This window comes from Thermobia domestica, chromosome 14, assembly GCF_964235325.1.
Source record: "Thermobia domestica chromosome 14, izTheDome1.hap1.1, whole genome shotgun sequence".
Lineage (NCBI taxonomy): Eukaryota > Metazoa > Arthropoda > Insecta > Zygentoma > Lepismatidae > Thermobia > Thermobia domestica.
The window spans coordinates 137,279,680-137,351,768 of record NC_137467.1 but is presented as its reverse complement, the minus strand read 5'-3'; the positions used below and the strand labels follow the sequence as shown (position 1 = coordinate 137,351,768).

At 35.8% G+C, this 72,089-nt stretch overlaps 1 protein-coding gene across 3 annotated transcripts; it reads left to right on the top strand.

The window, feature by feature from the left end:
• The first annotated feature begins 18,909 nt into the window (after nucleotides 1–18,909).
• Vha16-1 (Vacuolar H[+] ATPase 16kD subunit 1) lies at nucleotides 18,910–65,095 on the top strand. Of its 3 annotated transcripts, none has more exons than XM_081738891.1 (3): nucleotides 18,910–19,114; nucleotides 50,680–50,869; nucleotides 63,450–65,095. In XM_081738891.1, the coding sequence occupies exons 1-3, from the start codon at nucleotides 19,033–19,035 to the stop codon at nucleotides 63,652–63,654; spliced, it is 477 nt and encodes a 158-aa protein (XP_081595017.1). In that variant the 5' UTR covers nucleotides 18,910–19,032; the 3' UTR covers nucleotides 63,655–65,095. The 3 variants fall into 3 exon arrangements, with proteins under 3 accessions (XP_081595017.1, XP_081595014.1, XP_081595015.1); XM_081738888.1 differs by lacking the exon at nucleotides 18,910–19,114 and adding an exon at nucleotides 35,421–35,602; XM_081738889.1 differs by lacking the exon at nucleotides 18,910–19,114 and adding an exon at nucleotides 45,189–45,465.
• Nucleotides 65,096–72,089: the final 6,994 nt, after the last annotated feature.

Sequence of the window (72,089 nt, the reverse complement as noted above, 5' to 3'; positions counted from 1 at the left end):
TGCCGTTCAATATATCCAGACCAAATTTTAAACTTCAAGATTCTTATAGATTCTCAATGAGTGTTTTCGAATTTTTCCTATTCCCCAAAAGTAAAAATAATTTACTGGAGGGTGAAAATTAAAAAAAAAAAAAAAATGCTATGAAAGGTAAATATTGGTTCCTTCTTTCGGTGTTCACACCCAAACGAACATAAAAGTCGTTCACAGCACAGATGTAACTTATTTTTCCCAAGACAAATTTTGGGAGTAATGAAATAAAAAGACACTAACTGTACTTCTAATCTCTTATAGGTGTAAACAGTGTAACAAAAATATAATAATAGATGCTGCAAACACTCTTAATGTTGCGTATCTTTGTTGAGGCTCTCACACAAACCCCAAAAATCCATGGAATTGAAGTCGGTCGAAAATAGTCAATTTATTTCCACCCACCCACACACACTCTATGATTTTTTTTTTTTAATATATGTTCCACGATAGTTTTCGTAATATAAAATCACTTGATTTTGATGGAATATGGAGTATTTTTTTTCTTCTGAAGATTCTCAATTATCTTTACTGTTTTTTTTTTATTTGAAATGGGTCAATAATATGGAAGAAAACCCTGCCCCCTCCGATTATAAATAAAATGCTTCCGTGAAAATTTATTTTAAAAATTCTAATTTTTATAAAATTTATACGTTTTATTCGAGATTAGAGATTTCTCAGAGGTTCGTACAGTTTGTGGTTGAAATTACTGAGAAGCAAGAGAGGTTCAGTTGCTTTTACAGTGCACTAACTAAAACTAACTAACTACATGGCCTATAAATCAGTGAAATTCAATGCCGCGTTCACAAAAGGCTCTCCATTTTTATCCCTTAGCCAACTGGATCCAGTTTCTACTTTGTATTCATATTTCTGCGAGATCCTTCGTAATATTGTCCTCCCATCTGCACCTAGGTCTCCCTAATGGTCGTATTCCGATTGGAATTCCAGTTAGAACTTTGAAAGCGTTCCTGTTTTCTTCCATCCTGGCTACATGACCTGCCTACCTGAGCCTCCTAGACTTGATAGCTCTAACAATGTTTGTTTGGTAAACCGTATAAATTATGTAGTTTCTCGTTATGAAGTTTCCGTCATTCCCAATTCCCGTTCCTCTTGAGTCCGAATATTCGTCTCAGGATCTTGTTCTCAAATACTTGCAGGCTACGTTCTGCCCTCAGAGTAAGATGTTTCGCAACCATACAGAACAGTGCAGGCTTCTACAATGCACAGCACTTAAAAAAAAAAAAAAAAAGTCAAGTTTGGCAAGTAAGGTTCCAGTAATCTTAATTTTTAACCCCACATAAAATTTCAGCAAATTAATTATATCTCTTTGAGCTCTTTTTCGTTAGTATACACACCAAGATTAACCATGTGCGGATGGGAATAGAGAGCATTAAAATAGCAAGTGGGTGATCAATTCTATTCTTGTTTATTACTTTTGTTTAGACGAATTGTTAACGCAAGCAATTCGATCCTCTGCCTGTTGAAAGGACTAAAATTTTCCGGTGTTGACCCAGCAAGAAAACTGAAAAGAATATAATTTCTTTATTATCTGCCTCTTCTGAAATTCATTTCACCTCTCTACTAAAATAAAGTACTGAACTACGTGTCGCAGAGCCCATGGAGGATTCTGGCTGGCCATATGGCGCACATTTCAGTCAGTTGTGATGTGACTAGAATTTTTTCTTGCTTTTATACTCGCATTATCAAAAATAAGGCATGACGGACCAATTTTTGTACGATTTCATGTTTACTTGCAAGTCAGGTGCGTACCCACCGGGTCCAGACCCTAACCCGAAACTTCCTAACTCAGCATACATTTGTACAGTTTCTCACTATACTTGTTTAACAGGGAAATAATTCATATAGCTTGAAAATTTGATTTTACACTTCATCTGTACTCTTTCTCTTATAAAAACAATCTAGTTATATCATTTTTTCTGAAAATGCTATAGGTAGAAGTATTTTGCAGTTACTTATCGTCTTTTCAGGTGCAGAATAATACTCCAATATTATATAAAAGTACTGGCTTATAGTATTTTATCTGCTCCCCCCAGCTTTGACCCCTCGCAATAAAAATTTTGGGTGCGCGCCTGTTGTCCTCTCAATCGAATTTCAGCCATAGAACAGCGTATGTAACTTTTAGTTTTGAAAAACTATTCTCATCGCTTGTAACATTTACCGGTAGTGACTGTAATAATGCAACAAAATGTAATATACAAATAGGCAGGTCATATTAGTAAATTTTATTAACACCATCATGAAATCTAGTTCCAACAAGAAATACACTTTCTATATATTTCAATGTTGTATAATTTATTCTAGTTTTTGCCACCCCGTGAAATTGCACGTATAGGCTACGTATGATAGAGTCGGCCCTGGCTTTCAACGTCATATTTTGTAACCTCATTCCTGTATATCGTCGCTGCGCCTCGAAGAACCGCTATGTGTTAAATCCACAACTTTGCAGGAGAAGCAAAAAAACTGCCAAATATACACGGAAACACTTGAAAAATATAATAAAATTCGTTCTGCGTGTATTATGCACTGGACATTGTTGTAGCTTGCTTCAACATTATTATTTTACTATTTTTGTGTTTACGTAGCACATGTCGGTTTACCTTTTGCGCCTTTATTAGCACATAGAAGATTTGAATACACTAATCGATATGCACGTAATGAGAACTTGAAGCCTTTAATTTCAATCTATTATTTTTTCATTGTTGTGGGGAAGCAATTGAATATTCACTTATCACATTATAAGGGATGCTGTCTGACAGCTTTCAGGTTTATTTGCATGGCATAACTCATTTTCGACAAAAATGTAACATAGTGGTTATTCGAGGCGCAGCGACGATATACAATGTTACATAATGCTTGATTTATGTATGATGTTTTTCTGACTAGGGCACTGAGTTCCTGTGACTGTAAATAGCACCCACCCAAAGGGTTCGTATTTCTTTATGACAGGTGAATGAAACGGAATTTTTCACGAATGAAACTTAGAAAATACGGGTAAACAAAGAACCTGAATTTAAATATAGGATTATTAATTATGTCGAGTTCCAAACAACATATTTAAACTTTAAGTTGGTTTAAACTTATTATTAGATATTATTATTTTTTTTTAATCATGAGTATTCCCCTCTTACCTGTATTTTTACTGGCGACCCAGGTAAGTAATCTTCTTCTTTATAGTATGTGTTTTCGTGTTTCTTTAAATGAAACGGAGGTTTCAGAGGCTCGCTCACCTCTAGTGCGAGGTGTTTCTGGTTCTTTCTTTCTTTGAGTTTTACGTCCCACGGTTATGCCGGTTAGGCTAAAGGAGACGGTGATGATGAGTAATGAATGAAATGGTGGAATGAAGAAAGTGGGAGGAAACGGGAGAACCCCGAGAAAACCCATGCACACGGTGTTTGTCCACCACAAAGTTCACTTGGCGGGGGCTGGGATCGAAATGTTTCTGGTTCGATCTCAAGCATGTGAGGTTGCGGTGGATAATATCGTGTCAACCGTGAATTTCTCGGGGTTCTCACGTTTGCTTCAACATTCTCATTCCACTATATTATTTTTAGTTTAGTGTTCTACAGTTATGCGCTTTAAATTAAAGGACACGGATAACTAATGAAAGTGAATGCTTGTGAAATTATTTTTTGGGCTCTCCCACCGGGAATCGAAACCGGAACGACGACCAATTCTTTTATAATTATCCATTTTCACAGTCTCCTGCTTCTAAAAGGACATAAAACTTTTTAAAAATAAAGAAAGTATTAAATATCCCGCAACTTTTTTCCTTGTTTAACCTTATCGATCTCCTGCATTCATCTCGCAATATTTCCTAAGTGGCGTAACCTCCACGTTAAGAAACTTTTCTGTGAATTGTTGTGCCCCCATTGCTACGATTTATAGTCTATCCGATTTACAGGTTGCGATATGAGAAAAGGCTTGGTAATACTAAGGGGGAGCAGTATGAGTTGTTGCAATCATTTGACTACGTTTAAACATGAGATTTATTTATTTAAAGTAGAAGTAATTTGAAATAATTTTTTAAACTTAAGAATTAGATGCTTTTACAAGAAAAATGCGTTTTTCCCACGGTTGTAGCCAAGATAGAGGAGTGTTGGTAGTCAGGATGAGTGGGTAAGTTTGAAAGAGTTATTGTTTTTTAGAGGATGATATGTCAGGAGACTTGTGCAACGTCTGATGAGGAAATGGGCACTCCCAAATTAGAAAATAATATATTTTTATACCGTTTTTAGTTTAATCCATCCACATAGAATGTGAAAAGTACAACTACTACTGTTAGGATTAAGGCAAGTTCTGAATTCTTTATTTTGAAATTGATCTGACGTTAAAAATCAGTATGATGGTGTGATTTACTATTTTGCGTTTTCTGCTCTTGAAATTTTCCAATGAATATTTAGTGTTTCTATTCCTACAGACTCCACTTGAAGATACAATTCTTTGATCACGAAAACCTTTTAAAGGTAACGAGTGAAATACGTATTATATCTTACTTTTTGTACCTAATTTGTAGAACATCAATGACTGTAAAGCAGTAATAATTCAGACACAATGTACGGAAATGTGTTTTAAAAAACGCTTAACAGTATTGTATATACATAATAACAGTGTACAGTTGCCTTCATGAAAATCATCACCATGTTCTTTGCACTTAAGAAATTCTGTGGCTTTGTTTTAGAATTCATTAGTATTGGTACTAAAAGGGGCCTTTGTTGTTCATTACCATGTCGACTTAACACTCCAATGCTTGTTTGCTAAACCGTGGAAGCTGTTGGTAGCTGTTTGTCGTTTTCCAACACAAGAAGTAGCACATCCTTTCGTTAGCAGAGCTTAATGAATTTCTCTCTTTCTCTTTTGTTAATTGAATTATTCATGATGTTGCCATTCACAAAATATTTGCACTAAACAAGTGACCAAAAGAAATGATCTTATTGTTTCAAAAATGACGTTTTCGTTAATAAAACAGTTGCTATTTTACTTTGAGGCAACAATTGTTTATTTTCGATAGTCTGTGATAAGTTAATTTTGAAGAAATGTGTGTTGGCTGTTTTAGATATTTTTAAATTTCTAATTGAGTGCTTTCACCAGTCATTAAAATTGTAAAACAATAATTTTATGAATGATCCCCCCCCCAAAAAAATGGATCAAAATATTGCGATCAAGAATTTTAAGAATGATCCAAAAATGCATCAAAAGATTGTGATCTTGGCCAAGAATTAGTTTTTGGATCAGGGGCCACAAAATTTTTAAACGGCTCCTAAATCGAGTTTTCGTATTTTTTACGGAATAAACATCATACTGAGTTAAGTGTAGTTTGGGTTTGGCTACACTATATGTAATTCTCCAGATATAAGGCGCACAAAAAATTTTTTGATTGAAATATATTGAATCTTTTGATCCAAAAAAAAGGGACATAGATTAATTTTCCAGATTTTTGCTCTAATGTGGTTAATTACTGGTACTGTTGCCAATAAGATGAGAAATTAGGTTTCCTAGTCTCAGATTGTAAATTTTTACAAACCTCTCGTTTTGTCTCATCTGTATTCTCGGAAAGTTTTTGTCGTCTCATTTTGCAAATTTATGAACAAAATTTATGCGTTGATTTTTTTTTCTTAATTTTATCTAGAGGTTATCAAAATCCCTCAGCGTCACGAGAGGTCTACAAAGACGGTATGATGTAAGAACATTTAAACCACATTTATTTTTGGAGTATATTGTACAGTGAAACCTGTCTTCAGTGGAATCGAGCGGGACTCGCAAAAATTTCCGTTAAAGACAGGTTTCCGCTTAATGGAGATAGACCTTTCCGTTAAAAAAAATATATATGCTTATAACGGACATAATGAGAAAATATATTGATGTACGCAACTTGTTCAATTACAGTACTTTTTCCTTCTAAGGATTAATACCCAAAAAAAAAAAAAACTTAAACACAAAATATGCTGTGCACACTTTATTTTTCCCAATAGTCAAGCAGGATTTTTGACATTGCTACTACTTGGCTGCGGTATACTTCAGGACACAGAAAAACTTTCTCTGGAATTTTGAAAGTCCTCTGACCTCTTTCCTCCTGGTTTTCACGACACGTGATGGAGATATATAACTTCTGCTTTAACTCAATTCCTTTTTTCCAGAACTTTGTTTTGTCAGTTTTCTTCTCATTTTTGTTGGCTGTCGCTAGTTGCTACACAAGCGGAACAGAAGTACGCCTACAAAGAAGACTGACAGCTGACATGCTACGTAGGACTAGCGAAAAATTGTGGGAGCTGAATATGAGTAGTGATTGACGAAGGTCAACACTGCCCATAAAGATTTAACAAAAGAACGAAGTATTTATCGCAGACAGTGTATGTTTACCCTCTCACAGGATGTTTAAAAATTTTCTAAACGATGTAGTCTGAAACTCAGAATTTTCCGTTAAAGGTTTATTTTACTTTCCGTTGTCCGCATAACACAGTTTCCGCTTAATGAAGGGACTTTTACATGTCTTTTACTCCAAAATCCATGGGACCATGAAATATTTCCCTTTAAGACAGTTTTCCGTTTAATAAAGGGTCCGTTAAAGGCAGGTTTTACTGTATAATGATTTGGTTTATACACGTTGATAAATGCTATTCAATGTGTTTATACATCCAATAGTTATTTATATTCTTATAACACTAAAAGAGTGTTTGAGTTCTAGGACGTGGTTGAACTAGTGTTACTTAACAAGAGTCGAAAATATTCTCGTCTTGTCTCGTTTCGAATTTGAAAATGTACTTCTCGGGAGTCATTCCGTACCAGTTTCCGCACAGCATCGCAATGTAAAAAAAAATGCAGAAAATAAATACAATTCCTATGACAATTACCACAAACTAATAAATCTCAAATTTTGCGTTGCGTTCACTCAAACCGTTATAGAATGTGCTCATTTGTCTCATGGGCAACACTAGTTATTGACTTATCACCACACTTGCTAAGCCCTACGTAGGCTAGTGGTCGGCAATAACTGAGCACCATAAGATTTGTTGTATATATTTATTTTTACTACTTCACTGTCTCAAATTTTCTACAGAGCTCCTTCGTGGCTAAGCGGTTAACGTACGCGGCTTTTGCGCGGGAGACCCGGGTTCGATTTCCGTAGGGAGCCCAAGTGGTTAGGAGTCCACGTCTCATATAGCCTCACTGCTAATCGGGACGTTAAACTCAAAATCAACTTCAAATTTTCTACAAGCAGTGTTTATTAATATTGAGGGCATTGAAACAAAGTCGTCGTGATTGGAAAATGACCCAGATTAAGTTGTCGCCAGTTTGAATTTCAATATGTCAATTTAGTAAACAAACTGAAATAATTTTTCATTGTACGATTCTACGTATATTTCTTTACTGCTTATTTTATACCGGACTTTCGAAGAGAAAACTAATTGAATTTATTGACCGCGCCTATAGCTACAACTCCCAGTCACCACTTCCCTTCAGCTTTATTTTAAGATAGGAAAAGAGTGAGAAAGAGATATATATGAAAGTCTAGAGGGAGGTAGAAGAGAGAGAATGAGAAGGATCATAGAAGCAAGAAAGAGAGTTAGAAAGGTCTACTGAAGAAATCTATACATCGGCGATAGGGAGAGAGACCAGAAGAAAACGTTACAAGAAAGGGATGTTGGATAGTCTATGGTTTAATACAGAAGAAGATAAAAGAGGAAGAGGAAGAAGAAAATAGAAGTGAAAAAATACGAGATAATTATTGAAAAATATAATAAGGAAGCTCAAATAATATTAGAAGGTGCTTCATAACCAAATTTTATTATTCGAGAATCAATTCTGAACTGTTCCTGATGAGACACGTGTTCTCTCATACGACTCTAACCTGGATCCAGGTAACTGTACAAGTTGGGGTTATCATGACCCAGCCCAGATGATGAGAAGTACTAATTTAATCATTTATTTGTTGTTTCTGAGCGTTAAATAACTTTCACCCAGTAACTGATTTTACATAGTGAAGGTCGAACACACATTTGAGTTAGCCAAGGAAAGAAAAAAAATCCAAATGATACACGTATTTTCCACAAATCGGAGTTCTTGAAATTTTGAAGAAACTGTCATTATCTCCAGCCTATTCCGCTACTTCGGCTTGCCTCTCAGGCGATTTGGATTAATTGGGGATTAGTTACCTTCATGACCTCGGTCACGACTCGGTTACACACATATTATAGTAATACATATACATAATAAATAAAACTAGAGTTATCATTCATTCATACAAACACACATATCGGACAATGTATTGGTACAGGTAAATAGGTTAAGATTTACTTGGAAGGAAACGATCAACTAGCTACAGTTTTGTAACATTTATTACACATATTAAAAGTAAAACACAAGGAAATATATTGGTTACATGCAAATACATATACATATAAGTATATCAGTGTACATTGAATATTAAACTATATCAACCTAAATTAAAAGTTGGAAAGAAAAAAAGAAAATATATATTAAACATTCTTAAAATTAAATCATATCGCGCATATTAAGAGTTAAAAAAAAAAAACAATTGTCAAACGAGTCCTTTTCTGGTCGTTTCACCTATTTGGCGTCCATGCACATAGTTTATCTTTATTTGAGTATATACATGATGTGATATTTATTTGCGACTAACATATATTTTAATAAACGAGGAAATAAGAAATCTTTTCGTTAAAAAAATCGAAGAAAAATGTTCAAACGAGGAAAGAATAGGTGCAGGTAGTAACGCACGGTGGGAACATATTAAACGTTGTTTACAGCAGGCTGCAGAAGAAGCAGTAGGTTACCGCGAACACAAAACTGCTAAGAAACCATGGGTTACAGAGCAGATGTTGCAGAAAATGAGGGAGAGGAAGATGTGGAAACAGGCTGATACAGAAGAGGGCAGAAAGATGTACAGAAAGTTAAATAATGAATTACGAAGAGAAACAGACAGAGCGAGGGAAGAATTTTACAAAAGAAAATGCGAGGACATAGAAGAATTAGAAAGAGTTGGGAAATATGAGGAAATGTACAAGGAGGTGAACTCAATGTAATTTCGGAGGAAACAAGGGAGTATTATGATGGCAGTAGAAAATAAGAATGAGAAGGTAGTCAGCGAGAGAAACGAGGTCATAGGAAGGTGGAAAGAATACGTTGAAGACATATGAGAGTAGGGATAAACCGTGTAGCCTAAATGTTGAAGTAGAAAATAAAGTAGGCGAGGGTGATAAAGGATTTAGTATTCTTAGGGATGAGTTTGAAAAGGTTATATCCGAGATTAGGAATGGAAAGGCAACCGGAATAGATAACATACCAATCGAATTCATTAAAAATGTAGGAGATAAGGTGAAGAAAGAATTGTTCCGCCTATGCAATGAAACATATGAAACAGGAGAATGGCCAAAAGACTTTCTGAAAACGATCATGATACCGATGGCTAAGAAATCGAACCCAAGGAGATGTGAGGATTATAGAACTATTAGTCTCATATCTCATTCAGCTAAAATTCTGCTCCGAATACTGAACAGAAGGTTATATGAAAGAACAAATAAAGAAGTTGAGGAGGAGCAGTTCGGGTTCAGAAGAGGCAATGGCACAAGAGATGCAATTGGATTATTAAGGGTGATCGGTGAAAGATTTATCGAAAAAGGGAAAGAGGTGTATGTTATATTTATTGATCTAGAAAAGGCTTTTGAGCGCGTGAATTGGAAATTGTTGTTGGGAGGTCCAACGAAGATAGGGTTGGAATGGAAAGATAGAAGACTTATAAGAAACTTATACATGAACCAACAAATAAGTGTTAGGATAGGGGAAGAACTGACGGTAGAGAGTGCAATTGGAAGGGGAGTTCGACAAGGATGCTGCCTCTCGCCAACACTATTTAATGTCTATCTAGAAGAGATAGTGAAAAAGAGTTTACATGATGATGATGGCATTTCGGTAGGAGGTAGAATGGTTAGATGCATAAGATTTGCAGACGATATGGCGCTTGTTGCAGAATCTGAAAAAAAAATCAATAAAATGTTAGAAAAAATGAGAAAGGGCTTTGAAGAATATGGGATGAAAATAAATGTAAGAAAGACAAAAGCCATGGTAATTGGAACGAAGGGGTCTGTGTCAAATATAAAAGTAGGAGGGGAGAGAATAGAACACGTGAATAGTTTTCGATATCTGGGTAGTATTCTTAGTAATAACATGAAGTGCGAACGTGAAATAAAAGCAAGGATAGGAATGGCGAAAGAAGAATTTAGGAGGAAGAAAAGTCTGTTTTGTCGGACCTTGAATAGAGAGTTGAGAAAAAGACTCATAAAATGCTTCGTGTGGAGTGTTATACTGTATGCGGCGGAAACGTGGACATTACGTAAAAGTGATGAAAATCGACTGGAAGCCTTCGAAATGTGGGTGTGGAGAAGGATGGAAAGAATTAGTTGGGTCGAGCGGAAAATGAATGAGAGAGTGTTAGAAATGGTGGGTGAGAAAAAAACACTTTTAGATATTATTAGGAAGAGGAAGAGAAACTGGTTGGGACATTGCCTAAGAAGAAATTGTATCATGAGGGACGTCCTAGAGGGTATGGTGGCGGGAAAGAGAGGGAGGGGACGAAGGAGACTACAATTAATGGATGATATAAAAGCTGAAAGATCATACGCGAAGACGAAGAAGTTATCGTAGGACCGTGGAGCATGGAAGCTTCTTAGCTGCGGCAAGTGGCCTGCCAATAAAGGCAGAATACCTATGATGATGATGATGAACACATATTTAGTATATATAATTATTCATATATATAATTATATATATAATTATCTAATAGTATATATATATAATTAGTATATATAATTATCTATATCCATTCGTAAAATAAGAAAAAAAAAACTTCTGTCATTAGATTCAATTCGAATAAATCACTCATCTCATTATTTGTTTTGTTATTTCGCCAAATCGATATCACTTAAGCCTGTACAATTTAGAGAAAAGAAAATTTCACGAATTCATAGGGGTTTGTTATAATGGTCTTCAAGAATATTTGGTATGGTATTACAGATATTACTAAATCACTTTTGCACCAAAATCACGATCTCTGAGATGGAACACTATTTGGGTTTTGAAGATTTGCACATGAGAAGGGAATTGAGATACGAGTATATGATAAGGTTCCAGGTTCACGGGATTAAGGATATACTTGATGGTAGTTTCGAGTTACGATAACCTGCCTTGTTTACATGCAGCATGCGATTAATGAGATAATATTGAGATATTAATATGCACGCATAAGTTAATCACATTACAAAACCAAGGATGATATTTAAATATATGGCGGTATATTTCAAATTTACGTTTTACATTCATTGAGTTTATGAAATTATGGCAGCAAACTCAACCGTTCGGGGTAGGTAACAAGACCCTTTATTTACATTAGTCAAAGTATTTCAACATTATACGATTCTCTTCAGTATCACACTTACATTCATTACAATTTAAATTTAATTACATTAAATTTAATATAAATTTCGAAAAAAGTAATTCTTTATTAAGTTTGTTCTGGTAATGCTCTTCGAACATTCTCAACTTGTTTATATTATGTTAGAGTAATCCTCACACAAATCTTTAGTTGTCTCAAGAATTACTTCTGGGAATGCCCATTAACACGTTCGCTGCGTTACGAGTCACCGGTGACTCGTATAGCACTGAGATCCGAACTCAGTTTTACACTGCTGCACCGAACGCGTTAAAGGTGTCCAGCACCGCGTTTCGAAGTTTTCGTTTCATATGAAGATTTTAAATGTGTAATAACCTGACATTTGAAAAACAGTAACTTTATATTATGTTGGCGACATTGTTCATCTAATATTTGGTCTAGGAATTAATTCGTGCGGTTGGTACGCACACATTGAAGCTGTAGTACAAACACAAAATACAGAAATACCTTAAGAAAAATATTGTCCATCGCTAGCCACCACTTTCGCCCATCTGTCAGGCAATGTACGGATTCCGTGGCGAAAGAAGTCCTCATCCTTGGAAGCGATCCAGTCAGAGACCCATGTTTCGATATCTTCTGAAGAAGGAAACCGCTGTCCAATCAAATCGTTGTTCATGCAATCGAACAAGTAGTAGTCCGAAGGAGCAACGTCTGGTGAATACGGCGGGTGGGGTAAAACTTCCCATCCGACATTTTCTAAATAGGTTTTGACCGGTTTTGCGACATGTGGGCGAGCGTTATCATGTTGAACAATAAGTTTATCATGTCTGTTCTCCCATTCTGGTCGTGTTCTGGCCAGAGCTTGCTTCAAACGCATTAATTGTCGTCGATAACGTTCTCCATTCATAGTTTCACCCGGTTGCAGCAGCTCATAGTACACCACACCTTTCATATCCCACCATATGCACAGCATAACCTTTGCACAGTGAATATCTCGTTTTGGTTGTGATGGACCTGGTTCACCTGGTTTCACCCAGGCCTTTTTTCGTTTAGGGTTCTCGTAATGGATCCACTTCTCATCACCCGTAATAATTCGATGCAGAAACCCCTTTCTGCTCTGTCGTTGAAGCAGCAATTCGCAAATGGTTTTTCGTCTTTCAACGTCTCTGTCTTTCAATTCATGTGGAACCCAATGTGACATCTTTTGAATCATTCCCATGGCTTTCAAGCGTTTGGAGACTGTTGTTTGATCAACGCCTAATGCTGCTGCAAGTTGTTCCTGCGTTTGACACGAATCCTGCTCGAGCAATGCTGTCAATTCTTCGTCTTGAATTTTTTTTTGGCTGTCCAGCTCGCTCTTGGTCTGCCAAGCCGAAATCACCACTTCTAAACCGTGCAAACCACTTCTGACACGTTCGCTCAGCTAGAGCATGGTCACCACCAAAATACGATGACTTTCAGTCGCACTTTTCTGCATGTTAAAGTAATGCAGCAGGACACCCCGCAAAAACACTTTATCAGGCACAAATTGCACCATGTTCACTTAACTACAAACTGGTGTTGTTAACGCTTTAATCCACTGCCCTATACTACGAACGATACGCGATGACAGGGGTTTGCAACACATGTGTGGATACACGGAACTGTGGGACGCTCCGTTCGTTGCGCCATCTCTTGTCCACCCGCACGAATTAATTCCTAGACCAAATAGCATTGCAGAGACTATCATATTATGTACCCTTGTTGGCTTTGCTTGGTATAAAATCTCAACGATTTTTATCTATTATTTTAAAAGATACAAGAGCGTTTCAAAATAAATTATTCACCCTATGTAGAATATTCTATTTATAAAACAAAAACATTTCAGTCTGTCAGTAACGTTCTTAATCCTTGTTATAATCGGAAGACACCAAGAACTAAATTTCTTCAATTCACAAACTATAGTTAAGAAATAAATTAATTATTAAGTAAATAATATAATAAAGTAGTGAAAATTTGATACTTTAATCGTTTCGCTGTAATTAATGACAGGTTATTAGTACCCTACAGATGTTACTCTTTCTTGCTTTAGAGTCGGTTAAAATAACCACAGTAACAACTAACTCACAGCTGATTCGCTACAAAACGCTAATCACGGATTAATCACCCGCTTTCGATGATTTCTATTCTATTCTAACCTTTCCGGTGTTTATCGTTATAGTCGCTGCTATTAAGCCATGTCGATATTATCACTAAAATTGTTTTAATATTGAAATTGATTGAAAAGTAACAATATGACTTGTGACCACAATGGCTCGTTGATAAGAACGAATAGCCGGTTAACAGTAAAATTGTTAGCACTAAAGATGTAAGAAAGAAAGGGTAGTGACGCCAGCTAAATAACCTAAAGATTGTGTCAAGCTAGTAAAATGTCTAAAAGTAAAACTGTGAAAAATATGAAAAAAGTGAGAGTATAACACTTATGCACTTATCTGTCTAGCCGCCATCTTGATCCCGACTTCGACAATTTATCTTAATCGGATTTGTCGAAATAATCTTCAGATCAGTGTTGCCACAACACATTATCTTGACTTCAATGATCAACTTTAGTTTTATTCCTATCTACAGCTTAAACCTTGGTTGGTGTAACTAAGCCCCAATCTTTTATTAGGAGAAAACGGCTGAATACTTGAAAATGAACTTTTGAATAGAGTATTGACCTCGAGCCGGGTTTTATCGTGACATTTTTATTAAGAAGGGCTTATAATGTATGACAAAAATAGATAGTAAAAGTTAAAAGCCAATATTGTTACAAAGATGAAATTTGGTTGTTAAACTAGTTAGAAATCGAACTCATATCCGATCGTTTTCAAAAATTTCGCTTCTAAGTGTGTGTACGTGGCAATTTCTCTGATGATTTTTCTCAACATATAAAAATATCCCATATGATATTGTGTGTAGCATCGACATTGTTACAGAATAACGGCTGAATCCTTTCAGGTAAACTTTAAAACATAGTTAATATCTACCTCGAACTAGTTTTTTCAATGATGTCTTTTTCATTAAAATGTATCTTAAGGGAGGAAGAGAAGTTTCAAAATTTGTGCGAAAAAATATAGTATCCTGAATTGAAAGTTGGAGTATAAACTCTTTATTAAAAATAAGTGAAGTATTATCCCAGTGTTTTCGGGATAGAGAGGGCACTTTCTATAATATTTTAGATGTTCTCTGTCTCTTGATCATGGGAAAACTACTGAACCATTTACAATGAATTCTGGCACATAGTTAGCAGTCAGTTCGAGCCGTTTTTTTTTATAGTGTCACTTTTGAAATGAAATGAAAATGAACTGAAATCTTTCAGTTTAACGTCCTACGTTTATGGCCTTTGGGCTAAGGGAGACAAGTAATTAAGGGAAATGAATGATGATACAATAATTGGTGGAATGAGACTGTGGGGATAAACGAGAGTACCCCGGGAAAACCTATAGCCACCATGGTGTCCACCACATACTTGGCCGGGAATCGAACCTGGACCACCCCGCACCAGAGATAAGCACTCTACCACTTACGTATGTATGCCCTAAATACGTTGAGAGTTTAGGTTTGGGATTTAAATTTCTGGGCTTTCGGCATCTAAGGCCATTTAGCCCTTCATGATTTGAGGGATGACGTCCCTCGGCGAGCACACAATCCGGGGAAAGGGAAGGAAGGAAGCGGCCTGGGACCTATAAGTTAGATACCACCCCGGCATTTGCCCGGTGTGAATGAGGAAAACCTCATTCAGGATGTCTGGCCTGAAAAGCATGTTACGCTTTTTCGACCGAGTGACCCCTCGCTCGCTCCGAAGGCAAGAGCGTTAGCGACTACGCTACACGGGCCCACCCTGAATACGTTGAGTGGCTCACGAATCTCTCAAATTAAGCAGATGAAACTAGATATATAAGTTGGCCAGCAACCTACGTTTCCGAAAATTTGCTACTAAAGGAAGTGATAAAGGAGGCTAAATTTCTGTAATGCCTTAATTTTTCATTTATTGTTCATAAAATGGGTAAAATGAGGAAACTGTTGAATAGTTTAACGTGAATTTAGAACATACTTGCACTTAGTTGAACTGTGTTTTCATTATTACATTTTGATTGAAATGCATGTCCTAAGGGAGGATAGGGTTTTCCATTTTTCGCAAATAAATAAATAATGGCCCTATTGTTTATAATGAATGTTTGAACTTAGCACTTGGATCGAACTGGGTTTCTGTCATTTCTTTTCGCCTCAATGTTGTAAAAATACATTTGAAATATATTCTATAAATCTAATTTTCCAATGTGAAGGGTGAGGCATTTCAGCTAGTATCAACATATTGACAAACACCCATCGTACAGTAGCCTCAATCAAAGATTTTGTGAGCTCTTGGAATTTCTCATTGAGATAATATACAGGCCGCTCTATGGAGTCACTAATTCTTGCCCACATTCCCCATTTCCATATGTTTTCGGGGATGTATATAGTATATTGCCTCCATTGATCCAGTCATCAGTTTAATATCCTTTTCCAGTACTGGAACCATACAGGGTGTTTCAAAACAACACCGACAACGTTTGTGAGGTGACTCCTGACACCGAAATAAGACAAAAAGTATAGACCAACCTGGGTGCTCATATGCTTCCTTTCGGAGTTATAGGCTGCCGAAAACATGAAAAGGATGAACTTTAAAGGTTCTTAGCTCCAAAACTATGGGATCTACTGTAGTCGGGTGAAGACTTCACTTAGGAACTAATAATTATGTGCGCTACCGAAAAATCTATGTTTCAGAATCCTAAAGTACTCACGAAGCAATTTTTATAGAGGGAGTTCGACTGCGGGCATATAATTTGAAGTACTCTCCAACTACCTCTATAAAAATTGTTGTTGAAGTACCACAGGATTCTGAAACATGGATATTTGGATACGGCTCATATTAGTTTCTAAGTGAAGTCTTGACTCGCCTACGGTAGGTCCCCCAGTTTTGAAGCTATGGAAGTTTAGATTTCATTTTTTCATGTTTTCGGCATCCAATAACTCCGAAAAGAAGCATTTGTGCACCCAGGTTGGTCTATACTTTTTGTCTTATCTTGGTGTCAGGAATCACCTCCCAAACGTTGTTGGTGTTGTTTTGAAACACCCTGTATAAGGCGTCAATCTACAACTTAATATGAGATCCGAATAATACGCAGGAACATGTTACAAATGCAGTTTCAACAACCCAGGTTTTGTTGTAATGCAGTATCTATTATTATATAGATACGTTTACAAACTAACAATAGGTTTCTCAATGTAACTTTTTTAAATAATCAAACATAACGTATAAAAACAAGAAAAAAAATGAAATATTTCAGTTCAACGTCCCACGATTATGCCCTTTATGCTAAAGGATACAGATGAGTAAGGCAAGTGAATGATAATGGAAGAATTGGTGGAATGAAATGTAGGAGGAAATGGGAGTACCCCGATTTTTACCTAATTATCTCTGTTTTACTACATTTCACTCATTTTTCTCGTTTTCCAAGTAACCGATAACGATAAAGGCACGAACACACAAACATCGATGACAGTTAAAATTCCAGAGGTTCTCCTATCGGGAATCGAACCAGGGATCCTATACATCAAAGGCACATGTGCTAGCCACTAGACGAGCGGGGTGGGCTACTGAGCCACCGTGCCCACCTGTAAAAACACAAATGCATGTATAGATGTAAATATTGTATTAGTCAAGTGGAGTTATTGGCTTGTGATATGATAATATTAATTATAATTAGAATAGTAACACGATGGTTCAGTGGTTGAGCGCTCACCTCTCATGCAAGGGTTCCCTGGTTCGATCGCAGACTATGTGAATTGGTAGGGAACAACATTGTGTCTGTAGACATTTTTCCTGGATGTTCTGTTTCCTTTACATTCTCATCCCACCAGTTCCTGTCATAATTATTCATTTCCATTAATTACCTGTCTCCTCCAGCCTACAGCACATACCCGTTGGACGTAAAACTGAAAAATGAAACTCTTTTTTTTTATTTACAATGTAATTTTTTAAACAAAAGATTTTCTGTATTATATAGCTTATAGAACAAATAGGAATGTCACAATGTACACCCCGTGAAGGAGTTTGGTTTAATATTTGGTAAACCAAACTCGTAATAAGCAAAACTTTAATAAGCCTAGGCTTAAATACAGCAGTTTAACCTTAGATTAAATGATGGATGCTTTAAGCTGAATGAATGTTTAAAAATAGAAAATATTTAAGTCTTTAGATTTATGAAGTAGAAAATCATTGAAATTCATTTTAGCGTTCTATATCACGGACAGGTCACTATTTTTGCATCCTGATCATTATATTAACCCGCTAATCTCATCAACATTGCGGGTAGTCTATTGTACAAGGATGGTATCCATAGTTACATCTATAGGGCTCGTATACATTGATGACCATTTTGCACTGGGCTCGCTCGCGCTCACACTCACTTCTTCCAATGGATTCGCGCTCAATCAGACTCGCGATTACTTCCGTCAATTGGGCTCGCGCTCGCTACCACTTCCTTCAACTGGACTCGCACTCACTCACGCTCGTGATCACTTGTCTCAACTGGGCTCACACTCACTTCTCTCGACTGGGCTCGCGCTCACCCGGGCTCGCACTCATTTTCTCGAATGGGCTCGCGATCACTTCTCACAACTGGGCTCGCACTCACTTCTCTCGACTGGACTCGCGTTCACTTATTTCATTGAGGTTCGGGCTCACCCGGGCTCTGAGCCCGAGCCCGGTTGAGCTCGAGCGTGGGGATCGCGTGTTTGGACACCTATGTTCGTATAAGGCATTGATTTTTGATCGTCTATACCTTGGTATCAATTCCATCAACGAATTCAATTCTTAATACTTGATCTGCTACATCGTAGTAAAATCGACAGTGATCCATTAAATAGTTGTTGGGATTTTTTAACTCTCGAAAACACGGATAGGTAAAGAGAATATACAAAAGAGTTCTTAGTAAACATAATCCCTTAATTTTTTTTCTTTTTTAATTTTAAATTAGTTTCTTATCACAAATTTTTATGACGAACAGACTCAGTTTAAACCTACTGTAAACAGACCTCGCTTTTACGGGCGTTCCTTGCAAGTGGAACAAATTAACCGTATTTTGCAAGTCATTAGTGTATAACCCCATTGGGAGTCGAACAATGATTCTTCCAATATCAGAGTAGAGTAGATTATTAATTTATTGAATATTTCAATTCCTTCCCATCCCTGTGACTGACGGTGGTTTCGAAAATACCTATGTAAAGGAGAAATGTGATGTAAACCCACCTGTTACACAATAGGGTATAAATGATAGTCTAACACCTGTGAGCCAATGAGACAAGAGGGCTAATTAGTACGGATCAGCTGAAACTTCTCTTCGTTCATCACATGTTTCACACAGTTCACTCTAGTCTTTCCCTCAGTGGACTTCTTGTGAAGTGGACAGCTTAGCTGGTCGTGCTTTACGGGTTCTATAGTGGATTTCTAGTTTCTATTCCTGCCAAAGGACTGTACATTAATTTATTTAAAAAAAAAAAAAACATAAAACAAAATGGCACACGGTGAAGGTGAAAATCCGATATACGGACCATTTTTTGGAGTAATGGGTGCTGCAGCTGCAATTATTTTTAGCTGTAAGTATTTTCTGTTTTATATAATGATGTTTCTTACGTTTAGACACTAACTAAAACGGGCAATTCTTATTTGTTTCATTTAAAACTAATTTTACCTTGAAAAACTGGCTTGACGACTTTTGTGAATAAGTGGTTGAATAAATCGTTTTTCGTACAAGCCAACGATTTAACTAGGGAGCAGGGGTGGATTTTCGGGCGTAGTTTCCGTCCATGAGATCATTTTAGGGCTCAATTTTTCATTCAAAATGATACAATTAAACTGGAGAATGATATATTCGGGTTACAGAATGTTATATTTGGGTATCATCGTCATTATAGGTATTCTGCCATTATTAGCAGGTCACTTGCTGCAACTGAGAAGCTTCCATGCTCCACGGTCTTCCCTTGACCTCTTCGTCTTCACGTACGAGTTTTCTGTTTTGATATCGTCTGTTAATTGTGGTCTCCTTCGCCCCCTCCTTCTCTTTCCTGCCAACATACCTTCTAACACTCCCTCATGATACAGTTCCTTCTTAACAAAAGTCCCAACCAGTTTCTCTTCCTCTTCTTAATAATATTATTTAAAATTGTTATTTTTCCTACACCATTTCTAATAACCTCTCATTCGTTTTCCGCTCGACCCACCTAATTCTATCCATTCTTCTCCACACCCACATTTTGAAAGCTTCCAGTTGTTTTTCATCACTTTTGCGTAATGTCCATATTTCTGACACATACAGTACAATATTCCACACAAAGCATTTTATGAGTCTTTTTCTCAACTCTTTATTCAAGGTCCGATAAAATAGTATTTTCTTTCTCCTAAAGGCTTCTTCCGCCATTTCTATCCTTGCTTTTATTTCACGTTTACACTACATATCATTACTAATAATACTATCCAGGTATCGAAAACTAGTAACCTGTTCTATTTTCTCACCTCCGACTTCTAATTTGGGGATAGAACGGTAAAGTTCTGGGAAGAATGTATATTTTGGTAGAAGTGATACTGAGACGAGTCCGAGATCAAGACTGAGTTTTATATATTTCGAGACGAGACGAAACTCAACATGCCGAAACTTACTCCAGACGAGACCGAGATCGAGACAAGTACTTCTAATTCGAGATAAGACCGAGACAAGACTACTGTAAGCCCAGTCTCGAAAATCTCGTGTCGAACATTATTAAAACAAATACTGAAATTATTTTCCCTCAAAATTCGTGTTTTCTTAAGTTACATAGGTCTATATGCAGTGTTTTCTCCAGACATGTTTTTTGGGGGAGCACCGCCCTCCGGAGTACCCCCCGGAAGAGACCAAAATAATACGCCTATAATATAATAATAAAGAGAATAGTACCATGTGAACATAATATATGCTCCCCGAATACTATGTTTCTTCTCCCCCCCCCCCGGAACATTTTTTTCTGAAAAATACGATTGCCTTGGATAGCAGTAATCATAGACGTATACATAGCAGAAAGAGGGGACAAACACCACGTCTGGTCTCGTGGTATATCAAAGGTGTTTTAAATAATACAAAATTTTGAGTTATGATTCAATGTGCTTTATTATCTTTTCAGTAATTTTAATTACCTTAAAACTATGTTGGCAATATATTCCTAAAAGTGATTTTGTAAAGCAAACACGTAAAATTTGAACTTCCAATATTTTTCCCACATAGTTCAGGAGTTAGTCTCTCAAAGAAAAGATATTTTTAAAATTTCTTGGTTTATTTCAATTTCTCGTGTAAATAATGGTACTGTACCAACTTGCGTTGGAGACTGAGTGTGGAAGCTTCAGATTGGAGTAGAGTAGGAACAGAAATTTTGAAATAGGATAGAGGAAGATCATGGAAGGGAGAAAGAGTATAAAAATAAACAAGAGAATTAATTAGAGCTATCAACCAGTATTTTACTTTAAAAATATGTAACAATGCGTATATTAATACTTCTAAAAATGTTTTTAGTAATCCATAAAAGAGTTCCAAATATTCTCTTTCTTTCTTTTTGGATCAGAGAGAACTGCATATAGTGTAGCCAAACCCAAACTATCACTTAACTCAGTATGATGTGCTTATTCCGTGAAAAAATCAAACAAACAAACGAAAACTAGATTTAGGGGCCGTTCAAAAATTTTGTCGCCCTTGATCCAAAAACTAATTATTGGTCAAGATCGCAATCTTTTGATACTTTTTTTTTTTTTTTTTGATCATTTCTAAAATTCTTGTTCTTGATCTCTAACTGGACTGTAGTTTGAAATACAGTTCCAATACTTGTAGCGAAATTACGGATTCTGTATTATGGGTCCTATAACGCTTTTAAATACAATAATGTAAGTACTATTTCACATCACATAAGACTACTTGCCCCAAACATAGCCTTAGGCTAGTAATCAAGAAAGCTTGTGGTTCTTGTTTTCAAAACAACACGACAACGTTTGGGAGGTGATTCCTGACACCAAGATAAGACAAAAAGTATAGAACAATCTGGGTGCAGAAATCCGCCATTTCGGATTTATAATCATCAGAAAACATGAAAAACTGAACTTTAAAGGTCCATAGCTCTAATACTATGGGACCTACCGTACTTGTAGGGATGCTCACAAGACAAGATTTGAGACTGTCTCGTCTCGAAAATGTGCTGTGAAAGTGATGTCTCGACTCGAAAAATGTATATTTCTATATTGGAAGAGCTGTGTCTCGACTCGAATTTTGTCAGGAAAATTCTGTCTCGACTCGTCTCGTGCGCATCCCTACGTACTCGGGTCAAGACTTACCTTAGGGACTAATGTGTACGCTATCCAAAAATACATATTTCAGAAGTCTCTGGTACTTCCGCAACAATTATCATATTTGTAGAAGTTTAAAGATAAATTTCACTTCTCCGAAATGAAATATGAAAAAAAAAAAAAAAGTTAAATTAGTAATACTTCATTGTTGAACAGACACTTTTCTACATCCGTGAAACAAGGAAAAGTATTTCTGATGTTCACTCTGTAACATCCTTAGGATATATCTTTAATTCCGTAGTTGTAGTTCAGAACAATTACGCGATAAGGAACACTACTTTTATAAAGGTAGAGGTACGGTCTCCATTTAAGTAAGGTGCGTGGGGTTCCTGGTTCGATCCCTCCTCGCGGCAAGTGGGCTTTGGATGGACAAACACCGTGTTCGTGGGTTTTCTCGGGGTTCTCCAGTTTCTTCCCATTTTATTATTTCCATTTTTGCATTCGCCATTTCCTTTAACCTAGCCGGCATAACCGTGAAACATACAACTGAAAAGTTTTCTTTCATTTCCATTTGGATCAGTTTGGGCTAGAGTAAAACGGAAGAATAAATCTCAACTCCATCGAGGATTGAAACCGGGCTTTGCTGCTAGTAGGTAGACCAGCACTGTGAGTTAACTGCTGCCACCTAGTAAACAAAACCTGCACTACTTAGAGACAAGTACCGACGGGTCTCAGACTCCGCAATTGCTTTCCTGCAATGACAAAAAAAAAATGTGGACTTTAAAACAAAACGACATATTTTTCGTGTGCACCTCGTACGCTATATAATCAATCTCTCTCGTGAAGTGTTTCTGTTAACAAAACAATTATATAGTAATGCTTTTTTTGTTCAGTATTTAAAACAATTTCTGTCGAGATAAGAAATAAATTAGGAAAACTTCAATATTAATATGCAAATGATGCATTACAGAGTCAATTGCTTCCCATAAATCCTTATGCATGTTAACCTACAGATACTTATTTACATATTAATATGTTAGGTTTATATATTTATGCTCAAGAAATTTATATGTTTCTGGCCAATCCCTTCGACAGTTAGTTCTCGGGAACCATAGGCTCTAGAAAGATATCGTTTTCACTGATCGATTGCAAATTTTGTGTAGATTGCACAGTTCTAATTGAATATTTTAAAAAATGGCTGTTATATCTTTATTACATTTTTTTAGGGGTACATTGGAAGTGTTGCATTTTTTTTTTTTAAATAAAGCATCATATCCTAAGAGTTATACATTCCAACACCTAAACTCGTATACGGAGTTAGTATATTTCTCCGGCGTTTGTTTCATGACCAAATGATAATGAAAAACGAAAGATTACCATTCCTCCAGTCTAAGATGAATCTTTATTGTTTGGAGTGTTTTGCCCAATTAACACCATATATCACTCACATTATAATTAATTGTGTTTGTAATGTATTTGCTTATTTTATACTGCATACAAGAAGAAAGAAAACACTGATCATACATAAATTTAAAACTCCAACCGGAAGTAGGCTCAAATCTTGCAAATGGTGCGAAATATTGAAAAAATAATAAAAAAAAATCTCCCTTTTATGGTACCCCTTGCCGATTTTTTATCAAGACGTCTTTCACTTGTGTCTCTAAAGGGACATGTACAGATGTGAGGAATGACAAGGAAATTCGTGGTCATATGTGAATGACGACCTCCGTAGACGGCGCAGGTTCCTCTACTTTCCTTTTTAAAAATATTTTTAATCTCAATAAAATAGGACATTTTCGAAGAATTTCCGGTTAAAGTGGGAAATCGGGTGTTATCCCAGACTTGAAACAACCACTGATGACTAAACCACCGAACACGTGCACAGAAAGCACAATTGTTAGCCGCTTGGCAATGAAGAAGTCTACAACAGTTCTCCAATCAAGAATAAACTGAAAACATAAATAGAGAAAACTAAAGAGTATAAGAAGATACCACATTTTTAATTTCACACAATTCTTTCCAGACGAGACCGAGATTGCTATTTTGTCAACTGAGACGAGACTGAGACTGTGTAGTCTTGTCTCGATACCATCCCTAAATTTAGGGGGAGGAGATTATAAAATTAGGGAGAAAGTATAGTAAATTTAGGAGATTGCACCGAAGGCTTTGGACGGATCGGCACCTCTCCTAAGTAGTGAGTTTAGGAAAACTCAATATCTTATTTAAGAAAACGTTTGGGAGAAAAATGAAGGGGTGGGATAGCAGGCCGGTAGCCAGCCCAAAAATTTAGGGGGCCCAGCATAAGTTAGGGGGGAGATCCAACCATATTATAATTCATCACTATATTATAGTTCGTTTTCAAGCTTATTGTGAACATTTTAAGGGGGGGGGGGCGATTCAACCATATTATAATTCATCACCATATTATAGTTCGTTTGCAAGCCTACCGTGAAAATTTTAGGGGAGCAGCACAAATTTAGGGGGCGGAGCCTCTAGACCCCCTGAATACGGGTCTGAGGAGTAGGGCCTACGAAAGCCATTGAAATACTGTTTTTCCTGAGTAAACAAAATAATGAATTGAAGAAAATAATTCAATAATGATTTAAGTGTAATGAAAACATATAGAATATTGAATTAAATATTCACCAATAATGGATTTAAAATAACAAAAGCACGCCATGCCGCTGGAAAACTGTATTAGAGAAGCACGTAATGATCGTGAAATGGGATGAATCGATTGTTATACATGCTCGTAGCCAGAACACTAAAGCAAGAGATCTTTTCGGGATGAACTTTGTTCATAGTTTCTAAGTACATAAATATTATTAAATACAATTTATCACTCCCGGCGTAAGTATACGGCAGCTTACACTCCAGTTATACATATTCCTGGTGTTATCTCGATTTCGAAAATATACTTCTCGACTCGAAAACGAATCGAGAATAGAGAAGAGAAGAGAAATTGCTCGTCTCGTGGACAATACTAATGGGGAATCACTACTGTTTTCTTTGAAATGAACTAGGATTTTGCTGATTTCTTTTTCAGACTGAGTTAAATAGATCTGTTGCTTTTACAAAATGAATTACAAAATGAATTTGAATTATCTTAATCCTAACTACATATAAAACTACATGAACTGACACAAAATAACAGGTACTTCCGGTTGATGTGAAAAGTTTAAATTTGGCATAATTGTAGTTTTCCGGGACTAACCCACAGAAAAATAGCTAAAAGTGAATATTTTTAATTTTTGGGGGTCCAAAGGCTTGATGAACAAATTCCTCATGTTATTTAAATGGACCATTTTATTTGACTTAAAATCTCATATTTTAAGTCCAGGATTTTGGAAATTGAAATGTTTTTTCTGCAAACCGCTTTAGCTGATTCCTAGTTAAAACTTGAAAAATTTGTTGCACATCTTAATTTTCTAACAAAATTTCCTCAAAAATTTAAAATTCAAAAACAAGTGTTTTCAGCGAGATGTCAATAGGCCAATTAACGAAATGAAAAAAAAAATCCTTGAATGACTGTACAGTAGTCAAATATATAAGGGAATATCACATCAATTATTCTGATTCCTGAAAAGTATGAGTACTGTTAACTATAGTCGGTACACTCCGAAGTGATTTGGTAGCAAACATTTCTGGAATATCACGGATGGGTCAGGTATGACGCACTTCCAGTATTATTTGTTTCCGGTTCCAGAAAAATGTGAAATATATTGAACCTACGATGGAAATGTTTGAGTTGAACTATAAATATTAGAATGAAGGGCAGAATTTAACATTTCTCTAAATTTCCGAACCAAAAAACTCTAAAGAATAAGTTGATCAAAGCTAAGAAGCAATATATTGCATAAAATGGTCTACACTTTTGCTTTCTATACTTACGGTTAGTAGCCACACTATTTTTTTTTTTTTTTTGTAACCTTGCCTTTTCGTAGTCACAAAATTATTAGACTCATCCCAAAGGCTTGTAAGTAACTCGTTTAACTAAATTAATCTATTACAAATTTGGTTAATTTTTAATTGAATCAATTAAATTTTTCAGGAAGTAATTTTTAATTGATATTCGTTAAGAAACGATTGAAAACCTAACTGTTTTTCTCTCTCAAAGAACAGCATAAATGAACGTTTCTGAGATTTATGATAGTTTAATCTTACTGTTTATTAATTACCTGTTTTATTTAAATACAGTAACTTTTCATAATATTAAAATAGTTTTCTCATGCCTTTTACGTTTATACTACCATTCGTGCCATGCCTTGCCTTGGGCATGGAGTGCTTTTATTACACAATTTTTCATTATCATTACTTATCCATTTTTCAATTTCTGATGCAACGTATAGAAGATAATCACTAGACATCCGATTTTTATGCACTTAAAATTCATGAAATATGTATGCAACTATGCTGTTACACATGTCAAAATATGCACTTAATATGCAGTAACAATGCAATACAAAAGCATTTTCAAACATTCAGCGAAGTTGAAAAATGAAATGAAATCTTTGAGTTTTACGTCCCAGGGTTATGCCGGTTAGGCTAAAGAAGACGGTGATGATGAGTAATGAATAAAATGATGGAATAAAGAAAGTGGGAGGAAACGGGAGAAAACCCACGCACACGGTGTTTGTCCACCAGAAGGTTCACTTGGTGGGGGCTGGGATCGAACCCGGAACCCCTAGCACCAAGAGGTGAACGCTCTACCACTGAGTCATCGCGGCCCCATTCAGCGAAGTTATGACGAAATTTTGTAGATGAAACATAACACCGAAATATACATTGCTTTTCAGGAACTTCTCTTCAGAATTTACTTTCATGATAGATGCAGTTTATATACTCCTAACATTTAAGAAAACAAATTATGCGATATAAGAACACGATTTTATCGTTTCATTTTTTCACATTTTGTATTTTAGGGTGCATTTATTTTACACGAAATAATACGATCCTCACTTTTCTGTTTCAACTTTTTTTTTTTTTTTTTAAGTTTTGTTTCTTGGTAAGTACCTCCTGCTCGTAATTAGCTTTACTGTATATCACGAGGTACTTCTCCACATTTTTTTTCATCAGTTTGTACCAGAAAATAATTTCTCAGCACTAACAGATGTTACTGGACAATATTTATAGAGAGGAGCAAGTTTAGTATCTGTATTTTCTGGCAAGTTGAAATCTAACCCTTGAAGATATTTCCCATGGCTTCTGTTATTTGGTAGGTGGAGTTTCTGGCACCTCCGTAAATGTCCTTTCCTCAGCGCGCCCAAATTTACCAGAAACTGACTAGTGCTGAACTTCAACAGCTAGAGTTAAGCATTCACTGAGTAGCATTCCTTGCGTCACATATTTCTTGAATTGATGTCGACACGATATTACAATGTCTTTTTCATTATCAGATTTCTCTTAACGTCTTGACAATTGTAAATGTCTGTGCTCTGCTGATCAGTTGCTAACATTATTGGTCCTCCTTAAACTAGGCATTTTTCCATTTTCTCATGCAAGAAACCATTCTGTTGCATAGACATTTAAAAATACAAACTAAAACTGGGTTTATTGCATACTATAAGCATACATCTGAAATTTAAAAAAAAAAAAAAAAGCTGAATATGCTCTTAAGAACTGATATATGCACTAATCTTTAAAATATGCATTTATATACACTATAAAACTTTAAATTCGAGCTGTGTTAGTTTTGTTAGAAACCTCTACCAGGTTTAGCAGAGATGCGCCTGTGTGAAGTTCGCCCCCCAAAGGTTTGGGCTACACGAGATATTTATTGGGCCAGAAAGTACTTCATTTGGGCTGTTTGGGCTAGCAACTTTTAGCGTTTGGGCTACTCTGGAAACAAAGTTACAGCCTCGCAAAGTTTGAGGGGTCAACTTCACGTTAGCCCCCCCAAGTGTTTGGGCCAGACGAGATTTTTATTGGGCTGGGTAGTCCTTCGTTTGGGCTGATTGGGTCAGCAACTTTTAGCATTTGGGCTATTATAGTTTCCGAAATATGGGCTATTAAACTTTTTGAAAAGTGATTTTCCTGCTTCTTTTGTCGGGGCCAACTTCACTAATATGATATATCTGACAAACATGTTTATGGGAATTTACAGTACTTTGTGTCGACTAGCAGTTTAGGAAGTTTCAAGATTTGGGCTGTTTTCGAAACAGAATTAGAGCTTCACAAAGTTTGTGGGGCCAACTTCACATTAGCCCCAAGTGACTGGGCCAGACAAGATTTTTTTGGGCTGGATAGTACTTCGTTTGGGCTGATTGGGTCAGCAACTTTTAGCGTTTGGGCTAATATAGTTTCAGAAAAATGGGGCTATTAAACTTTTTGGAAAGTGATTTTCCTTCTTCTTTTGTCGAGGCCAACTTCACTAATATGATATTTCTGACAAACATGTTTATTCGAATTTACAGTACTTTCTGTCGACTAGCAGTTTAGGAAGTTTCAAGATTTGGACTGTTTTCGAAATAGAATTAGAGCTTCACAAAGTTTGGGGGGCCAACTTCACGTTAGCCCCCCAAGTAATTGGGCCAGACGAGATTTTTATTTGGCTGGATAGTACTTCGTTTGGGCTGATTGGGTCAGCAACTTTTAGCGTTTGGGCTATTATAGTTTCCGAAATATGGGCTATTAAACTTTTAAAAAGTGATTTTCCTGCTTCTTTTGTCGAGGCCAACTTCACTAATATGATATTTCTGACAAACATGTTTATTCGAATTTACAGTACTTTGTGTCGACTAGCAGTTTAGGAAGTTTCTAGATTTGGGCTATATTTGAAACAGAATTAGAGCTTCACAAAGTTTGTGGGGAGAACTTCACATTAACCCCCAAGTGATTGGACCAGACGAGATTTTTGTTGGGCTGGATAGTACTTCATTTGGGCTGATTGGGTCAGCAACTTTTAGCGTTTGGGCTATTATAGTTTCCGAAATATCGGCTATTAAACTTTTTGAAAAGTGATTTTCCTGCTTCTTTTGTCGGGGCCAACTTCACTAATATGATATTTCTGACAAATATGTTTATTGGAATTTACAGTACTTTGTGTCCACTAGCAATTTAGGAAGTTTCAAAATTTGGGCTGTTTTCGAAACAGAATTAGAGCTTCACAAAATTTGTGGGACCAACTTCACATTAGCCCCAAGTAATTGGGCCAGACGAGATTTTTATTGGGTTGGATAGTACTTCGTTTGGGCTGATTGGGTCAGCAACTTTTAGCGTTTGGGCTATTATAGTTTCCGAAATATGGGCTATTAAACTCTTTGAAAAGTTATTTTCTTGCTTTTTTTTCGGGGCCAAGTTCACTAATATGACATTTCTGACAAATACGTTTACTGGAATTGGCAATACTTTGTGTCGACTAGTAGTGTAATAAATTTCAAGATTTGGGCTGTAGTTGAAATAGTTGGACCTTCACGAAGTTTGGTGGGGCAGGGCTACTTTCAAGCCCTACCAAGTGACTGGACATGACGAAAATTTTATTGGGCTGGATAGTATTTCGTTTGGAGTGATTTGGTCATCAAGTTTTAGTGTTTTGGGCTATTAATATTTAGTCTGTATTTCAAAGAGGTTAGACCTTCAGGTATTTTGCTGCCGGAAATTATAGGTTTCAATGTAATAGGTAGGGATTTTTTTATCTTATAAACTGTTTGGACTATACATCGGTGGAACACCAAATGGTGAAGAAAGATGCAATGTTCCACACATTATGCAAGAGGTTTTGACACAGAATTTCGTCATAATTAATATCTACGATAGTACTAAATTTACATTTGGCAGAGGTTGGAAGTGGTCACCTAAAACCATTAAAATGATTCCGTGCGATTTCGCACTGTACAGTTTTACACAGTGCTCATTATCGAGCAATTTCCCACCGTCTTCTTTATCTGATTAATCATTCTGCAGGTGTGGTGCATTCTCACACGGTCCACCTGCCAATCATGTGATTCATCCTGAAACCGTTTTCACTATAGGGGCAGGGAGGACAGAAAAATGTCAACTAAATAAGAACAGAAACTGAGCAAACACAATTTAAAATAAATATGAACAATTGAATTAATACTGTCTCAATTGAGCCGATGGCTTGAGCAGGCTGGGTTGAAATGAGTGCATCGGCTCGGTTTGACTAGGCTCAACTGAGCCCATGGCTCGAGCCGGCTCGGTTGGATGATTTGTAAGCTCGGCCAACTTCTCGGTTCAGCTCGATAGTGAATGAGCTGTGACCTGAGCAGCTCGAGCCGTTGACAGCCCTAAATCTGGGCCGAGCATTTTTGAACATGTTTGCCCGATGCCCTATAACATTTAATGATTTTTGGCTCGAGCTCGAATACTTGCTTCTCCGGAACTCAAACAGAAAAGCTTGTAAACGGTGTCATTGCCTCCTAGACTCGCCTTGGATTTTGGTATTGAGATATAAACCGCCTGTCTTTCCTCTTTAAATGCTGTGTTGTTGTTGTTGTTGTTAATAATAATAATAATAATAATAATAATAATAATAATAATAATAATAATAATAATAATAATAATAATAATAACAATAATAATAATAATAATAATAATAATATAAAGGAGACTAGTTACAATACTGTATGCTCCTTGAGACTCCATTGGGAATCAAACCTCGAGCTTTTGCATCAAACACAGGTATATATTATTCACGTATTCACGAAAGGCTTACGAATGAATGGATATAAAAATTATTTGGACATAATTCTTCAAGGTTTGACGTAATTCAATTATGTATGTAGTATATATAATTTTCACCAGTGTCTTATTCATAGATCAGATTACCGTATATAACCAAACAATTGTAAAGTTATTGCTTTTACACTTTATTAAGACGGTAATTGTTTTCCAGTCTAAATTTAGGAGATTAAAGCCGATACCTACTTACACAAAATTAGCGCTGTCAAAAATTCAGATTCACAAAATCCGGATTTAGAATTTCAACTGAAACCGAAATCCGAATGTCCCATAATAAAATGTCAGAAACCGAAATTAGAATTTCGGATAATGAAATGTCAAGAACCGAAAACGGACTTCGGATAATGAAATTACGAAAGCCGAAATCCGGATTTCGTATAATAAAATACTAAAATCTGGATATATGCATGTTGGGCAGCATTAGGCAAAATCTTATGGAAAACAATTCCAAATTGTATTACATAAAGACAAAGAAAACATCGTATATTTGAGTATATAGTAACTGGTATCTTAATCTATCTCAAATTAGTTGGCACAAGTATAATCTCCTTTATAAATAACATTTCAAGAACTAAAAAAAAAAAAAAAAAAAAAAAAAAAAAAAAAAAAAGAGAGAGAGACAGAAATTGCACTAATTAGTAAAAGTATTTGTTACAAATATCACATTAGTGAAGATAACCCTGACAAAAGAAGCAGGAAAATCACTTTTCAAAAAGTTTAATAGCCCATATTTCGGAAACTATAATAGCCCAAACGCTAAAAGTTGCTGACCCAATCAGCCCAAACGAAGTACTATCCAGCCAAATAAAAGTCTCGTCTGGCCCAATCACTTGGGGGTTAATGTGAAGTTGGGCCCCAAACTTTGTGAACCTCTAATTCTGTTTCAAATACAGCCCAATTCTAGAAAATTCCTAAACTGCTAGTGGACACAAAGTACTGTAAATTCGAATAAACATGTTTGTCAGAAATATCATATTAGTGAAGTTGGCCTCGACAAAAGAAGCAGGAAAATCACTTTTTAAAAGTTTAATAGCCCATATTTCGGAAACTATAATAGCCCAAACCCTAAAAGTTGCTGACCCAATCAGCCCAAACGAAGTATTATCCAGCCCAATAAAAATCTCGTCTGGCCCAATTACTTGGAGGCTAATGTGAAGTTGCCCCACAAATTTTGTGAAGCTCTAATTCTGTTTCGAATACAGCCCAAATCTTGAAACTTCCTAAATTGCTAGTCGACACAAAGTACTGTAAATTCCCATAAAATATGTTTGTCAGAAATATCATATTAGTGAAGTTGGCCCCTACAAAAGAATCAGGAAAATCACTTTTCAAAAAGTTTAATAGCCCATATTTCGGAAACTATAATAGCCCAAACGCTAAAAGTTGCTGACCCAATCAGCCCAAACGAAGTACTATCCAGCCAAATAAAAGTCTCGTCTGGCCCAATCACTTGGGGGTTAATGTGAAGTTGGGCCCCAAACTTTGTGAACCTCTAATTCTGTTTCAAATACAGCCCAATTCTAGAAAATTCCTAAACTGCTAGTGGACACAAAGTACTGTAAATTCGAATAAACATGTTTGTCAGAAATATCATATTAGTGAAGTTGGCCTCGACAAAAGAAGCAGGAAAATCACTTTTTAAAAGTTTAATAGCCCATATTTCGGAAACTATAATAGCCCAAACCCTAAAAGTTGCTGACCCAATCAGCCCAAACGAAGTATTATCCAGCCCAATAAAAATCTCGTCTGGCCCAATTACTTGGAGGCTAATGTGAAGTTGCCCCACAAATTTTGTGAAGCTCTAATTCTGTTTCGAATACAGCCCAAATCTTGAAACTTCCTAAATTGCTAGTCGACACAAAGTACTGTAAATTCCCATAAAATATGTTTGTCAGAAATATCATATTAGTGAAGTTGGCCCCTACAAAAGAATCAGGAAAATCACTTTTCAAAAAGTTTAATAGCCCATATTTCGGAAACTATAATAGCCCAAACGCTAAAAGTTGCTGACCCAATCAGCCCAAACGAAGTACTATCCAGCCCAATAAAAATCTCGTCTGGCCCAATCACTTGGGGGCTAATGTGGAGTTGGCCCCACAAACTTTGTGAAGCTCTAATTCTGTTTCAAATATAGCCCAAATCTAGAAACTTCCTAAACTGCTAGTGGACACAAAGTACTGTAAATTCCAATAAACATGTTTGTCAGAAATATCATATTAGTGAAGTTGGCCCCGACAAAAGAAGCAGGAAAATCACTTTTCAAAAAGTTTAATAGTCCATATTTCGGAAACTATAATAGCCCAAACGCTAAAATTTGCTAGCCCAAACAGCCCAAATGAAGTACTTTCTGGCCCAATAAATATCTCGTGTAGCCCAAACTTTTGGGGGGCCAACTTCACACAGGCCAGAGGTGCATATAAGCAAACAAAATATGCATTTATATAAAAAAAAAATCCGATGTCTAGTAATCACTGAACGTAATAATAACAAATATTGGACACTGATATGATGTTAGGTCCTACCCAACCCCTTCATAATTTAACGAGTCCCACTATTCCTATTAAGTGGTAGACAAACACCGTTGCGTGGGTTTTCTCGGAGTTCTACCATTTTTTCTCACTTTCTTCATTCCACCATTTTATTTATTCATTCTTACCATCGCCGTCTCCTTTAGCCTACATGGCCTAGCTTTGGGACGTAAAACTGAAAGATTTCATTTCACTTTTTCTTTCCTGTTCAACTTTGCCTTTTCTTGATAAGGAAATAACAATGATCTTGGGAGCGAATAGCTTCTCTCAAAGTGTTAGTTCACCAGCAACTGTTTTATGAATACAAATTTTTCTTTGTGAAAATTATATATATATATATATATATATATATACTAGCAGCGTTCACCCCGCTTCGCTGCGGTCACCCCGGAACGCAATAAACTTTGTTACTTAGATAATTTTTACTTTTTCGCTTTCAAGTGATATGATAAAAACCATAGAAGATTGCAGTAAATCTTAACATTATATCGCCTGTCATTTATGTTAACCCGCCCCGCTTCGCTGCGGTCATCCCGGTGCTGGCATATTGTAAAAGTGTCTGTAAAAATAAGCAAATCAATTAAAAAATTTTAAACAGAAGATTCAAGCTATTTTCCGCTGTATATCGCCTGTCATTTATGTTAACCCGCCGAGTGACACGGTCATGCGGGTTGCATATAAATACGTTTATTTTTACCTATGATGAACTAATAACAAAGGATTTGTACGTTATGGACACTTGAATGGTCAATTATCTCAAGACACTGGTAATTAAAATTTAAAGTGATATGATAAAAACCATCTAGGGTCCAAATCCTAATAACCCCCCAAAAATGAAAGAAATTGGTTCAGCCGTATTAGCGTGATGAGCGGACAAAAAATTGTACGTTCTCTTTTATATATATAGATATATATATATATATATTAAAAGCTTTCTTCGACAGGTTTGAAACTTCCAGAAATTTTGAATCTTTGTTCCCATTGTCTTATTGGTTTTATGTTTCGTCCAGGTAATTCTCTTCATATTCACATTTTATAGGTGTCAAGTCCTTTTCCCATTATGTTTATGTTTATTCTCCGTATAGAACACATTACTCTACGTGAAGTATCTGAGTAACCCCTAGCACGGCTGTATGCTCGTAAACATAAACATGTTTTTAGATCAAAAGATTCAATATATTTCAATCAAAAATTTTCTTGTACTCCTTATATCTGGAGAACTACATACAGTGTAGCCAAATCCAAAATATCACTTAACTCAGTATGATCTGCTTATTCCGTAGAAAATACGAAAATTCGATTTAGGGCTCGTTCAAAAATTTTGTGGCCCTTTGATCCAAAAACTAACAATATATTTCAATCAAAAATTTTCTTGTACGCCTTATACCTAAACAACTACATACAGTGTAGCCAAACCCAAACTATAGTTTATCACTTAACTCAGTATGTTGTGATCATTTCGTAGAAAATACGAAAACTCGATTTAGGTGCCGTTTAAAAATTTTATGGCCGCTGATCAAATACCAAATTTCAATCAAAAATGTTCTTATACGCCTTATATCTGGAGAACTATGTATAGTGTAGCCAAGCCCAAACTATCACTTAACTCAGTATGATGTGCTTATTCCGTAGAAAATACGAAAACTCGATATAGGGGCTATTCGAAAATTGTGTGGCTCATGATCCAAAAACTAATTATTGGCCAAGATCGCAATCTTTTCATGATTTTTTTTTTTATAATTCCTAAAATTCTTGGCCAAGATCGCAATCTTTTGATCCATTTTTGGAATCATTCCTGAAATTCACGTTTAAAGTGTACTTCAATATACAGAATTAGAGTATTTTTTATATTTACAACTTGTATGATTGTCTTAATTTGTAACGGTATGCCATACCAACTAATACCGTCCTAATTCGATCACTGAATAAATTTGACTCCTCCTCCTCTCCAACTTGTTCAACAACCGACAAAATCAGTCCACATTCTTCCTTAAAGCGTTTTTTGCCATTCTTATCCTTGTGCATTGAAATAATAGTAATAATACAAAAATCTTTTATCAAGAATCTTCCTGACGTAACATTAGCTGCTAAGCTTATCTATATTTGAAGTCCGACAAAGATATTAGTATTGATAATTCTATTGACTTGATAATGTTCACAATTGGAAATTCAATAACAGATAACGACGAAAATATATACGGACAAATATCGAGAATATTTATTGGTAGATATGTTAGCTATCTGAATTATCGTACCAATCGTATTGCAAAATACAAAACAATGCACTTGAATACTTTTATCTTCAGCTCCTTTTCCTGAAGAGTCTATGATTACGTGCTATTACGAAGACCATTTGCTTTGTGTTTCTGTTGGGGATCTCAGGAGTAAATTATATCCCTAAGTGCAGTGCGTCGTACCTAATTCTTTAAACTTGTGCTTAACCGAGTGTCAAAAACAAAATGCCTGACGGTTGTAATTATGAAGACTGTGCCGATAAACCAGCATATGCTCCTTTCTTCGGAGCTATGGGTGTGGCTGCTTCCATAATATTTAGTGGTAAGAATTAGTAATAAATAGTTGATAATTTGATTCTGTTCTGCCTTTAGTCTAGTTTTGTTTGAGTGTTGTGCCCGAATTTAGGGTTAACATAGACCTTATTTTTAGTAAGGGCCTCATTCCTTGACAATTTTCGCAAAATTTACAGACCACAACGGAACGAAAATTATGTGTTTAAAACTTTTAGCGATGAGTCTGTAAGAAAACAGTTGCAAAGAATTTATGATTCAAAGACGTAAAGCTTGCGTCGCTGACGCTATGTCACAAAATCAGTTATATAATATTGAATACCGCGAACTAGATCGCAAATCTTGCGTTGCGTCGACGCGAAGCGGTACGGGAAAAGGTACCTGATTTGAAGGCTCTTGTCCTGTTGTCTTGCCGGTTTATATTTTGTGTTTGTTTCCAGTCGTGATTAACTTTTCACCCATTGTTTGTGTGTTCTATCCTCATTGTAGTATTTTACTGTATTATTTTTGATATCATACAATTTTACATTAAGAACTACATACGTAATCTTACTTTATGGTAGGGCTGTGGTGGCTCAGTGGTAGAGCGTCCACGTGTTGTCCCGGTTTCGATCCCGGCTACCGCCAAGTGAACTTTGTGCTGGACAAACACCGTGTGGGGGTTTCCTTGCGTTTCTCCTGTTTCCTCCCACTTTCTTCATTTCATTCATTTCTCAACATCACCATCTCTTTTAGCTTAGCCGGCATAACTGCGGGACGTAAAACTCAAAGATTTCAAAGATTTTTATTTTATGGTACACTTAAGTGTTGCTAGAGTGTGCCACTTCACCGCATAACCTAAAGTTCATTTGCAATCTTTGGATCCAAGATGCATTTTACTTTTAGTGTTGTAGTCTAGTCTCCTAAATTTTTAACAAATTCTCTTCTCCTTTCCATTATCAAAGTATCCTTTCTCGATTCTCGTCTCGTCTCATTTTATAAATTTACGTGCTGATTATTTTCTTAATTACATCTAGAAAGTTATCGCAATCCCACATCACGAGTGGTCTATGAAGAGTGTGAAATAACATTTCATTTGTACGGTATTTATTCTTGGAATATATTGTGTAATGACTTGCATATCTTTCAACGTTGATAAATGCTTTTCATTGTGTTCACACAATTTCTTTATCAATTTATAGTTTTTATACTGTGAACCCCGTAACAGTAAAACAGTGTTTGAAATTTATGACCTGGGTGCATATTTTTTAATCACGCTCGACTGTAACCATGGAAGCTAAATAGGCTGTTCTGATTGGTTGAAATTATTTGTTTCTCGCCACGTAGCACACACATAGCAAAAATCAAAAGCTGGCTGCTATCGTTTCTCGTAGTCGAGCGTGCACCCTCCCCATTGGCCTAGTGGCGAGCACGTGCGCCTTTGGTGTACGGTGTCCCGGGTTCGATTCCCGGCGGAAGAGCCTTTGTGATTTTAACTGTCCTCGATGTTTCTGTGTTCTAGGTGATTGGGAAAAAGGCAAGTAAACGAGAAAGCTAAGTGAAATTGAGTAATAAGTAGTTCAAGTAAGTTACTAAGATACGTTCGGTGTCAGTTAACTTTAAAAACATGCATGCTAGCGCAACAGGCTAGTAATCATAATCATTTTTGGCGTGGGTTCAAACCCAGCCCAAGGAAAGTTTTTTTATATTTTTTATAACACTTTTTTCATTTAATTTAAGATGAAACTAATACTCAAAAAAGTGATATACTTACGTTACGCGTGCAGTTTTGCTATACAAATCTATAGTATAAGTAGTAGTAGTAGTAGTAGTAATAGTAGGAAGCCCCGCAGGGTACGTTTTATTTCACCTTGACCCTATGCAACCAGTGAGAAACGTGTATTTAGTTCCTATGGCTAGGGTCAAGCGTGAAAAAAATATGCGAACTGGGTGAATTAGAGTCATCCACGAGACTCGAGAAACTTCTCATTTTTTGATTATCGTGTGGAAAACGAGATGGGATTTCCTATATTTCTCGTTTCGTCCCGAAATTGAAAATGCAACTCTTTTATTGTTTTCGAGACAAGAATCGTTCTTGTCTCGAGGGTAACAATAGTAACTATCCTAACCTTGAATACTCATATATCCAACAGGAATTAATTCAAGATGGTTCTTTTAATGGTTAGATACTTTCTACCGAAGGAAAGATTGAAAGTAAACGTTCCACCAAAGTGTCCCTGGTTTGAAATTGCAGAAATATTGTAGTCCTAGTTTTAGTGTACCTGCGTGAAGCGTAGCTGAAACAGCCTGATATGTCGGATCAACGTCTCTCGATCCTTTAAGAGATGTCTCTATTTTGTATGAGCACTGGACAGTATCTTTCCCTTTTATTGTAAACAGAATTAAATAATAGTGCCATCTTGGTGTTTCAACCCAATGATTCATATGGGGAATTATGTTTTTTGTTTCCTTTCAAATGAACAAGGATATTAATTTTGACTCCACTTCTTCAAAACAAGGTATATATATAAGGTGTTTCAAAACAACACCTACAACGCTTGAGAGGTGATTCCTGATACCAAGATAAGACAAAAAGTATAGATCAACCTGGGTGCACAAATGCTTTCTTTCGGAGTTATAAGCTCCCGAAAACAGGAAAACATTAACTTGAAAGGTCCATAGCTCCAAAATATTGGACCTGGCATAGTCGGGTCAAGACTTCACTTAGAAACTAGAATGTGCATTATCCAAAAATTCATGTTTCAGAACCCTGCGGTACTTAAGCAACTGTTTCTACAGAGGTAGTTGGTGAGTACTTCAAATTATATGTCCGTAGCGAAACTCCCTCTATAAAATTTGTTGCATGAGTACCTTAGGATTCCGAAACATGGATTATTGGAATAGGGCACATATTGTTTCTAAGTGAAGTCTCTTGACCCGACAATGGTATAGTCCCATAGATTTGGTGCTATGAACCTTTAAAGTATATATTTTTTTCATGTTTCCGGCAGCCTATAATTCCGAAAGGAAGCATTTGTGCACCCAGGTTGATCTATATTTTTTGTCTTATCTTGGTATCAGGAATCACATTCAAACGTTGTCAGTGTTGTTTTGAAACACCCTGTATACATATATCAATCTAATTACAAAATGGAAACATCTAGGTTTGTCAGTCTGTGCGTTACGCTTATTCCTAATAAAAAACAATGTTCTTATGTTTTCTTAAAAAAATTTCCCTCGACTGACACAAAATTTTCCCTTTTCTTATCCATTTTTTCCTAGTTGTTGTTGAGTTAAAATTCCTGTGACAGAAGTAATGTGATAAGTTTACTTTAGTTATATTAAAGGAAGTACGAGGCGTATCTGGGAAGTAAGTACCGTTTTGAAAAAAAAATCTAGTAAACATATAATTAAAAAAAATATTTCACAAGAAAGAGCATATCTTACATTACTTTTCCACATACTTTCCACCGTTGTTGAGACACTTGTCGTAGCGGTGGACCAAGTTATCTAGTCCTTCCTCACAGAACGATGCCGCCAGTGAGTTTGACACTATATGCCACCAGTGATGAGACAGCGAGACCATTGCTGTACAGCGAGTTTCACTTCGTCGGGAATTTGCCTGAAAGCGTTGTCATAGTGAAACATCTGTTCTCACGGACTTTTTCATCGATTTTTCTCACCAAATTATCGTTGACAACAAGGCCGACCACTCCAGGACTCATTGTGGACCATTAGTTCGATCGTCATTAAACATCCCCACTCACTTTTTCACCATAAACATCTTTAATTTGACGTTGAATTTCTGCCGGTTTCACATTCTTTGAAATTTAAAAATCGAATTACCGAACGAATCTCACAGTCGGCGGGATCGTCAATTGTTTTAGACATTTTAAACTTGCAGTGTAAACAGACAACACTACGCAGAGCAACCAAAATGGCGCCAGTTGAGAGCAGACGAACAAGAACGACTAGCGCGCATGCGCGGAACGCCGATCGCAGCGCAGCAGCGGTGGGAATGCGAAACAGTACTTTCTTTCCGGATACGCCTCGTATGAACCACATTTGTTTTGTTCATTTGTTTTTGTTTCTATTTCTTTTACTTCTCTTTCACTATTTTAAAACGAAAAATGATACAAATATACCCAGCGAACAGAGAACAATTTATGTTACTTTGAACACACATACACACTGTTGCTATTATATTAGTTTAATTCTGAAGAACAAAGAAAAATTTTAACATTTATATTAGTCACCTACGGTGGTGGTTCAGTGCTCTCCCCTCTGGTCTAGTGGCTAGCACGTGTGCCTTTGGTGTACGGAATCCCGGGTTCGATTCCCGGTGTGATTTGACTGTTCTCGATGTTTCTGTGTTCGTATCCCAGTCGATCTAGGAGATTGGAAAAGCCAGTTAAACGAGTAAAGCAAGTAAAATTAGTAATAAGTAGTTCAAGTAAGTTACTGAAACACATTCGGTGAGTCAGTTAACTTTAAAAAAAAAGTGATAGAGCGTTCACCTCTGGTACACGGGGCTCTTGGTTCGATTCCAGTTCGCGCTACGTGAGCTTCTTGGTGGATGAACACGTATCCGTGGGTTTTCCCGGGGAAATCCTGTTTCCTCTCACTTTCTACATTCCAGTATTGCATTCATTTATCACCGTCTCTTTTAGCCTAGTTGGCATAATCGTGGCACGTAAAATTTAAATATTTCATTTCTTTTTGTACATTAATCAAGCAATTCACACTAGAATTTCCTTGGATCTTCACGTTTAATCAAAAAATCCCTTTATGAAAAAGAACCTCACTTAACATCCGAACGAGTTGAAGCAATTCTTGTAAAATTTTATTTCACATTCTGCATTCTTTAACTAAAACAAGAGAACGGCAAACCTTTGTTTTTCTTTTATGTTAAAGTCCTTAGAGTGCAATTTTTTCATTTTTATTTATTTATTTATGGCACTTGCTTTCTATCTGGCCTTCTAGTCTAATAATAGCGTCCTCCCCTACAGATTTTGGTGGGGGAAATTGCAAGCATAAAATTTTTGGTGGGGGAAATTCCCCCGTCCCCCGAGATTTCACACCCTGGTTGCGTGCCCTTCATCCCTTTGAAATATTGAACCTGAATTCAAAACGGCGGATTTTTAGATGGCCGCCATGACGTCAAATTACACCACCTGAGTATCTGGTGGACTTCCACCCCAATTACCCAATCCAAAGTTTCGTCGTTTTTCCTCAGGCCATTTAAAAAATACACGGGTAGTGCTGGACTTTTGTCACCCTTGTAACTGAAAATAGAGGTACTCACATAGTAAATTTTCATCCCAAGAGTTGTCCAGGAAATAATCTTATTGGATTTATTCGTGCTAGGCTTATATTGTCAGAGAAGAATTTGCACTTCATTTTAGATTTTGTTTTATTAGGCCCGTCAATAAGGGATGATTTAGGGTCGAATAAGGAAAAAAGTGGTGGAAAGCTGGAACAAATTTTATTTTCTTTATATAAGTGTCCGTAACAACATACTAATTTTGCACCACTCTACCACCCCGGATTTGGCCACCATCTTAGAAAAATGGCGCCAAAAATAAGGTTTTTTTTTTTTTTGTAAATATCTCGCATGGTAAGCATTTTAGAGCAAAACATGTTATTACAAAATATAATCTACATTAAATTCTCTACAAGAAATGTTGTCTTCATTTTTCTCTAGGATTCACCATTTAGATGTTATAGGCGTGGCAAATTACGCATTTTTCTTTCAGCATCGCTTTAGAGCAGAACTTTAACGAAAATTTTCTGATACTACTTTGTCTTAGTGATTTTTTAATATAAAATATAAATTAATATATTTTCATTCGTTGCAGGTGTAACTAAGGATAAGTAATCAGATCTATTAGATCATCTATGTTCAAGATGTCAGCTAATTTTTTTTTTTTTTTTTTTTTTTTTTTTTTTTATCTGTGAGATACTTCTCGGTGATGGTGTTACATGTATAGTGAAAGAAAAGGGACTGAAAACATTAGTAGACTGCAGTATTAAACTGAAAGATGGAAACGAATGTCAACTTAACCCTTATCCGGGCAAGACATTTTTGTAACTTAAACGGGCAACCGGGGTCTGTGAGGCCCAGTATATATTTTAAGTGCAGAATACACAAAATCAATGCCTATTGTCACTTACTGTTTAGACTAGTCTAGAATGTAGTCTAGAATGTACCGGTATATATTTTTGTCAAGTAGCGAAACTTCGTGTCACGCTTTTGTAAGCCAAGCAGAATAGCAAATCCGGTCCAGACATTTTTGTAACGTAAACGGGCAACCGGGGCCTGTCAGGCCCAGTATAAATTTTAAGTGCAGAACACTCAAAATTCAATGTCTGTTGCCGCATACTGTTCCGACTAAAGGTTACAATAGTCACGTGTTCAATATATAATTATGTGACAATTTGATCTAATATTTGACAGGAATTTCACTAAAGTTATACGGGGTCTCCTAGGCCCCGGTTACGTCAGGAAAAGATTTTCAAATTAAAAAAAAAAAAACATTAGCTTTACCAACTCGATATGTTCCTGATTTTAACTTCGACGAAAGATAGAAGAATTCAGTATTTTATGTCTTCGAAATATGTATGGTTATTGAGAAATTTTAGAAAAATGAAGCTACTGAGCCTGGGAGGCCCCGGTTGCCCGGATAAAGGTTAAGGGACTGAGAAGTGTTACACTTCATGAAAAGTGTAGAAAAGTTTATACAAAAGCAAGAAGTAGCAAAGCGTTGCTGTCACAACGTCACCTACGCCGATAACCCTTAGGTCAGTAGTATTAAGATTTAATTATCAAGAAGCCTGCCTGTTTTGTAGACAATTTACATCAGATGAATTTTTAAAGAGACAGAGTAAATAACTTGTGAGTGAACGTGAGAGTGTACATCGCGTCGAAACAAGGAGGAGTGACAATTTTCATTCAGTGAATTTTTTCAAGATTCTAATGATGCACTGCCAACTGAAAAAAACAATAAGAACTAAATTGAAAGAAAATTACTCAGAAGATATTATTATATCAACAAACAAAAACATAAAGCCCATAGTTTGCTTCCGTGATACAGGGCATAAAATTCTCATGGATGCATGGTATGATCGTCAAAAGCGTAAATATATGGTCGAAGAGAAGTTGAGAATCATAATGACAGCCAGGCAAATAATTGCTGAAGATATCAAATCCTAGGTTTACGAAACTGATGATTAGTCATCAGCAGATAATCTTTGAATAACGTTAATTGATTGATTCCTGGGACCTTAAAATGCCTTCTCGACACTACTATATTGAAAAACAAGACAGGAAATAGCACAAAATGGGAAAGAAAAAGTATAACAATTTCTCACGTCATAACTGCAATTTTATCCTCATCGCAAGTAGGACTTGCGGTGCATCTTAATCAAGAGTATGGTAGTAAGCATCTTCTTAATGTTCTCTCTTCATTAGGACTGTGTGCACCATATGCTGAGGCAGCACTCTTTCAAGTTTCGGTTCTTCTGCACCCTGCATTCTTTGTTTGTTGATATAATATCTTCTGAGTAATTTTCTTTCAGTTTAGTTCTTATTGCTTTTTCAGTTGGCAGTGCATCATTATAATCTTGAAAAATTTCACTAAATGAAAATTGGCACTCTTCCTTTTAGCTTCAAGGAGGTTGAAAGCATAAGCCATGGCATCTGAAACATTATCTTTCGGACTACCATGTTTCATTCCATAATAAATATTGTAGAACTTTTTCATGAATGAGGAATGGCATCTGGCTTCAGCAGCAACTAAATCATGAACATTGCCAATCCTAATACTAACTTCTTTGTCCCAGTCGTCATTATTCCTATCGGCTGCTTCCATAATAGAATCTTTAACTTGAATGGTTTCGACGCGATGTACACTCTCACGTTTATTCACAAGTTACTTACTCTGTCTCTTTAAAAATTCATCTGTACATTGTCTAGAAAACACACAGGCTTCGTGAAAATTAAGTCTTAGTACTACTGACCTAAGGGTTATCGACGTAGGTGAAGAAGTACGTTGTGACAGCAACGCTTTGCTACTTCTTGCTTTTGTATAAACTTTTCTTCACTTTTCATGAAGTGTAATACTTCTCAGTCCCTTAAGTTGACATTCGTTTCCATCTTTCACTTTAATACTGCAGTCTACTAATGTTTTCAGTCCCTTTTCTTTTACTATACATGTAACACCATCACCGAAAAGTATCTCACAGATTAAAAAAAAAAAAAAAATCAGCTGACATCTTGAACATAGATGATCTAATAGATCTGATTACTTATCCTTAGTTACACCTGCAATGAATGAAAAAATATATATATTTATATTTTATAGTAAAAAATCACTAAGACAAAATAGTATCAAAAAATTTTCGTTAAAGTTATGCTACAAAGCAATGCTGAAAGAGAAATGCGTAATTTGCCACGCCTATGACATCTAAACGGTGCATCCTAAAGAAAAAATGAAGAGAACATTTCTTGTAGAGAATTTAATGTAGATTATTTTGTAATAACATGTTTTGCTCTAAAATGCTTACCATGCGAGATATTTACAAAAAACTTATTTTTGGCGCCATTTTTCCAAGATGGCGGCCAAATCCGGGGTGGTAGGGTGGTGCAAAATAAGTATGTTGTTACGGACACATATAAAGAAAATAAAATTTGTTCCAGCTTTCCACCATTTTTTTTTCCTCATTCGACCCTTCATTGATTGGCCTATATACGGTGGAAAATATTTTTTCTGTTACTTTCGTTTCGTTAATTCTTTCGTTTTAAAGTTAGCTACAATATTATTCTTAATAGTGAAAAAAGGAAGTAAACAGTTTAATTAATGATTCAATTTTTAATGATTGAATTTTTTGATTCAATGAGAGAAATGTCTAACTTTAGTTGATCGAGCCAAGGGCTCATTCTGTAACAATTTGGCCAACGCAATATAAAATGTTTGCTTCTTCTTATTTGCGATAATAGGCATAGGTGCAAGAATTGATTTGTGTGCATTTTGTGTTGCATTACATTCTGCAATTTCTGCGACGTGCGATAATAGGCATAGGAGCAAGAATTGATTTGTGTGCATTTTGTGTTGCATTACATTCTGCAATCTGCGACGGCTGGTATGGAATAATTCCCTAAGTCTATATTGTCGGAGCAACTTTGCACTTCTGTTTCATAAGTTTTTATTTTTGCATACTTCCTTTTTTTTTAAAAAAAAAAAGAAATATAGTTATAATATTCCTAATACTCAAAAAAGAAAATAAATTGTTTCATTAATTATTTTATTCAACGAGATAAATGTCTAACTTTGGTTGATTGATTCTAACTTGGCTTATATTGTCGGAGCACAATTTGCACCTCATTTTAGATTCTACTTCATATGGGAAAAAAAATTGTGTTACTTTCTAATTCATGTTTTGAAATATAGTTATAACATTCCAAATACTCAAAAAAAGAAAGTAAATGGTTTCATTAATTGTTTGATTCAACGGGAGAAAAGTCGGTTTAACTTTAGTAAGAATTTATTGACGGAATAGTTATCAACTGCATGTTAACTTGCCAACCTTGCCTGGCGTGACGTAAAAACACGAAGGGATAGAACAAGAATTCGTATTCGTTGCGTGCAAGAACCCAGTTCTACTGAAGCCAATGGTGGTAGCTGTAACACCGAGGTACTAGCTGACAATTCTACCATCACATGATCAGAAGTCACAGTAGGCCATATTTGTCAGTGGACCGGTCGTATAGTGAACAGACACATTTTTACGCGTAGTAGTAATTTATTGTATATATCTCAAATTTCATAATGGCTCATCCGAGTGAAAATCCAGCAAACCCTATCTATGGACCATTTTTCGGAGTAATGGGAGCAGCATCGGCGATTGTTTTTAGTTGTGAGTGAATTTTTGTATTGATTTCAATGAAACCATGCAATTCGCATTTGTCAGCTGTGCAATACTTATTCCATTGGAACATGTAGTTAGTGCCAATGTTATATTCGTGTAGAAAATGCTTTTTGTGGTTGCTTAGTATATGTGTGAGTAGAATAGAAATTAAAATGTGTTCCTGTACACACTACATACGTGTAGCAGAGCAAGTGGTATTTAGTGCAGACGATATGATTTCCATAACGTATGCTGAATTTCGTAGTTATTCACCTCGTGTGGTCCGTGACTGGAAAAACCGGAGGGTGATATTGCGAGAGCTGTGACTCATTCGAAAAATGTACAAAGTTCGGGGCAAATTTAATGTAAAATTCGTTCATTTGGGGAAGTTATATTAAGAAAGAAAAAAATAAAACTGGCAAGGTGATGTCATAAAAGAAAGTCGAACGCAACTAGACATTCCAATTAGAAAAAAAAAGTGACCTGACCAGTTTCTAATCAGTTTTCGTGTCAAGCGCGGTAGTAAATGCGTAATGCTCTAATTTTGTAACTGTAATAGACTACCATATTTTTCACTTTGAATTCTTATATGCGGTAAAATTATTTTAGTCACTCAAATCATTCAATGCTGTGACTTGAATAAAGCGCTAGAAATGTTGGTATACTTTAATAGAGTGGCAAATCAAGTGTAGAATTAGATGAATTTTATACCGCTTTATATGGTCAGATAATGTAGTGGAAAAGTTCTCGGCAATATTTTTTGTAGGAAGTAGCTAGAAGGTTAAAGTGAAATTCAAGGATTTGAAAACTAAGCTAAATTTTTAATTACGAACACTGTCTTGTTTTATTTAGTGGTAGTTATCATTAACTTAATGGTTACATGAGATGATTCGGTGGTTAGCCCTTTTTTCCTTGGAAGTGGGTGGATCTAGGAAGAAGCCATATTGCTCACTACCGGTAGGTTGTTCCTAGGATTCTCAACAGATGGCTTCAGCTGCTAAAATAAAATAGAGAATGCATGAAAAGTGCAGCTTTGAAGATTGCTACAAAAAATACAGTATTAAAACTTACTGCTGATGTACGAAGCTTAAAATGGGGAATTATTTCGCTAGTTAGCTTTTATTTTGTAATAGTTATTTGTGGGAGTATTCGAAACATTGGATTTATCCTGCACTGTTAATCTAGCCCGGGTTCTATTCCCGGTGGGGACTCAGTCGAAAAGTTGAAACTTTTTCGGGCAAGCCATCCTGAATAGTTTTTCTCATTCACATTAGGTAAATGTCGGGATGGTACCTCACATAAGTTCCAGACAGCTTCCCTTCCCCGGATACTGTGATCGCGGAGGAACGTCATCCGCGATGAGCTGACTTGACCATAGATGCCGCTAGCTCAGAAATCAAATTCCAAATGTTCAACTGAACTTGCCAAATGTCAAAAATAACTGCAAGGAATAACCAGTTTTCTTTGTACTGTCTATACGGAGTTAAATAATTCTTAATTCATTCTGGAGCTAGGTATTTCCCGTTCGACCCTGCCCGCTAGTTTAATGGTTAGCGCGCGCACGCCTTTGCTGAGGTCCCTGGTTCGATTTCCGATAAGTCATTATATTTGAACGCAATATGATAGTTTGGATTCCACTTTAAATTGTAGACTTAAGTCTCGTAGCTTCGGTACTGAAAAGGGACATTAAGTAACCAGAGCCAGATTTTTAGTTCCAGTACATGGCATTTGTGCCGTATCGCCGGACCACTTTTAAAACTGAAGAAAGAAAGTGTATTGCATTCGGTTATATTTTGTTGGATTACATTGTTACGCTAGATCAGTTTACATTAGCCGTGCAGTATTACCTTAATACGGATCCATAGTATAAGTATTAGAAGTAGAAGCAAGAGTAGTAATAGTAGTAGTAGGTACGGGTTGGAAGCCCGGCAGGGGTGTGGTTGGGTTCTGTTCTCGACATGAAATGGGCAAATTTTTACGGTACATTTTACAATTTGTGGATCCGTAAAGTAAAAGTGTACCTCTCCGCGAAATAGTCCATCCGCCTCCACATACAGTGCCGCTGACATAAGAAACAATCAACAAATACAACCACTTCCTTAACTTTTACTATTCCCCTTACCTGCCTTGTACTCATTCTTTCTCAAACTTAAATGAATTCTCCAATTGACCCGGTAAATTTCCTAAAATTTGGCTCGGCGATACGGCACTTAACCCCAGTACAGTTTGGAAATTTCATCTGGTAATTTTTAAGAATGGCAAGAGTGCACTGTGTGCAGAACAAGTGGTTTTGGATATCTTTTAGTATCTTCCTCAATCTTGCAAATATAAAATTTCCATTGTTACTTCACAAAACATAACTGAGCGAGCAAAGGGGTTAGAAACCCCACAGAACTTGTTTAGATATGTTTTCTATGATTGTTCTGTACAAAGTACACTCTTACCGTAAGAATTGACCCGTACATCGAAATGTTACAAATGTTGCAAGAATTTATGTACGGACGGAGAACGAAAATATTAAAACTACTATGGTTTGAAACTAATTTATTGTGACCGTATGGCTAAGGGGAAACATTGTGTGTAAAATTCGGGTTCGATACCTGGGAGAAGTGCTTGCTGGGCATCTAGAGTACTGGTCCTCCTTCCTGTTGGGCTGTAGTAGACAGAAAACGTGCTCTGCGGAGCTCTAACCAGCCTTCACTCGCTAACGCTCGCTCTGCAAGAAACTTCAGTACAGAAATACAGCTACTAACCTACATGGGGGGGGGGGGACTAGTAACCTAAAGCCTTCCCACTTACCTGTGATGCAAACTAGAAGAGGTCCACTTTAAGCAGTAGATTCCATCTGATATACCTTAGCTTATGAAAGAATGGTCGTCCCTCCGATCAATCTTTTATTTTGATCCTGGCAAATGGATATGGCACGGTTGGAAAATTTTAACTACGATGTCTCTCTTTTACCCACGTTACAAGAGGAAACTAAATCACCTTTCCGACACTGGAAATTTAATATTAACTGCAAATTGTAGTTGATTTAGTCAAATCTACTTCAAGCGATAACATTGTTAAAATAGTTTTACATACCTGTTTAGGTATGCTTCTATAAAATAAGCCTAGTTACTTAGCCTCAAAAGATGAAGTATTACGTGCTGGGTTAAGGTTAGCTGTGATTAGATTCGGAATACGTTACAAGTGAGTTCATCGTATACAATTAGAGAAAACTAGTTTTGTAAATTTGAAGTTTTGAAAGGATTATTAATCATTACTCTAGATAGTTTTACTAAAAATATGGATTTGAACTATTAAGAGTTTAAATCATAGGAAAAAAGTGTAGCTGCTAAGCTTGTGAAACAGTAATATTTACGAAGGCGCAAGAAAGTGAAGATAGTTCTTGCAAAGCCAGACTTAGTTTCATTTAGGGTTTGAATTCAATATTCCTCTCAGCACAGACTGTGAGGTGCTGGTGTCTACAGGTTAATTTGGACCTGAACCATACTCTCTTGCTCCGAGGATAAGAACTGGTTGCCAAAAGTTGACGTTGGAGTGATCTATAATGGAATGAGGAAGTCTGGATTTCGAACTCCCTCCAGTTTAGCGTCCAAGTAAATTATTCTGCTGCTGTACTGTGCCAACTAGTATAGTGCTTTTGATCTAATAAAGACCAATGCAGTTGATATGATGCAACTTCTCCCCCCTGGACTTCTTTTTTTCTGAAAATACTAGATGGCGTTAAATATTTGGTGGCCCAGTAGCTTATTATTGAATTTTCCATGAGCGTCTCTTGTTCACGATATGGAAGTCATATGGCGCAATTTACACTTTTGTATGCTGTGTAATTTGGTCAAATCGCAACTTCTTACCGCACATGGCTTTCGTGTTAATATACGTAGTAGCTGGTTTGATTCCCAGTAGACGAGTGAGGTTTTCAGCATTGATCTATCATCGGGAGGGAGTATAGTGGTAGGGCACTGGGAGTTCTCCTGCATTACTTCACCAGTTCATAATTATTCCCTTCATTAATATCCGTCCGCTTTAACCTACAGGACAAAACGCTGGAGTTTAAAACAAATTTAGTTTTAGTATTGGAAGATATTAAGTAGTTTGACGTGATTTGACACGTGGTATAGAAACACGGGACTAACTATTGGGATGTGGATAATCTCGTACCACACAAGAGCTGTGACCGACATATTTGGATCTCCATAACAAAGTAATTAAGCTCAACATCAGAAATATTGTGATGGTAGTATCTGCCAGAGCTTTCTTATATTCTGTATCGTTCAGCACTATAATACTGGAAATAGTCGTATGATAGCTAAGATACATTGATTAACTCGTTAAAATTTATTGTAAGTGTATGAAAGGCATACATGGATATTGACCTGCAGCTTAACGATTCGAACCACGTGCACCCACCAGGAATCAGTGTTTCATCAACGTATAGTCACGATAGAGTAAATATTGGAGGAAGGGCTATCACAAATTTTGTACTCTTGTAGAACCATTAGCTGCAACAACTGAAACCTAGAATAGTTCTAACGCTTCCCTCTTCGTAATGTATTAGTGGAATCAGATACAACATGCTGGCAACTGGCGAAAGGTAATACTAAAAACCAGATATAGCTGTTTTTCATGGGCGAGGTATCCTCAAAAGGGCTTGTATCCTCTCGAATTCAGACTGTGGCTCGTTATACGCTGTGCGTTTGTGCGCAATTGAGCCCGAAAGCCAGGCTCGCGAGTTGAGTAATCTCTGTAAACCGTGAAAATTGACCTGAGGAACTTTTTCACTGATAAGTTTTTCATGTCGGGTTGTTGAAAAATCCGTGGTTCGGTTTCAGGCTATATGGTTTTGGTGTTTAACACTTCCTCTCCATAGTTTCTTTGTTTTTTGCCCTACCACATTCACATTCCACCATTTTTCATTTATCCGACTTCAGCAGTCCACAAGACAACTAGACGTTAATATCATTCTTTACTTAAGGGTGTAGTTTTAAAATGGCCATGAAAAAATGGTTTTTGTAAGACTTACGGAGAGTATTATAAAATTTGTCAATTACATTTGCACTTTTCAATTATACTGTAGTACAAGTCGGTAGTAATAGTATAATATCGTGGTCATTAAAGTTTTTAGTTTCTTAAACACAGGTTCCTATAAGCATTTAATTTATTGTACAACAGTGTAGTAATAGTGAAAGTAACTATTATTTTTTCTTTCTTTTGTAGCACTTGGAGCTGCCTATGGAACAGCCAAATCAGGTACCGGTATTGCCGCCATGTCGGTAATGAGGCCGGAATTGATCATGAAATCTATCATTCCCGTAGTTATGGCTGGTATCATTGCCATTTACGGTCTAGTAGTAGCGGTTTTGATAGCTGGTCAATTGGAAGAACCATCAGGATACAGCTTGTATAAGTAAGTATTGCCTAAATATTTTTATTGAACTCTTGCAAGTGACAGTAATAGTGGATAGCGTACTTAACGTACAAGGAATGTTTGAAAATTAAAGTTGCACCAGTTTACACAGAAATCCCTACGCAGTAGTGTTCATTTAATTGGAGTTTGATTAGAACAGCCTTTGGTTTTGGGTTGCAGTGAACCAAAGGTTTTGACTTGAAATATTATAGTGCTAAACATGTAGTGGCAGCACCGTGCGGAGTAGTAACGAGTTTTTGTTAATATTCTAATTTTTACATGTGCTTCTTCGTGGTATACTGGCTATGCATATGCTTTCTGAATATGGTCTTAGGTTCCACCTTTTTGTAGTGGTTCGTAGCCTCGGATAAAAATCTCGTAGTTCGGGTCTCATAGTGAAGCAGTAGGCACAGTTTTTCGTCTTAGTACTGAAAACTAACATTCAACTCCACTGAATTTATCAGCCCTTCTAAGGAATCATCAGTTTGAGGATTCAGATTTTAACTGGTTCATACTGACTTTGCCCTCTTAAACTAGAAATACAAAAAAGGGGAAAAAGCAACGTTTATTTTAAATATGTAACATTTTTGCCAACTAAGCATAATTGCTTCATCAGACACTGTAAACCTGGCTTGGACAGGGTGTGTACTGACCTGGAAAACCTTGAAAACCTGGAATTAGCCTGGAATTTACTTTTGGACCTGGAAAACCTGGAAATAGCCTGGAATTGGACGAGGAACCTGGAAGTTTTGAAATTGTTTTTAAAATATTGTTTTTGGGGTTGGTATGGAATAAGTATATTTTTGTAAAATGCAAGAGAGATATACTACAGTATAAGTTAAAAGCCAATAATAACTTATTCAGTGGAGACGAAGTTGAGAAAGAGACAGACGTGAGCAGTGTGCAGGCGGTGAATGTTTTTGGAAAATGTGTTGAGGGTACAAGAAGAGACTGAATAAGATTTTATTTGTTTGGCATGGTCGTTGTGAATAACAGTGACTACAAAAAGAGCTAAATTAGTCCCCCATGATGAGAGTAAGGTAATTGAAAAAGTTAGATTTCGTGATCTATTAAGTTTGTGTCTTAAGAACCTACATTTCAGTCATTTTTTTCTTTTCATCTTGTCACTTAAAGAAACTATCACTTACCATATGCATTCCCAAATTATAACCAGTTTTTAAGAACTATATAAAATTGCATTAACTTATACGTGTTACAATAAATGTCACTCTACTGAATAGACCTGAAAAAAAAAGGAAAAATAAACCTTGAAAACCTTGATAAAACCTGGAATTTGAAAATGAACATTTAGTAGACACCCTGTTGGAGCAGATATGTTCAGTTGGCGAAACTTTCACATATTTTTAAATTAACATTACTTTGTTCAATGATTTATATTTCTAATTTATAGATTTCTAATCCCTAACTGCCGATAACTTTTCGTGTAATATTTAGCTTTTACAATAGCACTTGAATTGACATTTCTATGCTTATTTTCATAATACATTGCTAATGTAGCAAAGAACAGCCATAGATAACAGTATTTATCACAAATTATATTATACTATTATAATTGTGATTTCTTACTGGAAAGCTACTTGCTGACTTTTGTTAGTATGCAAGTCATTATCTATGAGCTAAAAAGTATGGGTGCGCTGAAAATTACGTTCCATGATATATGTGTTTGGTTTAAATACCGGTACAAAAGTTTGCAGATTAATAGGCTGTGTATATATATTTCCAAGTCCAGTTTCATTGATCTTGAAGCCGTTGCAACTTTCTTAATAGATTAAATTTTGTAACATGCAAATATCGACAGGGAGGGGGAGGGGGGAGATTTTCACATTATTGCAGATTTTAAACTAACTTGCAGTTCCACATTATCATTCATTGTTACAAACTAAGGATGCCACAATATCACAAACGCCCGTAAACACCCACATTTTGGAGGATACTAAACTTTGAAAACGCAAGGTCAATGCACATCAGAAGGACCTTGTGTTGAATATTACCATCTTGACTAGTTTCTAGTAGGAACGAAGTTACAAGGGATTAAAAAGAAAAATATTTCAAAAGATTTTATTTCGAAAGTGCTTAGTGAATACTTCAAGTCACATTGATATCTTCCAATGAATGTAAAGATCATGCATTATGCCATTCGCAGAAAATTCGTATTTCTGTCCGTTCTGGAGATCTATTGAACATTGGTAAACTTTGCAATACTGATTAAAACTAAGAAATTTCGAGAACTTGTAATTACAACTTCCCAAACCTATTGCTGTAATGTAGAAGCAGATGACACTTTAATTTTCCACAACTACGTAATTTTGAGCAGTACAGTAATCTTCAACATTTTTTTTTTTTTTTTTTTTTTTTTTTCATCATATTTCCGGAACTGGTTAAGATATCAAATTTATGTAAACGGTACTAAGATTTTAAATTTATTTGAAAAATCTGATTGTATGAGTTTTACCTAAGCACTTTTCCAAATTAAAATATTTTGGAAAAATAAATTTTCAGTCCCTTGGAACTTTCTTCCTTGTTAGAAATGCCATATGGTCATAGTATCCGACAGTATGCACGTTCGATGTACATTGACACATCCATCTCAATTATCTGTTGTAGACATCTCCAAAATTTGGATATTTTGATACTGTAAGTCTTGATAACAGTGAATAAATGCGGTACTTTAAGTTTTTAACATGTAGATTTGAAATATGTAACGATTTGGAGTAATACCATTTAAAAATAACTTTGTTTGCAACATTGTTAATCTGGTGGCATTGCAGAATGTAAAAAAGTATCCTGTTTTTATTTGCATGTTATAATTTCATTGAATTGCATCAGTTTATAAGTTACAAGATAAGATTCCAGGTAAACGGTCTATATACTTGCCTTGTACTAACTGCACAGAAGTAAATAAATCAATGTTGCATTGGAATCTACGGTTAAGGAGAGAACTACTCACTCAAGTATGGAATATTTTAATCTTTACTGCAATCGACTTAGTTATATTTTTGAGATCCTAAGAGAATAATAGAGCGGTAACGGGCAAACTATCTCCCGCAGGCCAGACGCGATTCCCGGAAAGGTTTTATCCACCCTGAGACACAAATTCTAATGACGAATGAGAGCAGCAATATGGTTATCAGACGGTATGGTTTTCTCAGATCCTAAAAATAGTAAGGGCGAACTTTTAAATGAAATGTGGAACAAGGGATACGGCCAACAACTCCAATTTTTCACTGTTTCTAATAAATTATATTGACTCGCCAAAAGTTCTTCCTTTGACTCCCTTCTATAAGTTTGCCCATCACGGGTGTAAAGAATGTTAGATTCTCGATAGTTGGCTCTGAATTCTAGCTGTGGGCCTAGACGTAGTGGATCTGCCTGCTCTTGAAGCCTAGACTTGAATTTTATTCGTTAATTTCATATGTGTAATGAAGTAATTAGGACTAAGTAATGGGTAGGTGATCTAATTACCTTTCTATTACTTTTACGTTGTGGAAATAGTTTGAAATAATCATGTAATAGCAGACTTCGTGGGTTCTGAGCTTTTATCAAATTCTGGGATGAAAAAAAAAATAAAATTATAAGCAATGATTTCAAGAAAGTTTAACTTCCTATTTGTTTCTTGGTTCAGTTAGTCAGTTATTTGCTGATAAGTTTGTAGCAACTTATGTGAAATAGTTCGAGGATGGTTTAGGGTGCAGTATATCGTCGCTGTATGTTCTCACCAGTGGAAGATTTTTTTTCTCTTTAACAATGGTATAGCAGAATGAACTGAATATGCTTAAATTTAGTTATAAAACTGTTCATATCGTACATTGGAGGACAATTATTGTAATGTGACAAGAGGTAAATGCTCAGTTTAACTTACCAGTGCCATATAAAACCTGGACTTGAAATGTACTTGTATGTAGTCTAATATATAATGCACTTTACTGTTTCGCTGTTCCCTGAAAACTTCCTTTTGCATGTAGTAAATTTAGTTAGGATGAATTTTATTCACTTCAGTTGAATATTTTTTGTAGGGTCATCTACAAAAACTTCCTTACTATTTATATTGATGTAGCTTCAGATTTGTTTCAAACTTGTTCGTGACTGTTGGCCGAAAGAATATGAACCTAAAAAACTTAATGCGGAATTGTACATACATATATGTCCAGTGGAGAATGTCAAACATGGAGTGGCCCACATTCTTATCAGGCAAGGTAAAGCCACTAGTTTTTTTTTTTTTTTTTTTTTTTTTTTCCTCCAAGGAGGAGTGTGTTGTTGAAGCTCTTTTCTCAGTTGAAATTTGGATTAAAGTTCGTTAAATTCAATACTTATTGAAGGATATGATTTTACTCGTATAATTTGTGAAAAAAAATGAGAAAGTTCATATGCAGTTCCATTAATGTTTCAGCAGTCTAAATCGCCTTCGTCAGTAGTCGAAACTCACGTGAGTTTTCATTTTTTTCAGTTTTTATTTTGCACATTTCTTAATTTGCCCACTTAAAAAAGAAAGTTTTTGGATTAATGTAGCGTCCCTTAGCAGCTAGGCGGTATGAGGTATAGACCTGCAACTTAACATGGGATCCAAGCCACATGAACTTCCACGGGAAATAGAACCCGGACCAACGGCGCATACGCTAACCAAATAGTCACAAGGGAGCTGAACTATTGTATTGAACGATCTATTACTCTTTTGGAAGAATCTTAAAAGCCTTAGCGGGTGGTATAGAAAATTGACCTATTAGCCTTCTTCTCCCACTACATGGTAGTGAAACATATTTTCTCCGAAATTCGGTGTTGCCAACAAAATTCGAACTGGACGTCAGCTCTCGGCGAGAATAGGGGGTGAACAAAAGCTTCTCAGTCACATGAATAAGGAATGGAATGTCTTAAATGTTTTGGCGAAGAAAAAAAGTAGGCTGGAAACTCCGAGTGCTTGATGTTGCTTTATTTCACATTTTCAACCTGCTTTCAACAGAATATTTCTCCTGTTCAGAAGGAACGACCCATATATGCAGGCAAGTTGGTCAATGTATGTTCATTTCCCCTTCTCTATATAGAAACAAAGAACCCACATGTGTAAGTCATTGATGGTGTAACGAGGACCAAAACTATGGCAACATCGTTGGACGTAAGTTAGTGTCACTAGTAAGAAGATATGACTGTTCGGACAGTTCAGATTACCACCCACTAAGATTTTTAAGATCTTGCCTAAAGAGTACTGCAGATACTTTGCACTAGAACTTCATTATAATCTAACATGTAACACTCCCCTCTTCACCACTTCTTTAAGGATAATGTTATGTAGTTTTGTGAACACACTGTACTTGCCCAAGATGAATCGTGACGATAGTACAGCGTTGATGTTCTAGTTGTAAACGAATTAATGAATTCGTTGGCCCAGCCGGAAGATCACAGTACTCGTCAGAACGACTGGACCCCTCCTTGGAAGTTAAACATCAGATTAAGCTTCGATCAATATTCGGAGAAATAATAAAGATTTCCAACAAGATATCATTTCTAAATAACAAATTAAACCAAATATCCCATAAGAATTGCCTTTATTCAATCTGAGTTTATTGAATTATCAATAGGCAGCCTAAATTTAGTATAAGCTGTTTATATATAGTTTAATAGTTAAATCCATGCACTCACTATAAACATGGTAAGTAGTAATCAGGTTCTGCAGTCATAAGCACAACGTAACAGGCTACAGGACATGCAAAACAAAAGCACAAAACATTGACAGGGTAATTACATGCAATAGCAACTATAGAAACTCAGGAACAAGATTCAGTCAGAACACACACCAAGATTCGTAGTGACCAAATTGTAAACAGTAATATTAATTAATTAATCATTCATTATCCATATCGTTCGTAGCATTCAGAATTATTCATTTCACAATTATATTACTTTTATTTATAAATTGACTATCACAATGTCGTAAATGTAATAATTACCTTTTTTCACAAATTATTTTGTCACTCGAATCAGGTGATTATTTATATTACGCTGAGTATCCCAGTCTTGCTTATGGTTAAAATAATTAGCTCTTAAGAGTAAGTGCAGAACCATGAAAGTACATAAACAGATACGAACAAACAGCTTAGGCATGTAGGAAGCAAACAATGCTCGTGAACATTTTCATGTATTTTTTTTTTTTTTTTTTTTAATTCAATCATATTGAATTTGCTTAAGTTTAGCTATCACGCGGCAGGTTGTATCGAATTTGGTTCTAGAGGACGAAATAAACTATTCAGTACCACATTTTCAATATCAATTGATCTTCAACCAAATTATAACTTTCAATGGATAGTAAAATGTTATTACTTAGTCTTTTACCTGGATTACACTTTAATTAGATTTATTTTGTTTCTTGTTATATTTAATGTTAAATTTCCACATTTAGTAAGAACCACACTTTGTTTCATTAACAAACTTTTTTTTAAAAATTTGTTCCTCATGCAACGTTAGCTTTTCAGGCGCAGAATTTTAAGTGTTTATTTGGCACTAAACTGAATAATTCATTTAATAATTACGAATGAGATTAAATAAATTATAATAATGTAATAACAAATAAATGACTATTTAGACATTAATTACACAAAGAAATTTTATATTTGTAATGCCATCATCCAAGTTGATGGGGCATTACAAACGTGTCAGTAGTTAAAAAGTCCCGAACAATTCACACAGACAGCAAATGTTACTATAATGTCGGAACCACTTGGCAAAAATAAAATTGAAATGTATATTGCAGGAGAATCCAACGTAGGTAGAGAAATGAATTTTACGCTAAGTTTGAATATAAAAATGTAATTAAACTTCCCACGACGATGCATTTACGTTAAAGGAAATTGTTGATAATTGAAAGGGAACGGTTATGAAAGAAGCGATGAAATGGAGTGGATATGGGAAGAACAGGAGAATTTCAGAAAACCTTACATCTTGTCTACATACACATGGTCTGGGATTGAAGCAGGGACCTTTGCACCAGAGGTGAGGGCTCTAAGGAGCTACCGTGCTCAAAGCTTTTATTTATTTTTAGGGCAGCACGGTGGCTCAGTAGTTCTCACTTCTGGTGCGAGGGGCCCCTGATTCGATCCGTGGCCATGCTTATGGTGTGAAACGTGCGTGTGGGTTTTCCCAGGGTTCTCCAGTTTTATCAAATTTTCAGCAGTTTTATCATTTACTTCCATTAGTCATTTGTTCTGTTTAGCCAAGAGGGTATCATTGGACGTAATATTAAATATTTCGAGATAAGTTCTTTTTCTTGTAATTTAAAATCATTTTCAGTTTAAGTGGAGAAAATTTGTTCAGTCTTCGTTATAACACGAAGAAAAGTAATTGCTGTAGAAAAAAATCATTCTATAGGAAAGGGAAGAATCAAATGATGTGAGCTCCTAATCTCGTTACAAATGCTCTCGTGTTGGTAGACCTATTAGTTGTTCCAATGACAAAATGATCAGTAATGGCGTTACAGTAGTCAGATTTTGTTCCACGGAATTGCTTAAAATTTAAGAATGTAGTAAAACTTCAGTTATCCACATTTTATGTACACCGAACATGTATTTAGATAGCATTTACAGAAATCGCTAAAAATTCAGGAGAAAATGTTTGCTGTACTCAAGGTTTTCTCGGGGTACTCCTGGTTCCTCCCACTTTCTCATTCCAACAGTTCTTTCGCCATCCACTTGCTTTCCCCCCTTAGCCTAAAAGGCATAATCATGGGACGTTAAACTGAGATTTTTTTTTTCAAGATTTTAGTTTAAAACATGTAAAGATTGTAAATAAAAATATACCGTACTAAGCCATGTATTTTTGTTTAAACAAAGAATTTATAAGGCTCTTCAGACAAAACTTAAAACTCGAACTGAGAACTTGATGTAAGCATAGTTATACACCAAAACAAGTATGAAATTATTCTTGCTCTGTATCGTGGTAGTTTTCTTGACATGTTGACTTCAATGGACAAAATGTGTTTGTGACGTAGTAGTCAAATATAGTTGAATAATTAGGCCACTCGAACGTAAAAGCTGGTGGGCGGAAATTTAAATTCCAGATCTGCTTTTGAGATTGGTTGAATGGGGATAAATTTACAACACGAAGCAGTGAGATCACATTGCACGAAATGTTTTTGCTTCATGTTCATCCATCTTACAAAAATCTGCCAATATACAGAACTCAACGCTGATTACTACAAATTTTTCAAATTAAATTTCTTAGATAATTTACAAATTTGCAGATAATTAAATTTAATAAATTAATGTCTGTTTATATACTATACAATAAAATAATTAAATTATAAATGCACACAAGTCAATCAAATCGGTAAATGAATTAATAATGTTAAGCAATTTCTGAGATGACCAACCACTGCTTTGCGAGCCCAGGCTACAAGTACAAGGCAACAATTAGGAGACTAAACAATGTAATCAGTAGTTTTGTAAAGGTCATATAAAAAAAATTTAGATTTTGCTTTAGTCCAAAGTTTTGTTTCGAAACACCAATTGCTCACAGTTAATTTCGTACAATGACAAGAAAGCTGTACTTTGAGACAGGTCGATCACTTCGTTTTAGGATTTTCAAAAATTGAAGTTTTCGATTTTCTCATTACTTTTCTGCAGAGTTGGCTTGTTTAAACCAGCTTAAAAAAAGGGTTTAAAAAAAACTGTTCGTAAAATCTTGCACACTTTGTGGGTTATGACGTTTCATCCCATATATTCGTATTATATTCAGACTTATTCCCCATTCATTACTCAGATTATACTACAAAAGCAACTATATATAAGGTAATGAGTTTCTTTTGTGATTTTTTTTATAGTTCATTATACAATTGCAATCAAAGGAAAATTCTAAATATTTCGTTTTAATAATGTTTACTGTTCATAAAATTACATTGAAATGTCCTACTTTTGGGGGGAGGAGGGTCATACAAACCCCACGAGAGGCCTTTATTGAAATCAGAAGTATCTTTGGTATCTATTTATGTATAAATGGGTCAAAGTGGACTCTTATAATTCGTACCTTTATTCACTTTTCTTACTGATATGCAAATTAAGTCGCATTTCTTTAACTTGGAGTAATAAGTCATAGTGAACTAACTTAGACTAAATTAGTTAACTTCTGTACTTTGTAGTACTTTGAAATTGTCCATATGTAATTCTGTATAAGGGTTCCATTTGTTTCTTTTTGTCCTTCTGAAATTACTCTTGACAATTATATTAACAAGTTTTTAAAGATCAGTACAAATTTTTATCAGGAGTCCTTCGAGAGTCGGCAGACGTATCGCAAGGGAGTGAAATATTCCTAGATCGAACCTAAGGGTTACAACTACTGTATGGTTCTTAATTGCAGAACCTGCTAGGAAAGCAGTCTGTACTTGAATTAGGAAAGTTTCAACAGCCATGAACTATTCGTGTGAAATGAGTCAGTGTTACTTTCCTTTACGTATCTTACGAAGCAATCTTCAGAATATATTACTCTAATTCTTTGTCAAAGGAAGCAGGTCTACATTACAAAATGCGTAAATTTCATGCATTTCTCATTGAATTGACTTTTTGGTGTGATTTTTTTTTGCGCATTGGCTGGAAAAATTTGTAGTCATTGCGCTTATCCTCGTACTAGAGGAAGAGGAATTATTGCTAAGAGATGCTATACTATAAATTTCTTTAATTCGTACTTTGTATTCAAAGATGATTCATTATAATTTCGTCCATGTGGCACCGCTTTGAGTAAAGTTGTAGCTTTTTTTCTTGCATATTCATCCTTCCTTAAGTGTTTCTCTCATTGGAAAATACTTTTATAGTATCAGTTGTGGATCTTCGCACTTTCTCATTTCTTGAATACTAAAATTTTAAATTATGAATACCACTGATAACTTAGATAACTACTTTACAAATGGTTGAAGCTTTGTCACACGTCAGCGAGACAAGTTAGCACAAATTTAACATAATAGAATCTCTGTTTAATATTCAGTAGAGTCCTCTAAGTCCACACATTGGAGTAAAATTTAGGAGAGGAGAAAACATAGCACCTTGATCTTCATTTTAATTTGAATTTTTGAAATGGGAAATACCACATTTGTCTAAGATTTTCATAGGAGATGCCAGCCTCTCACAAATTTCCAAAAACAAAATCTCTTTTAAAATTTCCTCTAAGAGTTTGGCAGGGGGAGGGACAAAAGTTGGCTCGTTGGAATATGTTCCATAAACTTTACGAGATATCGTTCATCTCCCTGTGAAAATTAGAAGGAAATACTAGGGCCGCCAACGTAAAGGTCTAGAGTTTTTAAAATCCCTATCGGTCCTGAAAAGATTAAAAGTGATTAAAATATTGATAAACTTAACGGAATACATGTCTTTGGTCGCTAAACTAAATCTTGTAGAGATGATGCTTCAGTCTATATTATGTCCTTCGTACTGTGTGCATTTTTTATTAGCAAATTTCCCGTACCCGTTATTTATTCATTGAAGTTTATCGTACCTCTTCAGCACAGACCTTAACTTGGACCTACAGTTTAAAGTTGAATGATTCATAGTGCGCTCAGATTTCAATGCTGTCGTACTGGGAATCGAACCCAGGATTGCACATACCAAAGGCGCGCGCGCTAGCTATTAAACCAGCGGGCAGCACTATATCTTAGTGCAACGGATTTTTCATATAAGTCTTTGACTGTGTTCATTTTAATGAAAAATTAGTTTTCTTTCAATGTATCAATTGGGTACGCGGTAGCGCAGTGGTAGAGCGTTTCTCTGGTGCGTGGAATCCCTGGTTCGATCCCAGATCGTGTCAAGTGAACTTAGTGTTGGACAAACACCATGTGCGTTGTTTTTGTCGGGTTCTCCCGTTTCCTCCCACTTTCTTCATTTCTCATAAATCTTAGCCTAGCCGGCATAATCGTGGGACGTAAAACGGACAGATTTCAGTTTTTCAGTGTATGAATTTTACTAAAACTGATTTAGTTAGTCCTTGCGTTTTAAATATTGGGATATTCCTGAGACGGAAAATTTTCTACCACTTTTCTTAATTTCATGTTTATGTTGAAGTAAGGGCTATTATGGAAATAGATACCCACTTCCAATTTTAGAAAATTTAACCAATCGAAAATAAATTAGTTTAGCAAATTCACATGGCCTAAATAATTCAGTTAATTTGGCAGTGGGACATACTTTTAACTACTGACATTGGTAACACGAAAAGAATAGGAATACAAGAATAAATGAATAGAACAAACAGTAAAGAATGGTCTTTGGATTATCCGAATATTTTAAAAACCAATGATCAACACTTTTTTTTTTTTTTAATTCTATCGAATTGGATTTTTTCTAAACAAAATTGAAGTTGATGTAGATTAGAAGTTGTCATAAACATAAACACTATAAAATCATATATATTTTATCATATATATAATAAAATATAAAACTGCACGTGTAAGGACCTAAGGCAAACTTATACGAATTTTCAGTTTTTTGTCCATGAACTTTTTAAATAGTTCTGTCGTCATTGATAATGTCATATATCAAGAGCCAGTCAGGGTCAGTTTTTCATAATTTTGTAATCAAAAATTGTCGGCAGTAGCTTCTTGAAAGAAGTCTCAACAGGTTTTTTTTCTTTTTTTTTTTCGTGGAAATTTGACGTAGGACATTGCACTATCAGCGATGTGCCCCGTATGCTTTTCTATTGTTTTAATCTTTTGATTGTTCTACCTGATAGATGATAGACACGTGATTGGCTCTGGAAGGTCGTGAGTAGTATTTTTATTTCATTTTGAAGTTACAAAAATGGAAGTTAACATAAAAAATGGAATTAGATATTGATATTTGTTCAGTAGGAGAAAAAATAAATTTGTAAATGTTAATGTCCTATATGTGCTTAAAATTGCGTTGGTATTTAGTTTTAGCGACTCGAAAAGTGCAGTAGGTTTCTCTAAGGTTTCATAGGTTTCTTTTCAACACACATTGTCCAGAAGTTAACTTTTCCTATAAATGTGGAATTCTGCTGCTTTTGAGACTTCCTACACTGTGATGCTTAGTGCGTTATTTTTCGTACCTTGTATATGCCAACAGTATATCTTTGCAGTAGGAGTTTCCGATGAGAGGCTGTGCTAGTTTTCTCTAGTAGTTATTCACTTGGGCTAATCTTGGTATAAGTCTGTTCATTTAGAAATTGCCGAAATTTGTGGTATAGAAATTTATAAAAATACCTCGCTGTTAATAAAATGTGTACTCTTATATATTAGAACCACTATGAAAGTTCCCCTGATACTACTCAAAACTTCCCTGAATGGTGTAGATTTACCATACAGTTGTTATTGAGACTATAGTGCTACTCTGCTACTTGTGAGTAATGTGATGCATTCAATAGATTTTCTGTAGGTTGTGGCCTGACAGAAGTATCTACAAACTAATAATACTCCATTTTAATTGAAATTCATATATAATTTCTGTCGAAGCGTAATGATTGTAAAATTTTAACTAAGTTGTTACCTGTTAAGTGAAAAAGAATAGGGAAAACATTTGTAATAAAACTAAATTCGTTGCAGGAATGTATAGTAATAACTTTCCTTTCCTATTTACAGAGGATTTATTCACCTTGGCGCCGGTCTCGCTGTCGGTTTGAGTGGTTTAGCTGCCGGTTTTGCTATTGGTATTGTTGGTGACGCTGGCGTCAGAGGCACTGCACAACAACCACGTCTATTCGTAGGCATGATCTTGATCCTTATCTTCGCTGAAGTATTGGGTCTGTACGGGCTGATCGTCGCTATCTACTTGTATACCAAATAAACTGTAGCGTGAGTGACTCGTTTCCACTTTACAAGATGTCCCTTCATTATGAAACAAAAATAAAGATTGTCAGATTTGCTGATGTGATATTGGAGATCTCTTTAATTTTCCATTTATTCCATCAGTGTAGTAGTTTTCAAATTGGCGGAACGTTTTAAAGAAAAATTGTCTAATATATCTGTTTAAAAAAAAAAAATGAAAAAAAGCACAATTATCAGGTTGAGTACCAAATGATTATATATTCCATTCAAGAAGTGTGTTGATTGAAAGTGTGTGAGAGGTTTTATTATTTAATGTCGTGTGAACATATCAAGGAAATGTAATAATTAAATTCTAATTAGTTCCCAGCAGTCTTCATTAGTAGTAACCTATATTTGCTTCTCCAAAGTATTAAGAGAAAGTAAGTAACTCAGCTTGGTGTACGATGTAACGTTATTTTGCTTTTGCCCACTACGTGGGTGTTGAAATAAGAACTTTCAGACAACACATTTCTAAACAGAATCATCACATAAGAACCAAGTAGTACAGGTACAGACACGTAAATAAGTTTTCACTTGCTGCAGATGGATTCAATTCAGTGTCATGTACTGTGGTTGTAGTTTTTTCTTGAGTATGTGTGTGAATGGTCTTGGGAGTACAGTATGAGTGTTACTAGAGCTGATTGTAGGCCAATAAAAGACTTGTTAAATATATGGGTACATATTAAAAAAGTAAATTTTTTGAGGCATTAGATTAATATAGAAATTTAGGCACCAATTATTTCAGTGTGAGAATGTTGTAACTCTACATTCCATTCCTGTATAAAATTAAAAGTGTAATTGAATGAAGATAACTTGTAATACATGAAGTGCTGTTAATTTATCTGCTACCTGTAAACATTTTATGAGCACTTCAGAAAAGAATGTTGAATTTATGATTGTAGTTATAAGGAAAGTTTTTACAACGCTTCTATTATAGATACTTCCTCTTGCGTAATTATAATACCTAATCTTATCTACATTAACATAGAAATATAAGGTTATTATTTTGCTCAGGACGTCTCTGAAATAGTGGCTGGTAACTTCTTTGTAATCAGATTCGAGTAAAAGAGCATACCTCTTTAAGATATGAAAGTTAAAAAAGAAAAAAGAAAAAATGGATTGTTCGAAGAAAGCATAATTGTAACTGATTTTTAAATGTTGTGTTGTCTTCAATTTTGATTGGGCAGGTAACTGGGATGCTGATATCCTAGCGTTAAAAGAAAAGAAAAAAAGTAAACTGCCATGGATGTGTATATCCTGTATCGTGTCACATTGATTGCTTTATGAAGGATGTTATGTTCCATTGTGTGAATATTGTATAAAAGTACTCGCATTGATCTGTTACTCATCATATTGTATTCATTAGAATGTTTGTTGTTGGTGTACGAATGAGAAAGTAAAAATAAAAATATATAAAGTTAGTAGTGCAATTTACATTGACACAGTTCCACCTTATTCTGCAGTTGAAATAAAACAATGAAAAGTGTGTGCCATGTGTTGTGGTTAATATGCACTAATTGTACATAGTAAAGTAACTATATCTCGTTGACTTCAGAAGATGTAATTTTCTCTTCCCCAGATGTATAAACGTATTTTATTTAAATTATCCCAGCCTATACTAAAAAAATACGAACAATATAAATTGTTGTTAGAAGTGTACATATGTTGTACTGATTTTTTTAATAAGTTAGAAATTAAAAGTATTTTATGGTTCGTAATAAAGATGGAAATTAGTAACTATTATATACAGATATACTTCATTTGGAAATATATGTACAGTTATTGGTGCATACATTTCCTCTACCATGTTCAAATTCGTGCATTTCGTAATGGTATAAAATCTATTCGTGGATATGGTGCTTATTTTTAAAATAAGAAAAAAGCCTCATGTAAGTACATTGAGAACATACCCCAGTATTACTTTTTACATCATGCGATATTAATATATAGTCAAGACAGATAGGTATTCATTCAAAACTACAGACATACAAATAAGTTTTGAATGTTTTTTTTTCCCGAGAGATCAGTAAAAATGATTTTGGAAGAGGTAAAACTGGTTGTCCAGGTTTAGCAGTAAAGATAGTGCTATCATTGTAAAATGTGTAACATATTTAAAAATAAAATGTATAATACGCATTCGGCGAGTTTCATTGCTTTTCAGCGTGTGTGTATTGCATTGTAGACAGTTTCAACTTTATCTAAATGGATAGTAGCGTGGAGTCCCGGCCAAGTCAGTCTGTGGTGGACATCGTGTCTGTGGGTTTTCTGGGGCCACTCAGATTCCTCACCACACTTCTATTCCATCCTAACAGGCGTAATCATGGGACGTTAAACTGAAGGGTTTCATTTTTAACAGATGGTACTTGAATTCAAACAATGAAGATCCAATTTTAATATGTACAGTAAATGTTGACTAAGTTTACGCTACGCTTCGATAAACCTGTCATTTTTTTATAATACTAAAAAAAACACACACAAAAAAAATCTGCACCGGACCCCCAGGGTTTAGATTCTATGTATTTAGTTACACAGAATCACTTTTGAAACCTCCGGACGTTTGTTTGACAGTCAATTTTTTATGGGCGAAAAATTTGAGCGATTATGGACTTGTAGAACTGCATATTCTCATTAGTTTTGTCGACAGCAGTTTGAGCATACCTTATCGAAAACTACCTTTTACCGCGCTTTTCGAAAACAACCACCCATCACTTTTAAGTGTTACTTTTCACCAATATTTTTTACCGTTACTAAATCAGTACTCAAGTTGTAGGGATTGATTTACGGTTCAGTAAGGGATTTGGTAAAATGAACAGTTTGCAAAATATTGATGAAAAGTACAAATCTTGTGAAGTATAAAAAATCCTGTCTGAGGAACACTAATAGTAAAAAGTTTGAGTTGTAGAAATGTGTATATTAATCCTTATTATAAAGGAAATTTCCTCAGTTTATCACGCTGATTAGTCCTAGTTCAGTCAGGGTAATAGTTACCGCTATCGTGCAAACAATTTGCAGACTAGCCGAAGGCTTGAACTAGTAATTAAAATGTGATGGAGTTGTTCACGTGCTTGTAAAGAACTGAGTGGTTCTAATAAGGAATTTTTATAATGCAGTAGTAGTTTCATTAAACTTTTAAATCTTCTGCAGTGGAAGAAACTAATCAGAATATGAAGCAATACAAGAAAGGTTTGGAAAGAGGCAGGGGTGATAAGAAATGTAGCGTAAATTCAGTCAACAATTTGGGTCTTTCAGTTAGTATAATTTTAATCTTCAAATACTATGTATATTCTAGTATTTACAGTTTCGGTCAATCCATGATTAACCCCAATTTGAGTATATATCTGTTCCTTCAGGATTGTCCTGATTTCTCATGGAAACATGCCAAAAGTCTCTCTGGTTGTACGCAACACAGTACCGGCACATTTTCCGTAGTTTTCAACAAAAGTTAAGAGTACCTTTATACACTTCGTCTTTGTCCATCCGTATGGGAGACTGAAAAAAATGCTTCGTGGGCCACTCATTTTGACGGGATGTAGTGTCAGAAACTAGTTCGTTAAGAGTGAAATTTAAAGCTGAAGGGGCGCGGTGGCTTAGTGGTAAAGCGTTCACCTCTGGTGTATGGGGTCCCTACTTCCATCACATCTCGCGCCAAGTGGACCTTGTGGTGGACAAACGCAGCGTGCGTGAATTTTCTCAGGGTTCTCCAGTTTCCTCCCACTTCATCAGTCTCCTTTAGCCTAACCAGCATAAACGTGGGACGTAAAACTTTGATTTCATTTTTCAAATAGTAAGGAGTCGAAGTAATTTAGTTTTAAGGCTTTATTATAGAGCAAAATCAATAGATAGCGAAAAAAGCGGTTTTCTAGTAAAGCACGCCAAAAATATATTCAATCCCTACTCAAATCTAGACAAACCGGAAGTGGTAGTTTACAATTACCAGTTTTCATAGAATGTCACACTAAACCACCTCACGTAGTGTACATGTGACACGTAGTGTAGCTGCTTAGTTTTGTATTTATGAAATTTTTAATGAAAATTCACTAACCGTACTATTACATCTTTTTACCTACTTTCTTTCACGTGTTTATATCTTAACGCTTGCCTTCGCAGATTATCAGAACCCGTAGAACATGTGTCGGCACTTTGTTTCTCCAGGAAGGAAAGAAGGGGGAAAAAAAAGTATTTTAAGAAACATTATTGCATTTAGATTTCATAACGTCCGCTAGATGTTGGTGGGAGTGGGACGCCGGTTCATCTTACAAGGAGAAGGCAGACTTTGGCCATTCACTTCAGGGCCATTTTTTGCGGAGGTAGTGCATATTTAGTGTTAATATTACAAACTGGGAGAGCGCAATGGACAAAAATAAGAGAAAAGCTGTCTACAAAAATTTTCTACTCGCCACATATACTGTTCGACGCGCAAATTTATCAAGTGACGGCGTGGCAGTGAGTAAAATGTGCAACTCATATGGAAAGGGTCCCGGGTTCGATTCCTGTTCGAGTCAATTCTTGTTTTGTTTTTTGCTTCAACTAATAAAGTAACCATTTGTAACTATATATAAAATATTAATTCATCATGTGTTTATAATGAACAAAACAACAAATTTTAAAATCACTTGTAAAATCTTTCAGTAGTTACGACAGTCAACTGCGCCGATTTCTCTATAAATTTGAGGGGACCATTCTCGCTGATTCTTCTCATTTTTCTGTCATTTTTGCCCATTGCGCTCTCCCAGTTAGTGCACATTTAAAGTGTTAATATTACAATCACCTCGCAAAAAGTGGCCCCGAAGTTCACTTACCAAAGTGCCTTCTTCTTATCAGTACAACAGTGACTGAGTTTCTATGATGATGAGTGGCAGTGAAATTCACCAAAACAGTCTTATCCTGTTCCGTCTGGTGTAAGACGGAAGAACAGACAATGCATTCATTTATGGTGTTTGTCGTATGCTGTTTATTATTGCTACTTTCCCTGAAGTCTTACACCACTGAACAGATTCAAGCTGTGGTTTGGATGAATTTTATCCGACACTCACAGAATTTGGATAATTATTCACTGTTCGGAGATGGTACATTCACTCCTCTAATAATTTATTCCCTCCTCCCCCCCCCACACACACTCACACAATAGAAATATGACAAAGTAGGATTTCTAAGAATGAATTTAGGTCAAATTTGAGTGGCTTATCACATTTTCCTTTTAAAGCATGTGTTTCAAACTGGTCCTAGATCACCCTGTATTTTTCTCTTAGATTGAACATTAGTCAGAGAAAGACAATTACCATCCAATTTAACAAGTAGAGCTTACATCAGGGCCGTGACATGGGAAGGGGGGCGAAAAAATCGGGAGAAAGAGGCAAAATAAAGGAAAAATTACCTGCAATATATGTATAGGGGCGCCATCGTATACTCTCGCCCCGGGCGTTGATTTTCCACTGCACGGCCCTGTATTACATTCTAATAGTTGATTCTATTCTTCAGTGATACTGTATTCTCTGAAGTCACGAAGTTACGATGTAAATTCAGGACACAGGAAGTTCAAAACAACCCTTCTTAAATGTTCGCATAAGACTACATTACCGTCAAATTAATTGGTCTAAAAGCTTTGAACTAGTGTTGTAGTTAAAATTGGTCAATAATCAATTTTAGGTGGTTATTGTTCGGTTTGAAATAAAGTTTAGATGCCATGAGTATACGGATAGGAGAGTGACTAGTGATTTAGAAACACGAAGGTATAGTTCTATAGTGCAGCTGTACCCAACCGGTGTCACGTAGTCCCATAATGTCACTAAATCTTAGAATATTAAAATCATAAAGCAGTTTGATTTAAAATCAATTTTGAAAATGAAATGAAATTTTTGAGTTTACGTCCCACGGTTATGCCGATTAGGCTAAAGGAGACTGTGATGATGAGAGATGAATGAAATGGTGGAATGAAGAAAGTGGGAGGAAACGGGAGAACCCCGAGAAAGCTCACGCACACGGTGTTTGTCCACCACAAAGTTCACTTGGCGGGGGCAGGGATCGAACTTGGGACCCCAAGCGCCAGAGGTGAACGCTCTACCACTTAGCCACCACGGCCCCAAAATCAATTTTGAGATACTGTATCATTCAACGCCTCGGTGGGAAAAACTATGTTCAAAACTATAGGGTGGTACAAAGTTCCGTCACACATGCGCCCGTTGAAGTAGCTACTAAATATTCGAACTATTCAAACTGTAATTATAACTATAGATGTACACACTATTGGTTTTTGTGTGTAATGGGCACCTGTTGCTTTAATGTCCAACATATCAGTATTGTAGGTGATGCGCAGTGCGAATTGCCACAGGTTAATTCTGGGCTTCCAGGTGGCCAGTCAAGTGGAGCGGGCAATCCAGCTTCATGGAAACATCTCATTGAGATATTCTCCAACCGTGAGGCTCCCCATCGCTTGAATGGTGGTACATTGACGGAATTTATACTTCTCCTGCGGGTTTAAGCATATCTAACCTAGTGTTGTAAAAAAACGTTTTTTTTCTGTGAAGTTTTTTTCAATAAAAAACATCGTTCTTTTTCATGTTTTTTTTTCAAAAGTCTGTTTTTTTTCTGGCAACTATTATTTATTGATTTATGTTGCAGATTATTGAAATAATCAACAGAACTTGAGTCGAAGCCCTCGTAACTTACAAATCGTTTGTTTCTTTGAACCTATACGAGCAAAATTGTGTGATTATTCCTTTCAGCCCCAGGTCATTTTTGGCGTTTTCCTACATTTCCAGTTAGTGACTTATTGCTCAAAAACTATTCATTCGATTGATATGGTTAAGGCCTTGTTTTTAAGAAAATAGATGAAGCTATTTTTTGGTGTAAGTTGTATTGCAGTGTTGCCAACGGGTGGGAAATTATTGAGGGAAATGTAGGGGTGAAAATTTACAAAAAAAAATCCCTAACCGAATTTCAAAAATGTTTTGTATCTAGCACCACTGCTGCTATATGGGTTCAAGTCACCTAAACAAATCTTTGGTGTGTTGACAAGGTAAAGTGAAATCCCGAAGTCGCTGGCTTCCATTCAAAGAGAGAAAGAAAAAATTCTGTCATATACATGAAATTTTGACACTTTTTACGCCTCAGAAGCAAAAATCAAATATGCCGGGGTACAGCTTCTCTAATTATCCTATTGAAACTTTTTATGGTGCGTTCTATAGGGCAAAGAGGAAGCTTTCAGGTAGTGGTACGTTTGTTTCAATGTAGCCAGTAAGAGGGTAATAATAGAGGGGAAAAGGGAAATTTTTCACCTAATAGCAGGAATTAATTGTTTTGGCTGGAAACGCTGCCATCAGACAGACGAAATCTATCTGAAAACAAACCGTAGTGCTCCAAGAATATATTCTACAAGTATCATGGCGATATATAACAAAGTAAGCATGAAATTAAAAAAAAAAAATCTCATTCTACCTCAGAAATTCACCATTTTCTTACCATTTCCAGAACATGGTTTATTATAAACCTCAACTGTACTTCCCCTAATTATTCTAGTGAAAATTTTTATGGTGCGCTGTGTAGGTTAAGGATGAGGCTGTTAGACACTGGTACATTTGTTCGAATGTAGCCAACAAGAAGGAAATAATAGAAATAAAAAAGGGAATTTTTCCCAAAATTTGCCCCTAAAGTCTAGAATTTTTTTTGTAGCTAGCAACACTACTATCAGACACACACAAACTATCTTAAAATAAGCTTTGGTATCCCTCTAATATATCCTACAAGTATTGTGACGATATCTAATAAAGTAAGCATGCCAATTAAAAATATCTCATTCTACCTTTAAAAAAATCACAGTTATCTTTCCAATTAGAGAACAAGGTCCACTGTAAACCTAAACTGTACTTCCCCTAATTATCCTATTGAAACTTTCTATAGTGCGTTGTGTAGAGCAAAGACTAGACTTCCAGATACTGGTACGTTTGTTCCGATATAGCCAACAAGAGGGAAATAATAGAGACAAAACATATATTTCCAAAATTTTCCCCTAAAATCTGGAATTAAAATATTCTGTAGCTGGCAACACTGCTACCAAACAGACGCAAACTATCTTAAATTAAACATTCTTACACCACTAATATATCCTACAGGTATTATGGTGATATTTAAGGAACAAAGCTTCTAATTACCAAAAATATATTACGGTAAACAGAAAAGTAAGGGAAAACTAGAAAAATCAAGGGCTAGAACCTAAATACGAATTTTACGTGCGCCCCCTAATTACCCATTGTAACGATCTGTACTTTCGTTTGTTAAGTAAGGACAAATGTTCGATTGGCGTAAGTTGGCTTGCACTCGGAGGTATAAGTATGGATTTATAAACAAAAGTTTCTAATTTTTTGCCCAAATATAGGAGAATTTTAATTTCCCTAAATGGCAACACTGCGCGCAGGCCCG

What these genes read in the sequence shown, in the direction of transcription:
- Vha16-1 (XM_081738888.1), top strand. Translation starts at nt 35,506, where the DNA reads ATGCCTGACGGTTGTAATTATGAAGACTGTGCCGATAAACCAGCATAT. An exon ending in TGCTTCCATAATATTTAGTG is followed by an intron (nt 35,603 to 50,679) that starts GTAAGAATTAGT and finishes TTTCTTTTGTAG; the next exon opens with CACTTGGAGCTGCCTATGGA. An exon ending in TCAGGATACAGCTTGTATAA is followed by an intron (nt 50,870 to 63,449) that starts GTAAGTATTGCC and finishes TCCTATTTACAG; the next exon opens with AGGATTTATTCACCTTGGCG.